The following is a 72,089-nucleotide window of genomic DNA, read 5'->3' on the forward strand; positions in this document are numbered from 1 at the left end:
CACATCCTCAAGTCATCTGTTACGGTGAGATGGAACTCCATGGATGCCTGGCGGAGGCCACAAAGTCCTGATGTGTCTGTGCACTATACACTTTATGAATGAAAAAACCCTCAAATCAGCTCGAATAAAAATGAATTCACAACGATTTTGGTCGGGTGATTAAAGGAGGTAGATCAATTGGGATAAGAGATGAGATAATATCTCATTAAATTAGATACCTTGTTGTCCTTGAGAAAGAACCCTCAGTACGGTGGATTCCCCAACCGAGCGGAGATAGGTCGACCGCGAGAAGCATCGAGAAAGTTGATGACGATAGGCGGCGACAAGCAGAAGTGGCGAAATGCCGTGGGGTTTGCTAGCAGCCTGTCTAGGGCGGCAAGCGTCTAGCTAAGTGGTGGCCGCCGCGATAGGCGGTGCCATGCAGAGATGTGGAGGAGCGGGCGTGGGGATGGTGAGGGTTTTCTTTTTTTCTTTTTTGAATTGGGTGGTGAGGGTTTTCTGTCCCACAAAGAATTTCGGAGGCAACGGTTTGCTAGAGCCAACCGTGTGTGATCGACACAACTGGCAAAATGAAAGTCATTGCACACGGTTCCAATCTTGGGAACCATGTGTGATTGACGTACTACCGCTGTCCTGGTTTATTAGTCCCCTTTGTAATTTGTACCAAATTTTGACCAAATATTTAACTAAGAAATGTTTATGCATGTCACCAAAATTATATCATTGAACACTATGTTCAAATACACATCCAACGATATATTTTTTGCTGACCTACACTAACATTTTGTTAGTTAAATATTTGGTCAAAATTTAACACAAATTACAAAAGGGACCAATAAACTAGGACAGAGGTAGATTCCATCAACTGAACTGATTGCATCCATATCCCACATTTACACATAAGTAAACATAGATTAAACATACTCACACATAGATAATAAGTGTACACAAGCATTGTTCAACCATAAGTACATAGTTCAACCGTCATTAAGCATACTCAAGTGTACATAGTTCGATCCCACATCTCATCTCGTCTGCCGACACGATCCCAAAGCTTCTCCAGGTACTCGGCGTATGCGGCAGGCGCCACCCTACAAGAATACTTCTGCTTGAAGGAGCCAACGGCTCGTCCTCTTGCATGCGCCAGAACACTTTCATATGCGTCATGAAGCTTTTGGTTGGAAAGTGGGCATCCATAGCCGCCGTCCCAGGTGCTAATACGCATGTTATGCATTCCCTCGTAAAGCTCCCTCAGGATTTGCCTCTTGTACCTCCTCTGGCCATCTTCATCCTTGCTGTCCACATTGTCAGACAACACCTATACAATAGTAAAAAATGTCGCATCAAATTAATGTTTACAAACTAATCTCTAGCGAACATTTGGTAGTTGCCAAAATTTGGCATCAAATCAATGTTTACATGCCGTGAAGTAGGATTAGGAATTTATGGCTATTTTTTATACATATCCAGAGGTTATGGTTCGATTTTTAAGCACAGTCATCTATGTACAGACCAATCTTGAAGAAAATAATGGCACAAACATATATGTAGGTCATTCAAAATGAATTGTCAAGTCCTGGCTAGGAATTATGAGTACGAACACTAACCCTAGTCAGATTACTATCAGAAATCATTTTCGCAAATGAAACAACTAATCACTTATCACTTGTACCATTCAAACAACCAATACACTACACGGATCTAACGAAACTTACTCAGATTTCATGGATTGTGAGAACGTAACCATAGGATTTCTATTCCAAAAATGGGGACGCTGGAGTAACCAGAGAAACCCTAGGATCTATTTGACACATAAATTGGTTAGATGACTAACCAGTTGTCCATCGTCGTCAGGGTCGTCGCCGGAGTGGTCGTCAGACTCGTCGCAGGGATCGTCGCCCGAGTAGTCACCAGAGTGGGCGTAGAACTCCGCCTCCGGCTGTGGAAGCTCGACGCCGTCGATGATGTCAAGTTGCAGCGATACCTCGCCGGCGGTGACAAACACCTCTACCTCCATCTCCATGCCGTGCTCCGGTGCTTCAGCAGCCCCGGCGTCACCACTCCCTCTGATGGGGCGCTTCAGCGGCATCCTCATACACTAATGGCTTTGAGGATTGAGAGGGGCGTCGAGGATGCAATTGAAGAGAGAGGATTGTGTTTGTGGCGAGGATGGGGGTGCGATTACTCGGGCGCACCATTAATATGGAGTAGTGGGAGAGAGACGGGTGGCGGTAAAAATCGCTGGCTCGCCTACCGGTGAGCATGCGCACCGGACTTCTGGCATGCCTATCGTCATTTCACACAGCTACTCGCACGCCTCCCGATGACACTGTGCAGCGAGCACACCTCCCTCAATTCACACACATGCATGCACGCCTCCCGGTCTACTTGCACGGTGGACTGCTCGCATGCGTCCCGTCAACTCATGCCTGCTCGCATGGCACACAGGTCATGTGGCGGCACATATATTGTTTTTCTATTTGGATGATTAATGATTCTGCTTTATAGCTTAACTGAAGCATGGCACGTATCCATTCTTGGTCTAACGCTGAGAATTCGAATAAATAATCCATTTGGGATATTGGTTCCCAATTATTAATAAGCTCCCTTTTGTAAGAAGATAAAGATTTCATCAAAACTGATCTCAAATTTGACAAAAAAGTATAATGCCACTATGTATTGGTGTCCATATGACAACATGATAAGTTTCATGAACTTCAAATAAGTTTTGGATGTAGTAGAATTTAAAAATCAAGATTCTCAATGTTTGAAATTTCTTGCACGGGGAGTAAACATGCACCCAGTGAGACACATGTGTTTTTGCAATCCATTTAGGTGCACTGGCACGTGTGCATGTAGCTCAAATTTGATTTTTGCACATTATACACCTAGAAAATCAATCAATGTACTAAAATGTCTTAATGATCTCTGTTTTTTTTCAAATTAAAAAGTCCCTACTATGGTAACATATGTTCATCGCGGGATACTTTAACATGCTTCGTAGTTGCGGTGGATTCACGGGGTGTGTGTGTGGCTGTGCGTCTGGGGGGTGGCGGGTGGCTCGTAGTACACTATGAGTTGTGAGCCACCATGTGGGTTCACTAGTGTAGGATGCTACTAACACGACACTATGACCAGAGACCCCTCGACGAAACTATGTGTGTTGCGGGATATCCGCGACCACCTATGGGACCGACTGGCCCCTTGCCGGTTCGGTAGGGGGACGTTGCGTTGCACAAAGAGCAGACCAGCGTACGGCAGCACGACAGAGAGCACACAAGCAATTTACCCAGGTTGGGGCCGCCACGAGGCGTAAGACCCTACTCCTACTTTGGTGGATTGATGGCGGAATGAACGTGGTGATGTGTAGTACACTTGCCCGGCAGAGTTCGCCTCGGGGCCGCAGCGACTACGCGTGTATGGTGGCTTGGGTTCATCAACTTTCCAACCCCTCCTACGAGTGCCGTGGGCCTCCTTTTATAGATTAAGGGGTCACCACAATGGCAAAGTAGTCATTATCCACTGATATGATAGCTGACAGGGTGCATTAAATGCACCGCTTGGTGTCACATCACTGGACGCCCGACAAGGCTTGCCGGGCTATCTTGCTAGCTCCGCACCTGCTCCCTTGACACGTTGCAGGACGGATGTCATCTATAGGCTTCTTCTGTAGGAAATGGCCGCGACATGGCGAACGGCTGCCACTTAATCATCCTGCGGCTTGACACCACACTAATTGACGACGTGGGTCACGCTTGAGTGGTTGGTGGGGTGGTTTTGACCCCGCGAGCCCCAGCAGACCTTGCCAGGGTGCCTCGGTTGCCTGCTCCTTACAGTGGCCTTGCCCCTTGGCGGGCTCTCCTGTCCGGCAAGGGAGGCCCTTCTCTTGCCGATATCTTGCCCTTCTGGCTCGATCTTGGTCTCTCTGGGTTGCGTGTTGGTTCTTCAAATCTCTTAGTCCTTCAATCACTGACTTGGGTTGGTGCTTCAATCTTGATCTCGTTCCTGTGCATAGTCTGGGCAACAGAGCCAGGGTTTGTTGCACCGACAGAAGCCCCCGGGCCTGCCCCGAACACGCTTCTGAGCGACGTCGGGGTAGGGCCTAATAAGTGCACATGCAAGGTTGTTGAAGGTGTTGGCCCTTTAAGTTTTCCATTGCCGCTTCATCAGCCTTGATTCTGGGCCAGTTTCTGGTTTCCCCGTGCGTGGTGTAAAGCCAATAATGGTGGGGCTGCTCCAGTGATGGCCCGTGAATGACTTTAACGCATGGGGTAGAAACTGCCAATTTACTCTTCCCACAGCATGCCCTTATCCTTAGCCACGTATGCAACATGCATCGCGCGGGGTAGGTAACGGAGGCGCGTGGCGCAGGAGAGTACACTGAAAAGGGACCGCCCGTCTTGAATTGGCGGAGGAGGGCAGTGATCACCCGTGGATGGAGCAACTGCCATTCCCTGCCCAGCCTATAAAAGGAAGGGGCGGAGGAGGGAGGAGTCACCCACCTTCATAGTCCTTCTCTCCTCATCTTCTGTGTCTGCTGGTCATGTTGGAGAAGGAAGCCTGGGACCAGCCCCCGGGCCCCTATTTGGGGTTATTGTTGCCTTATGCTGGTGCTAATGCTTGGGGAGTAGGCCTGGTCCTTGGCGTCGCTAGTCTTTTGGTATCTTCGATGCTCGTCCGGGAGGAGGGGCCAGAGATCATTGGCAATCCCAGCACTTCCTTGCCCAGAGGTCTTGGGGCCAATGCCGACGAGAGGCATGTCTTCCTGCCCGCCAAGGTGGGGCGCGATGCGACTCGGGCCCCCTTTGTAGCGGAGCCGGGGGCCGACGCCGAAGAGGACGCCCCCTCCTAGTCCGGCAAAGCGATAGTAGCGCTTCATGTCGGTTGTGGCCAATGGTGCTACCGTTTTCGCTTTTTAGGAGGGGTGACGGGCCTTGCTCGTCACCTTGTGCAGCTCCTGGGTGCTCGCCACCTATGGATCACAGTGGGTGACCACCACGCCGGTCCCTTCGTCGCCCCCTTCTCCATGCGCTCCTTTTATTCTCCTTTCCCTCCCGTTCCAATATCCTGGGGAGGAGGAGCAGAGAAAGGAAAAGAGGGGTTATAGGGTACTTATCCTTTTCCAATCTTAAACTTGTAGGCAATCGCCAAATTTTAATTCAAATAAAGTAATCTCTCAAGTCCATCTTTGTGTTCTGTAATGCTTGTACTTGTATCTGCATGTCAATGAAAGAGATGAACCTTGCCGGGAACCCATGCAAGTATATGTCCATGCAGAGGTGGAGTGCCTCTTTAGTGTAATTAAACGAGCTTTCCCTGGCAAGATACCCTGCCGGCCCCCTTTTTGTCTGCCGGAGAACTATGTTTACCGGGGAACAGATTGACGTGCCAGCCCCCCGCCCACTCCCTTTTTACCAAGGGCCACTACGACCATCCAGTCCGAAGCATCGTTCGAGCCAAGGATGGGAGCACCCTAGTTCCAAGAGAGCGGTGAGGTTTCTCTATGCGCAAGTTATAGCTTACAGAACACTAATGGACAAGAGGTAAACTTATCTGTTTGGCTTGCCGGGGATCACTGTGCAGCGTATCAAAAGTTTGCGTCTTCGGTCCAGAAAGCACTTCAGTGTTCGCCCTCTCAACTTGTCGATTGCTCCGGGGGTGTGCCACAGAAGCGAATGGGATTTTGCATCCGAGGGTATGAACGTATTGCATGAAGGCGTGGCTTGTGAACTGGGTGCCGTTGTTAGTGATGATCCTTGCCAGAACTTTGAAACAACACACCAATTCTTTCAAGAACTTGATAGCTGACTGAGCAGTCACCTTTCTCACGGCAGTCACTTCCGGCCACTTTGTAAACTTGTCGATGGCAACGAACAAGAATTGAAAGCCCCCGATTTCTCGTGGAAGGGGCCGAGGATATCGAGCCCCAGACCCAAAATGGCCATGATAGAGGGATTGTCTGAAGATCTTGGGCAGGCAGGTGTATTTTCTTGGAATGGAACTGGCAGGCTTTACATTTCGTGACTAACTCAACTGCATCTTGGAGGGATGTGGGCCAATAGAATCCTTGCTGGAATGCTTTCCCAACTAATGCCCTTGATCCAATGTGGGAGCCACATATTCCTCTATGAATCTCAGCCAACAGTTCCTTTCCATCCTCCCGGCAAACACACTTCAATTTCACACCGTTGGTCCTCCTTCTGTATAGGTGTCATCGACAAACTGATACATACTGGTCCTCCAGGCTACTCTTTTAGCTCCATCTTGTTTGGCAGGGAGTTCTCTGGTTTGGAGGAAGTGGAAAATGTGCCTTGCCCAAGTTGGATCGTGAGGCTCGACAATGAGGACTAGCGGCACCTCCTCTGCTGCGGGAGCACTAGCCTCATTTGTGGGGTCCATAGGATCGGCTGGAGGGGGTGGTCCGGCAGGATCTGAGGAGTTGCTTCCAGCAGGGTCTCTGCCGGGAGCGGATGGCTCTGCCAGGAGAGGCTTACCGCAGTCCAACTTTCTCCTCTTCCTGTCCATTGTGGCTGGTGATATGGAGGTTGAGAGAGATGGAGAACAAAAGTTCTTGGTTCCACAGGAAGCTTCTGCACAGCATAGTTTGACAGGTGATCAACTATGTTGTTTTTCGCACGGGGTATGTGCTCTGTTCGCAACCCGTCAAAGTGCTCCTCCAATCTCCTTACTTCATCGACGTATGCTTCCATCACTGGGCTTTGGTAATCCTTGTTGACTTTTCTCACCACGGGCTTTGAATCTCCTCGAATGATCATCTTCTTAATTCCCAATTCCGCTGCAATCCTGAGCCCGGCAAGGAGCCCTTCATACTCTGTTGTATTGTTGGTGGCTTCTTCCTGAGCAAAGTGCATATGGATGACGTACTTCAAGTGCTCCCCGGAGAGGGCAACAAGAAGCACGCCAGCCCCTGTACCTTGTAGGGAAAAAACACCGTCAAAATACATGATCCATTCTTGGGGTGATTCCTTGTCGGGGATGGCTATTCTTGTCCTTTCCTCATCTGGGGTTGGCGTCTATTCTGCAATAAACTCTACCAATGCCCTGCTCTGAATAGTTGAAGTGCTCTCAAACTTCAAACCAAAGCTGGATAACTTCAAAGCACATTCCACTATTCTACCAGTTTGATGTAGGGTAGAACCCTAGTCGGCCGATCTTTCACGAAAGGAGCGTATCCCGCGAAGAACACGAGGAACACAAAGAGGGAAACGAGGGAAACAAAGAGAGGAACACTCAAACTAAAAAAAAACAAGTCACACATGGGCTAGATCCTCGAGTACATAAAGTAAGATACACGGTCAACGATCAACTAGGGACGATACAAAAGGGTAACCGGTTCTTCTCTGTGAGGAGGTCTTGATGTTCTTCCCTAAAGAGGGGTCTTGAATCCGCTTGGGGGATCTTCTCCGGTGGAGGCTCGAATCTCCGAGGAGAAGGTAACCAAGTGGATGAGCAAAGCTCTCACACAAATATGAGCTAATCCTTTGCTAACCCCAGTACGGAGCTAAGGGACAAGTAGATATAGTCCAAGGGGGTAAGTTGGGGGATACATGGGGTGATACCCTTGTCGCCGCGCATAGGCAGGGCGGTTGTATCGGTCATGGGGGCGGTTGTACCGGTCATGGGGGCGGTTGTACCGGTGGGAGCTCAGGTACTGGTTCCTAGAGGCGTTCCCAGATGCGCTCATCGGTTGTACCGGTGCCTGGGGCGGTTGTACCGGTCTGGTGGCTGTTGCAGGGATAAACCAGTGCTGTACCGGCCTTGCACCGCTTGATGTCAGGAGCTTGACCAGTGGTCGACTGGTTGTACCACCCAGGCAGAAGTTGGGCGGTGCATGGGCGGTTGTTCCGGGACTTCTGAGCTGGGATCATGTTCTTCATGCTCTTGACGTCCTTCTTGCATCGTGACTTCTCCTTGGTTGCTTACATGGTACCTAAGCACACAAAGCATCTCCGTTTGAGGTAGTAGCCATGTCTCAAGTGGGTAAAAGGGAAGTTTAACAAGGAGAGAGTTAACCTCGTTCTCAATGGCTCTCGCACGGGCTCTTGTTATTGGTCCAAGTGGTGTCGTGGGAGATGTAGGTAGGTCCATGGGGATGACCTTGGGATGCTCCGCATCATCTCCCCTCCCTTGGGGAAGATCCGTCCTCGGATCGAATTCTTCATCAACATGGAAATGCGAGAGGTCCGTGACATTGAAGATATCTCTCACGTTGTACTTGTCATGGGGGAGGTCAATCTTGTAAGCGTTGTCGTTGTAGCGTGCGAGCACCTTGAAGGGTCCGTCTGCTCGTGGTGGAAGTTTGAACTTGCGTTCTTGGGGAAAGCGGTCCTTGCGAAGGTGTAGCCACACGAGGTCTCCAATGTTGAATATCATAGCGTGCTTGTTGACGTTGAGCTTGGTCGCAAGGCGTTGTACTTGGCGCTCAATGGTGTTTCTTGTATCTTCATGCACCTTCTTGAGATGGGTCGCTCGTGCGCTTGCATCCAAATTGATTCGCTCTTGGAGTGGTAGAGGTAGAATATCCAATGGTGACAAAGGGTTGAATCCGTAGACGACCTCGAAAGGGGACTTGCTAGTTGTTGAGTGTCTTGCTCGGTTGTAGGCGAACTCGGTGATGGGTAGACACTCCTCCCACTCCTTGATGTTCTTCTTGATGAGTACTCAAAGTAGAGCGGAGAGTGTGCGGTTTGTCACCTCCGTTTGGCCGTCGGTTTGAGGATGGTACGCCGTGGAGAAGAGGAGCTTGATTCCGAGCTTGGCACATAGGGTCTTCCAAAAGTAGCTAAGGAACATGACGTCGCGGTCCGAGATGATGGTCTTTGGCACACCATGGAGACACAATATTTCCCTACAAAAGAGATTAGCCACATGTGAAGCATCGTCTATCTTGTTGCAAGGAATAAAATGTGCCATTTTTGAGAAACGGTCCACAACGACAAATATGGAATCTTTCCCATTTCGAGTCCTAGGCAAACCGAGTACAAAGTCCATGCTAATGTATTCCCATGGTTGGTGAGGAATTGGTAGAGGCATATAGAGACTGATAACCCACAAGTATAGGGGATCGCAACAGCTTTCGAGGGTAGAGTATTCAACCCAAATTTATTGATTCGACACAAGGGGAGCCAAAGAATATTATCAAGTATTAGCAGCTGAGTTGTCAATTCAACCACACCTGGAAACTTAGTATCTGCAGCAAAGTGTTTAGTAGCAAAGTAATATGATAGTGGTGGTAGCGGCAACAAAAGTAAAGACAGCAAAAGTAATACTTTTGGTATTTTGTATTGATTGTAACAGTAGCAGCGAGAAAGTAAATAAGCGTAAACCAGTATATGGAAAACTCGTAGGCACCGGATCAGTGATGGATAATTATGCCGGATGCGGTTCATCATGTAACAGTCATAACATAGGGTGACACAGAACTAGCTCCAATTCGTCAATGTAATGTAGGCATGTATTCCGTATATAGTCATACATGCTTATGGAAAATAACTTGCATGATATCTTTTGTCCTACCCTCCCGTGGCAGCGGGGTCCTATTGGAAACTTAGGGATATTAATGCCTCCTTTTAATAGAGAACCAGAACAAAGCATTAGCACATAGTGAATACATGAACTCCTCAAACTATGGTCCTCACCGGGAGTGGTCCCGATTATTGTCACTTCGGGGTTGCCGGATCATGACACATAGTAGGTGACTATAGACTTGCAAGATAGGATCAAGAACTCACATATATTCATGAAGACATAATAGGTTCAGATCTGAAATCATGGCACTCGGGCCCTAGAGACAAGCATTAAGCATAGCAAAGTCATAGCAACATCAATCTCAGAACATAATGGATACTAGGGATCAAACCCTAACAAAACTAACCCGATTACATGATAAATCTCATCCAACCCATCACCGTCCAGCAAGCCTATGATGGAATTACTCACGCACGGCGGTGAGCATCATGAAATTGGTGATGGAGGATGGTTGATGATGACGACGGCGACGAATCCCCCTCTCCGGAGCCCCGAACGGACTCCAGATCAGCCCTCCCGAGAGGTTTTAGGGCTTGGCGGCGGCTCCGTATCGTAAAACGCAATGATTTCTTCTCTCTGATTTGTTTCTCTCCGAAAGCAAATATATAGAGTTGGAGTTGGCGTCGGAGGGTCTCCAAGGGGCCCACGAGGTAGGGGGCGCGCCCTGGGGGGGGGGGGCACCCCCACCCTCGTGAGAAGGGTGTGGGCCCCCTGGTCTTCAAATTTGGCGAGGATTTTTTATTATTTTTTATAAGACCTCCCGTGGAGTTTCAGGTCATTCCGAGAATATTTGTTTTCTGCACATAAAACAACACCATGGTAATTCTGCTGAAAACAGCGTCAGTCCGGGTTAGTTCCATTCAAATCATACAAGTTAGATTCCAAAACAAGGGCAAAAGTGTTTGGAAAAGTAGATACGACGGAGATATATCAGAGACCATGAGATTGAGCTTTGGACTTACCTTTGCGACATGGAGAACATCGGTTGGTGAAACATTTGACGTCCCGAAACATCTTTGGCCAAAAGTAGTTCTTCGAGAGCGTGGCGAACGTCTTGCAGCGTCCGAAATGTCCCATTGAGCCTCCTCCATGTGATTCCTGCAAAAGTAACAAACGAAGAGACGACTAGGGGATGCAAAGTTTGTTAGCTCTCGTAAGATAGCCATGTTTGATGTAATAGCGTTCCCAAGATGTATTCGACAAACACTTGGCATAAGGAAGGGCAAAATTTGCATCATGCTTATACAAGTCTTTGATATGCTCAAAGCCAATGACATCTAACTCAAGTTGCGTGACAAGCATGCATATGCGGGAAAGAGCATCCACTAAGATGTTTTCTTTACCCTTGATGTACTTGATGACATAAGGAAAAGACTCAATAAATTCACTCCATTTAGCATGACGCTTGTTCAACTTGGTTTAACCCTTAAGATACTTGAGGGTCTCATGATCGGTATGAATGATAAACTCATGGGGACGAAGGTAATGTTCCCATTCATGCAAAACGCGGACTAAAGCATATAGCTCTTTGTCATAGATGGGGTAATTAAGTTGCGCTCCGGAAAGTTTCTCATTGAAGTAAGCTATGGGGTGCTTCTCTTGCGTCAACACACCTCCTATGCCATTACCACTAGCATCGCAATGAATTTCAAAAGGTTTGTCGAAGTTGGGTAAGGCAAGCACGGGAGCATGAGTTAGCAAATTCTTAAGCTCATTGAATGCGGTATCTTGGGATGGTCCCCAAACAAAAGGTGCATTCTTCTTGCTCAAAGCATGCAAAGGCGAAGCAATGGTGCTAAAATCCTTCACAAAGCGATGATAGAAACCCGCAAGACCAATAAAACTACACACTTGATGCAAGCTTGTTGGTTGCGGCCAAGTCTTAATAGCATTGATCTTGGACTCATCAACATGAACACCCTTAGAAGAAACAACAAAACCCTAGAAAACGAGCTTATCAACACCAAAAAGGCATATCTCCATATTAGCATAGAGGCGCTCTTTTCTAAGTGTTTGCAAAATGGTGCTGACATGGGTGACATGCTCTTTGATAGATTTGCTAAACACAAGGATGTCATCAAAGTAGACCACAACAAATATACCAATGTAAGGGCGAAAGACATGATTCATAAGGCGCATAAAAGTGCCAGCTGCTTCCGAAAGACCCATAGGCATGACTAACCACTCATACAAACCAAACTTGGTTTTGAAGGCAGTTTTCCATTCATCACCCTCTTGTATGCGAATTTGATAGTAACCACTCTTAAGATCAATTTTGGAAAATATAGTGGCACCGCTAAGATCATCAAGCATATCATCTAGGCGTGGAATGGGGTACCTATAACCAACGGTGATAGCATTGATAGGTCTACAATCGGAGAACATGCGAAAGCTACTGTCACATTTTGGCACAAGAATGACTGGAACGGCACAAGGGCTCAAACTTTCATGCACATGTCCATGGTCGATAAGATGCTTTACTTGCCTTTGTATTTCTTTTGTTTCGTCGGGGTTGACACGGTATGGAGCTTTTTTCGGAAGAGGTGCTCCCGGGATGAGGTCGATTCGGTGCTCAATGCCTCATAGAGGAGGTAGACTCGGAGGTAGCTCATCGGGGAAAACATCTTGAAATTCCTGCAAAAGAGAAGACAACACTAGAGGAAGAGTGTGAGAAGTGTTAGTTTGTGGTGCATTGTCCTGGCACACGAGAACGTAGTGTAGGACACTAGATGGGTACTCACACACTTCTCTTATCTCACGTTTGGTGGCAAATAGAACTAGGTTCTTGTTTTAGCTCATCGTGGAGGCACTCAATTTTGGCTTGTGGCACTCACTCTCTTTTTGGTGGCTCACTCTCTCACTATGATCTCCTCGATGGGTGGCTTGCTTGTCAGCGATCACTTTACTTGGCGACATTGGACGGAGGACGTACTCCTTGCCCTTCATCTTGAAGATGTAGTGGTTCGTTCGGTCGTTGTGGATGACTCCTCTATCGAATTGCCATGGCCGTCCAAGGAGAAGATGACAAACGGTCATAGGAACGACGTCACACTCCAAGCTGTCTTCGTAGGCGCCGATTTTGAAGGGGACTTGTACTCGGTGCTCGACTTGGATGGTGCCGGAGTCACTAAGCCATTGCACTTTGTATGGATGTGGATGCTTCGTCTTGGGCAATTGGAGCTTGGAGCAAAGTTCTTCACTTGTGAGATTATGACAACTCCCTCCATCGATGATGACCTTGACGGATCGTCCATTGATGCCGGCCTTGGTGTGGAATATGTGCCATTGTTGGTATTCTTCTTGGTGATGTTGGAGAGTCAAGACTTTGGAGACAACAAGTGCGGGGATTGAGTCTTCATCACAAAAGACTTGTTCTTCTTCATTGTTCACTTGGCAGTGCATGGCGACTTGCTCAAGGGCTTCCATTTCGCCTTCACTCATGGAGTCATAAGTGCCATCGTCGCTGAAGACCATGGTTCGCTTGTTGGTGCACTCGTAGGACTTGTGGCCTTGGCCTTCGCAAGTGAAACACTTGAAAGAACTCGTCTTGACGCTCTCATCGGTTGGGGTTGATGATGATGAAGCTCTTGGCTTGAAGTTGCTCGTAGGAGGATGGCTTGTAGGTGACGAAGCTTTCTTGGAAGTCGACTTGTCGATGTTGGAAGTAGACGGCTTTGTAGTCGGTGTTGGAGTCGTTGAAGCTTGGCTGTTGGAGAAGCCGTAGGACTTGGATGAGAACTTGGCATACTTGAAACCATCTTGCACTTGGCGTTCCGCTTTGGTAGCTTGGTGCACTAGCTCGATGAGATTTGAGTATGGTTGGAAGTCGGCGATCTTCTTGATGGGATGATTGAGCCCATTCAAGAAATGTGCCATTGTTTGCTCATCATCTTCTGTGACATTGGCTCTTATCATTGTAATCTCCATCTCCTTGTAATATTCCTCAACGCTCTTTGTTCCTTGCTTGAGTTGTTGGAGTTTCTTGAAGAGATCGTGGTTGTAGTAGGTAGGCATGAAGCGTGCTCTCATGAAATCCTTCATTTGCGCCCAAGTAGTGATGGGTGGTTCACCTCTTGCCTCTCGGCGCTCTATGATTTGTTCCCACCAAATGAGGACATAGTCTTGGAACTCAAGGGATGCCATCGCGATCTTCTTCTCTTCTTCATAATTGTGCAAACGGAAGATCTTGTCAACCTTCAATGCCCCTGAAAGGTATTCTTCAGGATCGTTGCTTCCGTTGAACTTGGGCATGGTGAACTTGAGTTTTCCATAACGTTGCTCTTTTGTGTTGGGGTTGGGGGTGATGACGCCCATGTTGTTGATGATTGTGCAACTCGTGGTGCTCTTGGCGCAGAGGGTTGTTATCCTCATGTTGTTCTTGTCGTGGAGGATGTCCATTGTCTTCATGATCTTGATTGACTTGTTGTTCTTGGTGAGCTTGTGGAGGAGCTTGTCGAGCTCGAGGAGGAACTTGACGATGCACGCGAGCTTGAAATCTTCATTCTTGAATTTCTTCGCAAAGTGCTTCCTCTTGTTCACGGGCTTGTCAGCTCCGGTCGGCAATGGCTCGACTCGAATCGCGTAGAGCTTGTTGCGCCGCAAGTGCTTGAGCGTCACGGAGTTGTTCTTCTTGACGTTGTGTCTCGGTATCTTGGGCATTTTGGTGTAGATGCGCTCGCTCTTCCTCTTCATGTTGGCGTTGTCATTGCCGTTCTCGTGCAAGCGCAAAGGCCTCTTGAGTTTGACGTTGTCGGCGCTCTTGAGAGTCGGTGTCTTGTAGGGGATTGAGGCTTGCTTGACGGTCGGTGCGCGCGGCTCGACGAAGAGTGTTTGATGTCGGTGTACTTGAGCCGGAGAGGGTGAAGTCGGAGTGGTGGCTTGAACGACTCCTTCTTGAAGTGGAAGACGAGCGGTTGAGCAACAAAGCACGAATTTCGTCCATCCTTGCATCATTCTCTTGCTTGTGATCGTCGAGCTTGTGGTTGAAGTAGTCCCTTGTACGCTGCTTGGAAAGTCGCAAGTCGGTGGCAAGGTTGTCGATACATTCACTCATAGCTTGTTGCTCTTGATGCAAAGCACGTTTTGCACCAAAGAGGTGACTCTTGGTGACGAAGGAGTTCATGTCGTCGTCTTGCTCCATGAAGAGTGGGTTGGTAGAAGTACTTGGCCTATCCATCATTCCAAGACAAATGTGAGTGGTAGAAAGAGAAGAACGAGTACCAAATGTACCTTGACCGAAGTTGAAAGTGGATCGAGGATCACTCCAATGTAGGACAAGGAAATAGCACAAATTGGTACTAGATATTGTCGGTTTCTCACACCTACAAAAGTAAAAGCTTTTGGTGGAGCTTGGTTAGGATGGTGGCACAAAAATTTGATGCAATTGTAAGTGAGCTTCAATAATGTTGGAAAAGATTCGCAAGATGCAATGTAACAAGTAGACCAAGCATATAAGGTATGCGGAAACACACACGCAAAAAGATAAGTGGGGTTGTGCAACCAAGGGTGAGCCAAAATGTGGAATCCACAAAAATGCTCTTGTTGCACAACACTAGAGAGACGCTAGCACGATTGCACAATAGGCGGATACAAGAGCTTGTGCACAACCTACTTAGCAAAAATGCAACGACTTCTATCCCAAGTATGCTCTATGCAAGGTGTTGCTATGATATGATCCAAGATGATCGAGTATGACAATCTTAATGTTGTATGATGCTATGGTTCTTGCTTAAAAGCTCTTTTCTTATCTTTCCTCTTTGCTTTAAAAGCTTGTTTGGTTCTTTGATGTTTGAGCTCTTTTCTCATGCAATGCTTGACGAACCAAGATAGCAAGTGAGTATGCGATGACAACTTTGTGACACAAGAGATGATACCAATATAGGCAACAATGATGTATGTATGCTATGGGAAGTATGATCACTAATGTGCACAAGTCTCGTTGCCGGCAATACTCAATGGCTAGTCTCGATGGGTAAGCAACGCAAAGGAGTAAGGCTACGATGTCTATCAAAGTAATGGCAAGAATGATGTATCACAATACCAAGATGAATTTACCGTTCTTGCTTCAGTAAGGTGTCAAAATGGTGGCACGAATACCAAGTTATAGTCGAGGTTGTCGTTGTTGATGACGCGTCCGTGGCAAAGATGAGCAGCGGTGATGTCGATGTCGAACCGTACCTAAATAGCCGAAACACAAAAGGATACGGTACCGCAACTCAAATTCTCAAACCTCGAAGTGGCAACACGTGTCGGAGTGCAAAATGGGCACAATGGTGGTGGTATGCAGAAGTAGTGATGGTGTATAAGTCGGGGGCTAAGATGCCAGTCGATTTCAACTGAAACTGGTTGGGGCGGTAGTACCGCTTGTGAAGGCGGTAGTACCGGTTGGTACTTTAGCGGTAGTTCCGCTCGTGGGGGCGGTAGTACTGCCGGGGTCGGGAAGATCGCAAGATCTGGATCGGGGATGGGTTTTTGGGGCCGAAAAGGATGATTTCGTTGTTGAAATTCGAGCGATTTCAAGGATGGAAGGTGGAGAGAAATGGGGAGATGCTAGATCCACTTGAAACCAAGCAAATCCATGGATCAGATCCAACAAAACATCAACACACCAACAAATCACAAAAAAATTTGGGGCTATTTTTGGTGGGGAATTTTCGAATTAGGACGAAAAACAACAAAATAAGGCTAGAAACACAATGGGGAGGCTCCGAAATCATGATCAACCTGGCTCATGATACCAAGATGATGTAGGGTAGAACCCTAGTCGGCCGATCTTTCACGAAAGGAGCGTATCCCGCGAAGAACACGAGGAACACAAAGAGGGGAAATGAGGGAAAACACGAGAGGAACGCTCAAACTAACAAGAACAAGTCACACATGTGCTAGATCCTCGAGTACATAAAGTAAGATACACGATCCACGATCAACTAGGGACGATACAAAAGGGTAACCGGTTCTTCTCCGTGAGGAGGTCTTGATGTTCTTCCCTAAAGAGGGGTCTTGAATCCGCTTGGGGGATCTTCTCCGGTCGAGGCTCGAATCTCCGAGGAGAAGGTAACCAAGTAGACGAGAAAAGCTCTCACACAAATATGAGCTAATCCTTTGCTAACCCCAGTACGGAGCTAAGGGGCAAGTAGATATAGTCCAAGGGGGGTAAGTTGGGGGATACATGGGGTGAAACCCTTGTCGCTGCACGCAGGCAGGGCGGTTGTACCGCTGGGAGCTCAGGTACTGGTTCCTGGAGGTGTTCCCGGATGCACTCAGCGGTTGTACCGGTGCCTGGGGCGGTTGTACCGGTCAGGTGGCTGTTGCTGGGATAAACCGGTGCTGTATCGGCCTTGCACCGCTTGATGTTAGGAGCTTGACCGGTAGTTGACCGGTGGACGACCGGTTGTACCACCTAGGCGGAAGTTGGGCGGTGCATGGTCAGTTGTTTCAGGACGTCTGAACTGGGATGATGTTCTTCATGCTCTTGACGTCCTTCTTGCATCGTGACTTCTCCTTGGTTGCTTACATGGTACCTAAGCACACAAAGCATCTCCGTTTGTGGTAGTAGCCATGTCTCAAGTGGGTAAAAGGGAAGTTCAACAAGGAGAGAGTTAACCTCGTTCTCAATGGCTCTCGCACGGGCTCTTGTCATTGGTCCAAGTGGTGTCGTGGGAGATGTGGGTAGGTCCATGGGGATGACCTTGGGATGCTCCGCATCACAGTTGCCTCAGGGTTTCGGAGTATCCTTTGTAATGGAAAATGAGTAACAATCGTGATCTCATGGGCTTGGAAGTAATGGCGCAGTTTCCTTGAGGCCATAATGAGACTAAAGATTAACTTTTGCACACTAGAGTACCTCGATCTAGCCCCCCTGTAATAAGGAGTTGACAAAGAACACTGGGCACTGCACCATTTTCTTCCTTGCCATGTCCCTGGGGTTGTTTTCGTTGCCATGCTCACTACTGTCCTGATCCTTCTCTGACTCTGTTGTTCTCTATTCAGTTTCTGTCTCATCCACCTCTCGCTGTGCTACCAAGGCTGCACTGACCACCTGGTTGGTTGCCGCCAAGTATAGCAACATTGGTTCTTAGGGTTTGGGCGCAACCAAGGTTGGTATGGACGACAAGTAGGCTTTTAACTCTTGCAGAGCTGCATCTGCTTTCACGGTCCAATTCATAGGCCCCACCTTCTTCAAAACCTTGAAGAATAGCAGGGCACGCTCGGCAGACTTGGAGATGAATCTGATCAGCGCGACAACGCATCCCGTAAAGCGCCTCACATCCTTAACTGTCCTTGGCGCTTGGATCTACTCAATGGCCTTGATATTGTCAGGGTTGGCTTCAATCCCCCGATGGGACACGAAGAACCCAAGTAGCTTGCCGAAGGGAACACCGAATACACACTTCTCCGGATTAAGCTTCAGATTGATTTTACGCAGATTAGCAAATGTTTCTTCCAAATCCCGGAGAAGGGTGGACTTATCCTTGGTTTTGACCATGATATCATCCATATAGGCTTCTATATTTCTATGCAACTGTGGCTCAAGACCGATCTGGAGTGACCTTGCAAAAGTGGACCCAACACTCTTTAATCCGAATGACATGTGGGCAAAGCAGTACGTACCACACAGAGTGATGAATGATGTATTCTCTTCATCTTCCTTGGACATGAAGATTTGATGATATCCGGAGTATGCATCCAGAAAGGAGAGAAAATCACATCACAAAGTAAAATCCATGATCTGGTCGATGCGCGGCAATGGAAATGGGTCCTTCAGGCAAGCCTTGTTGAGGTCTGTGCAAACAATGCAAAGGCTCCACTTTTAGCAAATTCGTAGGCACTGAAAAAAAAACATACGCGGGCCAAAACTTGAACTGGCCCAACAATGCATAGGGTCTGGGTGGCTGCTCACCATGGGCTTCGGCCCGTTGGTGAAGGAGGCTGGCTGGGGAGGAAGCGGCTAGGCCAGTTGCTGCCAGGCTTTGACGCGGATGGGCGCACACGCACGGTCAACTGGCACGGCCGGATCGAGCACTGCTCAAGGCAGAGGTGGAAGCAGATGCATCGGTGGCGGCTTGGCTTGGCGTGGGAGAGCAGGGGCGGCAAGGACGACCTGCTGGTGCTGTTCACCAGCAAGGGCGGAGCAAGGCGGTGGCATGGGCGATGAGATGGAGGTTGGGGACGGCTCGGTCAACGCCCTCGAGAACGAGAAGAGGAGGCAGTGCTCAACAGGGTCACGAGCGGCGACGCTTGTAGGCAGGGAGGCCAGGGAGCCATGGAGATGGCGGGCCACGGTGGATCCCCGGGGACGGATCCGGTCCGACAGCTGCAGGCAATGGGCGACGTCAGGAAGGCCATGGCAACTCGATGGCGGCGCTGCAGCTTCGAGGCGTCGGAGCTCCCCGTACGAGCAGACAGAGAGAGGAAGATGTGAGGGAGAGTGAGAAGAATTGAAGGAGGGAGAAGATAAGAGATGGGCGCGAGGCTCATCTAGAACTAAGGGTGCCGGCGACCAGCGGGCAAGGCGGTGGAGCAGCAGCTGCAGAAGGTGGCGGCGTGGCGGCGGCGGTGGCTCTGTTTGGTTCCTACAGGGAAACGAGGTGAGAGCGAGGGGCGGAGGGAGAAGGACCAGAGGAGAAAGAAAGGAAAAGAGAGGGGCACCACGAAAGGGTCATGCAGGAAGGGGTCATCGGGGAAGACGGGTCTCGGTCGAGGTCGGTCGAAGACGGCGGCCTCACGCAGGGGAGCTCGGGTGGCTCGGCGGCTTGGCGCGTGTGAAGGAGTGGCGAAGACGATGCGGCGACACGGCTCGAGATCTAGAGGCTGTAGGTGGCGAGCGATGGTTGGGGAGGGATGGATCCCGAGGGAGGACTTGGTGGGGAGTGCTGCGGCGGGTGAAGGGACAAGTCCCTAGATTTTAGGGTTTTGTCCAGATTTAGACTAGGAGTCTCTTATATACGGAAAGAGGGGGAGTTTAGGGTAGATCCGGACCCTCCGATCGAAATCGGGCGGTTGAGAAAAATAGACTAGGTGAGTGCAAAACTAAACCGAAGATGATTGGGGAACTAGGTGTTGCGCGATTTGGTCCCAACGATCAAAATCGGACGGCCCGAGATAACTAGGTTGGGAAGTCCAATTAAGAAAACGAAGATGTTTTAGGGATGTTTCGGGATGATCCGGACCCAACCTTAACAACAACCTGTGTCGGGTTCGGGACAGCTTTTGGACACACACGAGAGGTCGAGGTGGTCACGATCAAGAGGGAAGCAAAAATCCGATTGGTCTGGAATGGTCAACGAAGGCAAAGCGGTCCACGAGAAGGTGATGAAGGAAAAGGGAGAAACAACAACGACGAGCGAATGCAAGTTTTGAAAAAAAGATGGCAACAGAGTGCCGATGCAATGCGAATGATGCGATGATGAATGCAACAAACAAATAAAACACACGGCGGTCACGCAAAACAAGGAAGGCGTCTGGAGCATCGGTCTCGGGGCGTCACACGGTGGCCAACTTCTTCGTGTCCGCCGCCATCATCGAGGAGAAGGAGAACGCGGGAGGTCGCCACCACTTGGGTCCCATGAAGGCCACCGCCGAGGCGACGACTGCGCATTCAGGTGGTTTCTTTGCTGCTTCATCTCTTCCAAGGACCTTCATCGACCCCGCAAGTGTCTGCCGGACATGAGGAAGACAAAGGGATCGATGGGAAGCCATTTAGATTTGGTACTCCCTCTCCGGCTGGCGGGAAATATTTGTTCTAAGATTGGATAAATTGGATGTATCTATAACTAAAATACGTCTAGATACATCCATTTCTAGGACTAGTATTTCCGGACGGAGGGAGTATTAATTATACCAAGAGAGCCGGATTAGCACCGCTTAGTTCATGTAAATGTAATGAAATCCATCATGTTTATATGAAGATCCGACTCTTTTATATGAAATCCTTCATGTGCATATGAAATCAGTCCGTGTTTGCACAAATTTCATCTGGTTGGTTAGAGTTGTGAAAATGTATGTCGCCGGCGTTTGATGTCGTCCTCCGCGGAAGGAAGCGGGAGAAAATTTGTCGTCTGCCATTGGAGATACTCTTATGCTATAAATAATAGAGTCACATCCAATCCATTTGAGTTAATTGCCTGTATGATTCTCCCTCTATAAAAAGTTAATTGCATGTACAGTGTACACGTGACTTGCAGGGTGGCTACAACTTCGTACAGAAAGTTAAAAAGAAACAAGTCCATCCTTAATCTTGTATTCTAAGTACTCTGTGGGTTCCACTGTCAGTACAGTATCAAAAAAAGTATATATTAAATAAGTAATATATAATATAAAAAATCTAAAGTTAGAGATAGAATTCAAACTTAGGTCATCGTGTTCGAACATCCAGCGCTAACCAATCCAGCAAATTTTTGTTGTGGACCATGCTGGAGATATATCTCCATCTCTACTCTTATACTCCCTTCGTTCCTAAATATTTGTCTTTTTCAGATTTCAAATGGACTACCACATACAGATGTGTATGTAGACATATTTTCGTGTGTAGATTCATTCATTTTGCTCTGTATGTAGTCACTTGTCGAAATCTCTAAAAAGATAAATATTTAGGAACGGTGGGAGTAGAAAACAGAGTTGGTCATGATGGTGTGCGTGCCATCCTGCAATATAGGCCGTCAGATTTATATCTAACTGATAGGAAGGAAACTATGACAATTTTGCAAAAAGATACCCACACCCCTCTTCATGTTTGCAAATAAGGCCTTCAATCGTTCATCCTTTTCTCTCACAAGATAAAATACTCATACAAATGCATCTTGATGTTCCGTGCAACGCATGGGAATCTAGCTAGTTTCTTTTAAAATAGTTAGTGCGATAATTGGGTTGAAGTGATATATTTTATGTCTGCCCCAAATGATTTCAGATTCACTAGTAGTAACAAAGAAAAGGTTGCCTTGTTAATTAACAAAAAAGGGTGAAAACTATCAAATGAGGCCGGTAAAAAAAGGCATACTGGGTTCAGGGTCATCGTCACTACAGCTGTGCGCGTGCGAGAAGTCTACATATCGAGGGGGCTACAGGGAGAAAGACTATCGAGTGTGTCTGAGCGAGGCACAGAGACACAATGTTTGAGAGAGAAGCCAATTGACAGATTAAGTTCAGATCAAGTTGTCAGCCTTCAGCTGTCATTGTTGGGGTGGGGGGGGGGGGAGGGGGGAGGGAGAGAAAGACATATCGAGAGTGTGCGCAGTAGGCACAGAGGCACAACTAGCAAGTGTGTGTGTATGTGTGTGTGTTTGAGAGAGAAGCAGTAGATAGATTACTATCAAGATCGAGGTGCCACCCTACTCCTTCAGTGTCGGGTAGTGTGTGTGTGTGTGTTTGAGAGAGAAGCCAGTCGATAGATTAGTATCAAGATCGAGGTGTCACCCTACTCCTTCGGTGTCGGGAAGTGTGTGTGTGGGTGGGGGGCAGTGACACTTACATATTGCTACTCTTATAAAAAACAGAGTTCGTGAAGATGGTGTGCCCGCCATCCTGCAATATAGGCCATCCAATTTATATCCGACGGATAGGAAGGAAACTATGGCAATTTTGCAAAAATATACCCACACCCCTCTCCACATTTGAAAATAAGGCCTTCCCTCGTTCATCCTTTTCTCCCACAAGATAAACTAATCATACAAATGCATCTTGATGTTCCGTGCAATGCATGGGCATCTTGTTAGAAGGGAGAAGGAGTTTCTGTGACACATATCTATATTAAGGGATAGGTAGATAGCATGTGTGCGAGGCATACTTAAGGCATCACAGAGATAAACAAACTATGTGCATGCAAGTGCCGAAAAAAAACGAAGCAAGAAACAATGTCTACGCGCGCGCGCGTGTGTGTGTGTGTGATAGAGAGAGAGAGAGAGATCTCAAAACAAAAGGTGCTCTGCTGGAATCCCATTGTATGTATTCATATGGTTCCAGAACTCGAGTTAACCTTAGGCATATGTGTGAGAGACATAATTATACTTTGAGACATTAGTGGCTGTGGGTGGGCGGAATTAAAGGGGTGGCCATGTTCGACAGAGAGAGCATGTGTGTTTCTATGTGAGAGACTTTTAGGACGGGGTAGAAAGACGAATTCTAACCTTGACGAAGGGAGAGAAATACACGAAGTGCGCGTGTGTGATTCCGATGCCCACGGGGAAATGAGATATGTACGAGTGTGAGAGAGAATGCATAATTCATTCATGTATCACTATCTAGCGATCGTGGACGTGCACCGCTTGAACATAAATCAAAATCTACTTCGTATCATGGCCAAAGGTACAATATCGATTCAGCGCTATAAAGATTGGACACTCACATATCACATTTTTTTTCTATCTAAGTAAACCTTTCCAATTGTGCATGCCAAAGTTACAGTGATGTTTCTTCAAACAACCAATGTAGTTATCATGTACATGCACTACATTAGTCTTGGATGATTTAAGGTTCTATTATGAAGTAATATATGTAATATTCATATATGAAATCAACGGGTACGCAATTTATGAAATGGTGGCTATGTAATCATATGTGGTAACACTTTTAAGTAGCGGACTACAATATCCATTTCTTTTGTGGGACTACAATATCCATTTATTTTTGTGCCCCTCTACACTAACACGTCAATGCATTATGTTTAAAGTAAATAACCGATGGCACTAAACTATCTATTTACACGAGAAATACATAGGCTGGGCATTTATCCCTTTTTTTTCTGAACGGCCTCTACACCCGTATGATTGGCCACGCCCGTGTGAACGTCCAAGTTATCGGTGTATCATCCTGAGTTATTGTCTTTTTTTCTGGGCTGGACTTCACACCAGTTATCAACTGTTGACGCGTGCCCCGTGTAGACAGTCTCGCATGACCTTCCCGCTAGCATGACCTTCCTGCAAAATCTCCCGCATCCTTCTAAAATTTCCGCCACCTAGTCTTTAGCATGCAAAATTCCCCTTTTGTCCTTGGTGCACGGAGAACAACATTTACAATACCGCCCACATCTACACAATAGGTCGGGGCTGCTTTGGTAACTTCAGGTCCCCCCACCACATGGCACCCCCATTTCCTCTCCCCTTCCGCAAAAAGGACTAACTCCACAGCACCAGAGCATCTTACATCACGCCGTCCGTACTTCATCGGCCTTTCTACCCCTCCCCTCTCAAAACCCTAGACTGCCCATCCACCGGCGTACCAGAGTCCATTCACTGCCAGCGGCGTCCACTTCACCGGATCTGCTTCTGCGGCCGCATCTACCCCTCCCACCTCCCCTAGAAACAAGTAGACTGCTCATCCACCACTGTACCACATCCCATTCAGTGCCGGCCTTGACCACGGCACCGGATCTGCTTCGCCGGTACTCTCGTCTACCGCAGTGCATCTGCAGTGGCTCCTTCGTACTCCCCACTGGAGATGCTTCGTCCACACCCCCCAGAGCCGCCCCACCGACGCCCCCGTCGACGGCCTCTGATCCTCTTCGCCGACACCTTCCTCAACCCTACCGGAGCCGCTTTGCCGACACCATCGTCAACCCTACTGGAGTAGCTTCGCCTATACCATTCTCAACCCTACCGGGGCCGCTTTGCCAACTCACAAGTCCACAGCCTCAGATCCACTTCGTCGCTCCCTCATCCAACCTACCATAGCAGCTTCTGACGCCCCGTCCACAGTCGCAGATCTGCATCATCGACACCATCCTGAACCCAACCGGAGTGTTGTGTCATCTCTTCAAGTTATTTTCATCGTATCAAGTCTTGCATCTCTTTTCAACCGGAGTGTTGTTCAAATTTGATCTTACTTGTTCCTTGTTTATCTCGTTTCAACCAAAGTGGTTTCAATACCTTCTTGTCCTTTGTGCTCGTCATTCATAGCTTGGCATCCTCCAAGGTTCACATGGTGTTCCTTGTTTCTCTTTTCTACATGAGTGCTCTCAACTTCGTTCAACTCTGTTGTGTTCTTCTTTCAAGTTTTCAACCTCTTAAGGTTTGTGGTTTCACTCATTTGTCAAAGAAGCAACTTTGTTTTACCTCTTCCTCTATCGTTTCTCCCCGGTGCCATCCTAGATCTCAGGATGAGATCCTCTTGTAGTGGTGGAGTGTTGTGACGCCCCGAGACCGACGTTCTGGAAGACTTCCCTATTTTCGTGACCTCGATGTGTTTCATTTGTGCTTGCTCTTTTATTTTTTTGCATTGCATCATGTCATCATTTGCATTGCATCATGTCATCATGCCATCTTTTTCTCAAACTAACTAAAACTCACTTAAATAAAATGCATAGATCTTTGATCTATTTAAATTGAGGGAACTCACATGGTGATTTCTCTATATAACCTATCCTCTCAATATATTAGGGAGCTATAGTAAATATTCTAACACACTTGCAAAATATCCCGGCGCCTTTACTATCTTAATTCTTGGTCTCCAACCTTTGCCCTAAATTCTTTCTTCACTTTCCGGAGTTCCACCAAAAACCTCAACATTTTTGGACCCCCCTATCACCTACTTCCTATGCAAAACCATTTAAATTAAATTCAAATGAGTTCGATTCAAACTTCACCCACGTGTTCATATCCATTTTTCTTGGATCAGGCACATTTTTGCGAGTCTGAGAAAATTTACTTCCTGCCCAAACTCCACTGCTATCCCTCTCGGCATTTCTTCCAAGTTTGGGTTTTATTTGAAATAGTTAAAAAGAGAGAGAGAGAGAGTTTGAGACAGAGAAGAGCCTGCCCAACTGGGCCTCCCAACTCCTACACAGGCCGCAAACCTACAGCTGGGCTGGCCTTTAGGCCCATCCGCCCCACCTACACCTACACCTAACCCTAGCCTTGACCGACCTCTCCCTCTCGCTCCCCTGCTCGTTCCCACCGCCGCCAGAAGCTATCTCCCTCGACTCCTCCTCTAGCGCCGCCAGAGGCACGCACGCATGTGCACTCCTCTGCTTCGACCCAACCTCATCCTTTCCCTCGTTCCCTTGCGCCGCCTCCCTCTCATATCGATCTCTTCCTCTCCTCTTGCTCAAGCCAACCACCTCGCGGCCCCTGCGAGCTCGCCTGCCCGCATGGCCATGGCATCACTGCCCTCGACCCAGCTCGCCCTCAACGTCCCCTTCGCCGGAGCCCTTCCTCCGCCTCTGCTCCGGCCTCCCACGACAGCCACGCCGCGCCGTCAAGCGCCTCTCCTCCCGCAGCCAGTCCAGGACCTCCTCTCTACCCGGCGCCACCGACTCGTCAGCTCCATCGCCAGGGGAGGATCCCCTCGACCCGTCCCCTTCGGCCCCGACTCAGGCGAGCGCCGCCCCGTCGACTCTCGTCCGCGCGATGCCTCCCCTCTGTTGCCTCGTTCCTCTGCCCGCGAACGTCCTTTGCTCTCCCGCCTTGCCTCGTGCGACCCGCATGGCCGCCGACCATGGAGGCCACCGTGCTGGCCTGCAGCTTCACGCGCGTTGCCGTGCCTTGCTGCTACTTCGTCCGACCGCGGACGACCTCCGTCGAGCTCACCCGGCCACCTTCGACATCGGCGTGGCCCTGCCTCCACTAGCAGCCTCCTGCTGCCGGCCGTTTCTATGGGTTCGAGGAGCCCCAAGTCATGTCCGTGGCCTCATTGGCTATTGATGCTACACTGTTGGCTTTCTCGATCGTCTCCCTGGGCTCATCAAATCCTGTACCAGGAGCCCAAGTCGGAAGACTCCGTGGATGTGCATCTCACTTGTGCCATTTTAGATCGTCAAGAACGTTTCGAGATTCGCCAAGTACCATTATGCTCGGAGATCACGGATCCGTGAAGTTCCACTATGGTCGCCATGGATCTGACAAGTTCGCGAGTACGACCACTTCCCACGACGACCTTGTATCGCTACCATCGACGAAAACATGTGCACCGCAAGCATCAAGTTCAACTACCATCGACCGTGAAGGTTTTGGAGTCATCAAGCACCTCTCCAAACGAATGGGAATGACTACCATCACCGAGATCGCGAGAACCTCTACCGACGACCTCGGAACGTGTACGACGACCGTTGTCGAAGACCCGTACCTCTACCGCTTCCTGAACATGTACCACGACTTCCGTGAACCGCTACTTCCACGACGGCCGTGAACGACTACTTCCCTTGACGAACTCGATACGCTTCAAAAATGCACGCCTCAAAGGTATAACCCCGAGACGACCGTCCGAGAATGATTGCTTGTGTTGTATGAGATGCACCCTTTGTCTGCACCGTGTCCGTAGTGTCTCTCGCTTCCATGCCATCGACCCGTGGGAACCAGGTAACCGGGATCACCCCACCATCTTTTGCACGCTCCCGTCACATTTCCTTTTGCACCGGTATCTCCATGAGCTACCGGAACCGATATGTTGCCATGGCATCATTTTCGGATTCGTTGCCGTGGCACCCCTTTCGTTTCCGCCACGATGACAAATTATTCATAACATGCTCTTATCAACATTTTCATAAAAATTGCATAAAAACTTGCGAATTTCATCCGCATCATGATAACAACATCAAGAAAGTTTAAAATTGTTGTTTGCATTAAATTGCTAAATGCATATGGGGATTTTCCGGAATGGTTGTTGTTATTTCCGGCCTCATTTAAACTTGCCTAAATGTTTAGTTTACTTATGCTTCACCTCTTGCCATGCTTAAGCAACATTTAATTTTGTTGAGTAGTTTAAACAAGAGACAACTAAATAATTGAATGCGGTGTTTCGTCAATGTGCAACTCGTTGCATATTGAGCTCCACTTAATTTGTAGTATTGCTTGTTGCACTTTGCCATGACATGCCTATTTAAACCGGACATGAATCATACTTGGTTGTGCATCATGCTATGTGATGGTTGTTTACTATGTTGCTTGCTTCTTTCCGGGTTGCTTCTCTCGTTAGCTTCAGTTTCGTTCCGGAGTTCTGAGGATCCGTTTGACTACGTCCGTTTGTCTTCTTCATGGACTCGTTCTTCTTCCTTGCGGGATTTCAGGCAAGATGACCATACCCTCGGAATCACTTCTATCTTTGCTTTGCTAGTTGTTCGTTCTATCGCTGTGTCGCGCTACCTACCACTTGCTTATCATACCTCCCATATTGCCATGTCAAGCCTCCAACCCACCTTCCTAGCAAACCATTGTTTGGTTGTGTTACCACTTTTGCTCAGCCCCTCTTATAGCGTTGCTAGTTGCAGGTCAAGATGAAGTTGGTTCCATGTTGGAACATGGTTATGTTGGAATATCACAATATCTCTTATTTAATTAATGCATCTATATACTTGGTAAAGGGTGGAAGGCTCGGCCTTATGCCTGGTGTTTTGTTCCACTTTTGCCGCCCTAGTTTCTGTCATACCTGTTTTATGTTCCTTTATTTTGCGTTCCTTACGCGGTTGGGTGTTATGGGAACCCCTTGACAGTTTGCTTTGAATAAAACACCTCCAGTAAGGCCCAACCTTGGTTTTACATTTGCCTAACAACCTATCAAATTCCCTTGGGTTCTGCAGACCCGAGGGTCATCTTTATTTTAATCCCCCCGGGCCAGTGCTTCTCTAAGTGTTTGTCCAAACTAGAGCCCCTTGCAGCGCCACCTCGGGGAAACTTGAGGGTTGGTTTTAGTTGTACGGATTGCTCATCCGGTGTTGCCCTGAGAACGAGATATGAGCAGCTCCTATCGGGATTGTCGGCACAACGGGCGGCTTTGCTGGTCTTGTGTTACCATTGTCGAAATGTCTTGTAACTGGATTCCGAGACTGATTGGGTCTTTCCGGGAGAAGGAATATCCTTCTTGACCGTGAGAGCTTGTGATGGGCTAAGTTGGGACACCCCTGCAGGGTATAAACGTTCGAGAGCCATGCCCGCGGTAATGTGGCAGATGGGAATTTGTTAATATCCGGTTGTAGAGAACTCGACACTTAACTTAATTAAAATGCATCAACCGCGTGTGTAGCCGTGATGGTCTCTTTCTAGCGGAGTCCGGGAAGTGAACACGGTTCTTGTGTTATGATTGTGCGTAAGTAGATCCAGGATCACTTCTTGATCACTTCTAGTTCATGACCGTTGCATTGCTTCTCTTCTCACTCTTATTTGCGTATGATAGCCACCATATATGCTTAGTGCTTGCTGCATCTCCACCTCATTAGCTTATCCTACCCATAAGCTTAAATAGTCTTGATCTCGCGGGTGTGAGATTGCTGAGTCCTCATGACTCACAGATACTTCTAGACAGTTGCAGGTGTCGATGATACCAGTGCAGGTGACGCAACCAAGCTCAAGTGGGAGGTCGATGAAGATCTTGATCGTTGTTTTGTGTCTTTTTCGGTTGATCAGTAATGGATCCCACTTGGGACGATCGGGGATCTAGCATTTGGGGTTGTCTTCTTTTATTTTGGTTATGTGGTCGGACCTTGTTTGTATTCTGGATGATGTAAGTTTAACTATGTTATTTTTGTGAAGTGGCGATTGTAAGCCAACTATTTATCCCCTTCTTATTCAGTACATGGGATTGTGTGAAGATTACCCCTCTTGCGACAAACCTACCATGCAGCTATGCCTCTTAAGTCGTGCCCGGACACGTGGGAGATATAGCCGCATTGTGGGTGTTACACCGACGCCCTCGTCCAAGGCCACAGATCCACTTCGCCCAAACCTTAGTCCACCCTACCGGAGCTGCTTCACAAACACCCTACTCGACGGTTCTAGATCTCCTTACCGGACCCCGACAGCCAGCGCAGCCTCATCACCCTTGACGTTTCTAACCTGATTCCCACCGTCTGGCAAGATTCCAAGCACCCACCACGGCCTAGGTACTTGTCACCTTTAAACCCGTCCAACATCACCTGCCCGATATACTTCAAATATACTAACAGGTCACTGTTACATGTTGTGCAGCTGGCCAAAACTACAAGGACGATGTTTCTTCTAGGTCTAACAGCTTGGCCAACCAAGATCCTGGACTGAGGCATTGCTATGATCTTGTAAGTGCCTCTCTCTCTCTCTTATATATTATTGTGTGCCTGCCAGTGTGCTTTGCTAGGATTTTCGACCAGTAATCCCTTTGTGTAGATAATGATTTCTACTATTGGCTGCTAAATTAGATATGTAGATGTCATACATGATACTACCTCGTATCTCCGTTCCTAAATATAAGTCTTTCTAGAGATTCCACTATAGGCTACATACAGAGGAAAATGAGTGAATCTACACTTGAAAATGCATCGATATACATATGTATGTGGTCCATACTGGAATCTCTACAAAGACACATATTTAGCAACAGAGGTAGTACATTACACAAAATCGTAGGTGGCATGTAGGAATTCCAGTGCACTACATTAGGCTCCCTTAGAGTGCCTGCTAGTCCAGCACACAAAGTCATGGCTAGTTCATACTACGCACACAATCGTTAATTGGTGGTTTAAATATGTGCAAGGGATATGGAATGTATTGTCATGTAGATATGTATGAAATTAGCCGTGTCAACTTGTAGATAGGGTTACACAATGAAAAAGTACAAGATGTATGTGGAAATTTCATGGAACATCGCAAGAAAGGAGAGGCAGCGGTGAGCCTATACAGTGTGCTATGGTAGGTCACTCCTCCGGTGCAATCACCGTGACATGTTATTTGTATGTCAGTTCTATTGACCGAGTTTCTTATGGACAATTATTATGAGTTATCCTAAGAAAATAAGCACCTGTGAATATAAGCTCCAGGTAATAAACCAACCACTTCTTTTCATTGCCTTCCTTTTCAGCTTATCTTTGGTATGATCAGTGAAAAGTATAGATTGCATTATATTTTGTCATTTTGCTACCCATATGAAAATTAATTTGACTTGCAAACATCACAAATTGAACCCAGTGCAATAATTAATATGATAGGAAAATAGACCATCACTATTTGTTCAAAATCAAATACAAAGATACCATCTATTTGGCACAATCTACTTTGGTCAATGTCTTCCATAGAGATCCCATTGCCTAATTTAAACGAAGAACACATGACCCGCATTTAAATGGAGAACAATTATTTATTGAAATTCGATGGTCCAAGTGGCTGGTTATTACCATATAGCAGCACCACCTGAAAGCTTGATATAGCAGCAGCAGCTCATAGCAACTCATCATACAACAGCAACAGTAGTGTGCAATTCATCATATACCAGCAGCAGCTCATATCAATTCATCATAGAGGAGCAGCTCATCGCAATTCATCATACAGCAGAGGCAGGAGAAGATCATAGCAATTCATCATATAGCAGGAGCAGGAGCAGCTTATAACAACTCATCATATAGCAGCAGCAACTCATAGCAATTCATCATATAGCAGCAGCATGAGCAGCTCACAGCAATGCATCATATAGCAGCAACAGAAGCAGCTCATAGCAATTCACCATATAGTGGATCAGAATGAAAATTTGCCAAAAAATCTGATGAGGACATGACTACCTTGGATACGACCAAAAATATTGCATACATGCATATTTGTCAGGTGATTTCTAATGCAAACTATTCAATAATCTATTTATGTTATCCAGAACAAAAATACTTCACACACTTTTGTGTTTTGTCTAATTGCAGGTGTATGGGACATTTGTACAATCCACATATGAAGACAAGGGAAAAGGAGAAGTTTAGGTTGTGTTCAAAAAGTCCTCTCACGTCACTTTTGGGCCAAGAGAAGATAGAGTCCAAGTCTCTCACGTTCTGGATTTAGATTCGGACTGCACAGACATACCTGACTCAAAACGCCAACAACTTTTTCATACGGACTCCGAATTGGGTGATTCTTTTTTTGTTGGAAACTAGATTTCGTGCTCTTTCCAACCCAATTGGATTCACCTTCAAATTCATCCGGAGCGTTGAGTTACGGACGAAACAATCTGACATTGCAGCAGAATCCGAGTCAAACTACAAGCCCAAAGGTGTTGCATCACCTCCACTTGGGCCCATGAGCCTTGTACGACCTAGGGTTAGTTTTAGGCTGCCTTGGGACGTCCTCCCACCTCCTTGGCCGCCACCCCTTGCTCCTATATAAGTAGATCCATCTAGTAGCTTTTTCCTTGGGTTTTGTTTAGATTAAAAGTTCGCCATAGCTGCAACTTCGCGTACTTCGTTTGTGTCCAACGACCAGACCAAGACGTCACAGAACCCCACCTTGATCAATAAAGCTTTCATCTTATATTCGCAATATCCAGATTGCAATCTCAGTTTCTTGCTTGTTCTTCGTTTGCTCGCAGGAAACAGGCCCTCGTGGTCAGGTTGATCGTGCTCCGGCGTGGTCAATAACCCCTCGGAAGTTGGTTTAGCGATTGCTAAGGCGCGACGTCTCGCACGTTCGTAGTCGGATCGTCAAGGTCGACTCCCACAGAAAACGATAGCTATCATCTCATCGAAAGAACGGGACCCTCGCCTCTATCAAGTGGTATCAGTTTTCAGGTTGCTCGGTGAGAATTTCCAGTTTTCCTAGATTAGATTTATTTTCTTACCTATTGTCCAAGAAAAAGCCACAAAAAAGAGTTAGATCTATTCATCCTTGGTCCAAGCCAGTCTGAGCCTTTGCAATTTTCTTTTCATTGCTTGCATAGTTGAATTATCGGTTGCATCGTCGTGTCGAGTTGCTGGTCTTAGTGTCTAGTTCGTTTAGAGTTTCGAATTCTGTTCACATTAGTCACGCCACCGCTGCATCATTATCTCTTCCGCTGTCCACCACCCATCCATCAATTTCCACCACGTGCTACCCACCATTCATTGTCATAATAATAGTTGAGATCGTTTACATCTTCACTTGATCCAATCTGCATCTTATCTAGTTTGTTTTGGAAAGAGGGAGAAAAAAAAGAGAGAGAAAAAACGAGAGAAAAAAAAGATAAAAAAAAAGTTAGAGAAAAAAAGGAGAGAAAGAAAAAAAAGTGTGAGGAAAAAAAGAGAAAAAAAAACAAAATTCGGATCTTTTTAGACTCAATGTCGTAGTTGAATTCGGATTGGAATCTATTTTGTGCACTGTTCAGTAAAACAGCTTGGCTGTTGTTTCACATCATTATCTTTACTGCCGTTGTGATCTTCACTTATATCTTGCTGTCCAGAGCTACTTAGTATCCTTCATTGATGCTGGTTGTGCTACGACGTGACCTCATTAGTGTTCTAGGCTTGCGTCTCTAGTTCGGTCTAGCCTAGGACCAGCACAGTACCGTCGTTGAGCGTTTATTCAACATTGCATCTCTGAATTGATTATTGCTAATCTTTTGCTACCATATATAGCCAACCCAGCTCCACATATTTCTACACCGTGTATATGCACGTTCCCCTGGCAATCGCTTTACACAATCTTCGGAGTTATTTGACACCGCTGGTTGCCTGTCACCACCTGCCGCATGGTAAGAACTTGTAAGATATTGATATTTGCTTTACTGTGAGAACTTTACAACCACATCCTAGTAGTTCATAGGAACATTATTCTTGAATTTTGGTTCTTGTTTCTACTAATCATGACAGGTTCCAGAGATAGAAGTTCTTGGACGACGGACACATCTTCACCATCACGAGAGTTGGGACAACACACACAAGCATATGGTCAGGTTATCTCTTTACCATCATTTGAGGGTAGATTTAATCCTGCTATTTATCTAGCTTGGGAGCTTGAAGTAGAACAAGTTTTTAGTCACCATGATTTTTCTGAACTTGAGAGAGTACGAGCTACCATTAGAGCATTTACTGGTTTTGCTTCTGTTTGGTGGAGTGTACATTGTAAGAAAAACATTGATAACCAACCCACAACTTGGAAAGTTTTGAAAGCTGTAATGAGACAACAATTTTTTCCTCCTTATTATCGTCGTGAATTGCGTTGAAAATTGGAGCAATTAAAACAAGGCAGTAACAATGTTCATGCTTACTACCAAAAGTTCAAATCTTATATGCATCATTGTGACATAGAAGAATCTCAGGATGATACAATGAATAGATTTTTTGGTGGTTTGAACCATGATATTCAGGCAAGATTTCAGTATATTCCTCATTGCATTACTGGTATGTATGTCCGTGCTTGTACCTTTGAGAGACAGATACAAGAGGATGCATTGGGTGACTACAACAACTACTATTCCAGTTCATGCTCACCATCGCCGGTTGGTTACTCCACTATTGCACCTACTAGAGCAGCCCCACCTCGGATTGTGAGCGCAATATCATCTCAAGAGTATGGTACATTGTCAACGTCCGTACCTACATCAGCTACATCTTTGCGAGGTAACAGTAAAGGTATTGATGATATAACTTCACATGAGAATGAAGCATGCCTAGTTAACTTGAATGCATCATGTGTTGAGTTACCTGTTGATTTGAGCACACCACCTATTTTGGAGACTCTTGTTACTGTCATGAATGCGTCATGTGATCAAACAACTGAAATATCAACAATTTTGAGTGCACCCATTGAATTAACTGTTGATGCAAAAGAACCAATGTTTAATCATTTTGATATGACCTCTAATCTTGATGATGATTCTGTGTCCAATGACTTATTGCATGTTTGCTTATTTAAGCATGTTGTAGCATGTAAATTTGATTCAAGTAAGGTTTATTCATCGAAGTTAGGATGGTTTAATGATGAACATTGCCAATCTTTTGACGAGAATAAGAGCTTCACTTATATGTGCAAACTGAGTTCCAATATTTTCATGCCTTCTACTTCCTGTGATAATTTTTTGGCTTTAGATTTTATGAACAATGAAAGTTACTCATGTATACATGTGACATATGTGCAAAAATCAAGGGAAGTTAAAATGGATGACATATACATATACAACATGTACACCTTGTCTCTTTTGTTAGCCACATTTCAGATTAAGCAATGCCGAGGACGGCTTTATTTTCAAAAAGGGGAGGATGATGAGGACATGACTACCTTGGATACGACCAAAAATATTGCATACATGCATATTTGTCAGGTGATTTCTAATGCAAACTATTCAATAATCTATTTATGTTATCCAGAACAAAAATACTTCACACACTTTTGTGTTTTGTCTAATTGCAGGTGTATGGGACATTTGTACAATCCACATATGAAGACAAGGGAAAAGGAGAAGTTTAGGTTGTGTTCAAAAAGTCCTCTCACGTCACTTTTGGGCCAAGAGAAGATAGAGTCCAAGTCTCTCACGTTCTGGATTTAGATTCGGACTGCACAGACATACCTGACTCAAAACGCCAACAACTTTTTCATACGGACTCCGAATTGGGTGATTCTTTTTTTGTTGGAAACTAGATTTCGTGCTCTTTCCAACCCAATTGGATTCACCTTCAAATTCATCCGGAGCGTTGAGTTACGGACGAAACAATCTGACGTTGCAGCAGAATCCGAGTCAAACTACAAGCCCAAAGGTGTTGCATCACCTCCACTTGGGCCCATGAGACTTGTACGACCTAGGGTTAGTTTTAGGCTGCCTTGGGACGTCCTCCCACCTCCTTGGCCGCCACCCCTTGCTCCTATATAAGTAGATCCATCTAGTAGCTTTTTCCTTGGGTTTTGTTTAGATTAAAAGTTCGCCATAGCTGCAACTTCGCGTACTTCGTTTGTGTCCAACGACCAGACCAAGACGTCACAGAACCCCACCTTGATCAATAAAGCTTTCATCTTATATTCGCAATATCCAGATTGCAATCTCAGTTTCTTGCTTGTTCTTCGTTTGCTCGCAGGAAACAGGCCCTCGTGGTCAGGTTGATCGTGCTCCGGCGTGGTCAATAACCCCTCGGAAGTTGGTTTAGCGATTGCTAAGGCGCGACGTCTCGCACGTTCGTAGTCGGATCGTCAAGGTCGACTCCCATAGAAAACGATAGCTATCATCTCATCGAAAGATCGGGACCCTCGCCTCTATCAAAATCAGAGGAGATCCTCACCTTGTTTGATGAGCTCCTCCTTCGGCAGCACCTCAAGGCCACGACCTGGGAGGAGGGGAGGGGGAATAAGGCGCCTTTTGCCGTAGTGTGGCATCAACTGTAGTTGTGCAGTGCCCGCCTGAGTAGTGCATTGGACGGACCATAGTGGAGCAGGTGCTGGAGACCATGAGAATGAGGGGCGGCGCTAGAGGGAGGAGCATCCGGGGAGATTTGGCTCTACCTGCCGGCCATGTAGCCTAGCTGGACAGAGCGTCGTCGAGGACCAGGCCAGATGGGACGAGTGGCGACGGCTCACTGGAGGAACCCTAGCGCTGCAGGCAGGGGATCGAGGTAGAGGGAAAGGGGAGAGGAGATGCAAGCGCGTAGGGCAATGAAGGCTTGCATGTTTGTTTTTACTTGAGGGTCAGGTGTGACGCGAGCGTGAGCAATTGCATTTTGAGTGTAATATAGGCAGACAACATAGTCATTTCACTATTCCCCTTCCCTTCATTTTTAGTGAGCTTCTACCTGAAACACCCCCCTCCAAAGCAAAATAAGTTAAGCCCAAGCCCATAACTCAAAAATGAATTCTTTACATATTTTATGGCTTATTTCGACAGGAAGCTAGAAAAGGCGGAATAGAACTGACCCTTAACCTGCAATTTAATTGTGCGTGCAATGATGAATCACTCATGCCTACTATAGTGTACATTTAGGCATCATCATACATGGAATAAACTAATACATGTGCATTCCATTGTAGAATATGGAATATGCAATGTTTATGTTAGTTCATACGTTGCACATGATGTTTAAATGCTCCTTAAATCTGGTCAGTCAAGTGATGCTCTTTAAGCCTCCTTATTTGCTTCTTTTCTTGATATGTAAGATTTGCTCACACATCTGTTCAATTGCTTGTTTACATCAGCCAGCCATACTGGGACTATTTTCTTTGATTACTTCTTGTTCTTGACCTAACACTCTAACATCGCTTGTCAACGATTTAAACACTAAGGGCTGCTGTAGTGGGGGCTTGTCTAACTCATAGGTGACATAAAGGTTTGGCTGTTGATAAGTATATTTCACATATATAATTTTGCTACTCAAATATAGCATCTATCGTGATATATTCGTCCATTCTCACCATGATTGATTGAATATTGCTTGATAACCATAAAAAGGATCATTTACTAGTCTTTGGTTTATTTTGCAGAAATGTGCGCAAAGGCACTATAACCGTCAAGATTCTGTCTAGGTGGCTATCGAGAAGAGTGAAGAAAAGAAGAGAAGGAAGAAGAGACTTGTGTGAGATGAAAAGAAGTAACCAGTGGGCTAGCTAAAGAAGTGGGAGGACCTTCTTCTGAAGAAAGAAGAGAAGGAGGAGGGCTAATGTGTAAAGTTTACAGATCAGGGAGGGGATCAAAATCCCCAGATCGCCTCCATTCCCCATCTGGCCTGGCACATCTCTCTCTCCCTCACCCCTCCTTCTCCAACTCCGGCCGCCGCCACGGCCATGCCGACGTGGTGGTGCGCCTCCGTCACCCATCCATCCACCAGCATACCCACAACCAGCAGCCCCCATCCACCACTCCACTAGCGCCACCATCTCCAGCCACTGCTGCCATCAGCACCAAGCGCCTCTCTCCTCCTTGCTGCCCCGATCTTGCTCCACTTCTCTCTCAACATCCCCTGCTGCTGCTCCTTCTTCCACGCAACCTCCTGCTGCTCCTTCTTCCTATGCGCCCCTGCTACTCTTCTTGCGCCCAAGCTACTACTCCTTGTTTTCCTTTGTTGCTGCTCTCTCAACCCTCCACGCTGCTGCTGCTCTGAACTGCAACCTCCTGTTGTCTCTCTCTCTCTGAACCCCGTCGCTGCTACTCCTCCCCTCGTCCCTACTGCTTCTCCTCCTCCGCTCAACTTCTCCAACTTGCTGCTACTGCTTCTCTCTCTCTCCCTGTATCTCTCTCCCTCTGAAATTTCTATAAAATTAAGATGTTTAAGACTTTGTAAGGTTCAGATTTTAAGAGTTCTTGAAACCTGCTCCATGTCTCATGGCTCTGTTGATTAGTACTCTACTGGCGTATGTGTATGTTTAGCCCTGTGCATTTGTTTCTTGCCATCTACTGTAATCTGTCCCGTACTAGTAACTTTACTCCAGTTTACTTGATGTTCAGGTTTTAGTCTCTGTACTAGCTATGTACCAGTGACATTTATGCTTGTGATTTTCCAGTGAATGTGTTTAATTTCAGTCCATATGTTAGCTCAAGTACCTGTTCTATATAAATATATATGTGTGTGTGTGTGTTTGTCTATTTTATGTCCTGTAATTTTGTTTCTTGCCTTTGTCTTACGCTTGTTAGATAAACATATGTGTTCTAGTATTGTTGTTTTCCTCTGGTCATTTTTGTATGCTTGTGTCAGTGTTTACTTTTTCAAGTAAAACGATAATACCAAAAAGACAGAGAGTACAATCTAAACTTCCCTTTGGTTCTTTTCATTTTTTTACCGACGATTTTCTGGAACAGTCTTAGATTGTTTAGGTTTATTTTCATGCAATGATAATCTGAACCGCGTTACCTAGCATTAGCTGAGTGTAGTTGCCATCGCCTAGTCCCTATGGAGAACACGACACTCGCAGTTTGGGCGTAAATATTCCGCTGTACTTTCAATTGATCATTTTGGCCCTGTTGCCGGGGACTAGCGTCGAACGATTGTGTGAAGCTATAGACTAGGCTTAGTATAGTTTTTGTTTAAATTTCCAGTCAAATTTATTTCTGTGCTTCTTTTACCTTTTTACTTTTTGTTGCTTCGTCTTATTAGGATACTAACTTTCTGACTAGTGTTTACTGTTTATGAGTGTGCGTAGGAAATCTGAACTAATTGCAGGTTGTTCTATAGTTACACTTGGTTAAGATAGCATTGCTTCGTGATCTTTGGATGCCCAAAAGTTAGTGCTATATCACAGGACCGGTTTGGCCAACTATTGAGGCAGAGAACTTTGAGCTAAAACCTAGTCTTATTGCTTTGGTTCAACAACAATAGTTTGGAGGGCTTCCTACTGAAGACCCTTATGAGCACTTTCTTCGAGTCATGGAGTATTCAGATACAGTAAAGTATCATGGAGTTCCTCAAGATGTTATCAAGTGCATGTTCTGCACATTCTCTCTCCGAAATGATGCTCGTGCTTGGTATCGATCCTTGCCATCAAGATCATTCGGTTGGAATGAGATATCACGAGCTTTCTTGGATAAATATTTCCCATTACACAAGCAGTCCGCAATTCGAGATGAGATCTTCAATTTTGTTCAGTGTGAAGGCGAGAGCTTGTATGATGCTTGGGAGAGATACATAGCCTTATTCAGGAGATGTCCTAATCATGGGATCGATAGATGGTTAGAGCTGCAGATATTCTATAGAGGATTGACTTCGGACACTCGAGCTTACGTCGATATGGCAGCGGTGGAGCTATTACAAACAAGACACTTGATGAAGCTTTTATGCTGATTGAGAGCATAACTTTCCACCAACTTCAGTGGTACAATAAGAAGCCCACGTCTGATTCATTGGTTTGCTTGCAACAAATCACTACACCTCAGCCACCAATTCTTACACAGAAGCCTGAACCTCAATCTCAGTGTGACAAGATTGAGCTTGCATGGATTATCTTTGACGATGATGACACCATTCTAGTTGACACACATGCTATAGATCATATGGATACTAGTGTTGGAGATTCGGTTTTGCATTGTGATGATTCTTCCATGGATGAGCCAGAGCTGTAGTTAGTTGCTTTTGATATTGAGGAGTCACCTTTAGTTGATATTGATCATGTGCTGCTAGAGCCAGATATGGAGAAGTTCACCTTCGATGATGTTAGCCGCATTGATTCCTCAGCACTTGAGCCTGAGATGGAGAGCTTCATGGTTAATTATGATGAGGTGGATTCAGATGTCAAGGAGCCAATCTCTACTATTTCACTTGTTGACACGAGTCCGGTGAAAATTTCTACTACCACATCTCACTTGGTATCTTCAATTGAGGTAGTCCTGAAGCCTCTTCCTAACTATTTCAGGTATGATTTCAGCTTTCTCGACAAGATATGCCATATCATGGATACTGCCTATGCACCATGCGATTTATTGATGATATCTATTTATCATATGCTTAATAGATATGCTTATGTGATATGATACTCTATTGACGACTTAGAGGGCATTGTCCCTATCATTTGTATTGGCTTGTTTGCTGAGTGTTCTTTCAGGTTTATGCTTGTGCATCATTCACTGCGGGCTGCCCAAGTTCGAGATGACATCCCATGGGATTCTGGTGGATTCACGGCATGGTGATGAGGAGAAGCAATGAGCACACATGACAAAGAGGGAAGCTGGAGCGTCCATGAGGAAGCAAAGGAGAAGACCTGCAGTTGGTGGGATGATCGAGCGAGTGCTACATCAAAGCCCGGTGAGCTGTTTCATGACCCCAATATTAATATATCATCCATTGATACATGCTGAAATCATTTGATATTTGGGTTGCTTGAGCCATTTCTTAAATGTTGTCCCACTGAATTTTACCTTTGACATATGGTGCTTGATGTGAATATGTGAACTGCTTTCTGAATGCCTTGTAAACTAGTGATCTATACAATGATTGCTTTGCTGAAATTAGTGAGAACTATTAGTTTTGAGTGCTCAAATCCCTAGTGCACTAGTAAACTTAATCATTTTCTACATTTACCTTGATACACCTAGATCACTATGTTCAGATGACGTATTTGTGCCAAGTGTGTTCCCATTCAGAGCAATCACTTTACCACTATGGACTAGCATGCTATGTTCCCTGGATCGGTAGCATGTGAACCAGACATGGTTGAGTGATGATTCTTGTTTTTGTTCAAAAAAATTTATATCTTATAATGAATAATAAGTCTGACTACCTACAGTAGCATGTCATGTTCCCTGGATCGGTGGCATGTGAAATCGGGTTAGCTTGGGTAGTAATTAATAAGTAAATATGTAATTGTCGAACCAGGTGTATACCATGTTCTCTGGATCGGTGGTATGTTCCTTTAGGGAGACAAACAATTTTTTAATAATAATTGGTTGAGCCAGGTGTATACCATGTTCTCGAGATCGGTGGTATGTTCCTTCTATGAGACTAATAAAATAATATGTGTGTTTCTTTCAAATTCAATAAGTGGTTCAACCACAATGTTATATCTCTGTAAATAAGTGATTTGATCACAAGATTTAATTCTAGTTCATTTTGTTCTCGGGATCATGCTCTCTTTAGGAACCATTTGTCACAGTCAATCACTTAAACTTGTTGATCCTCTTTTATCATTGTAAAAGTTTAAAATGGTCATGCTTACTAGTATCCTACTGCTTTGTAGCACTCTTAACCATTAACTTTTCACTAGCTAAGTCTGAAGCATGCCTTGTTTGGAGATCTATATTACCAGGACATTCTTTACTCAGTTCACTGTTCACATTCTTGCTCTTGTCATATGCCTTTGCTTGAGGACAAGCAAAGATTTAAGTGTGGGGGAATTTGATAAGTATATTTCACATATATAATTTTGGTACTCAAATATAGCATCTATTGTGATATATTCGTCCATTCTCACCATGATTGATTGAATATTGCTTGATAACCATAAAAAAGGATCATTTACTAGTCTTTGGTTTATTTTGCAGAAATGTGCGCAAAGGCACTATAACCGTCAAGATTCCGTCTAGGTGGCTATCGAGAAGAGTGAAGAAAAGAAGAGAAGGAAGAAGAGACTTGTGTGAGATGAAAAGAAGTAACCAGGGAGCTAGCTAAAGAAGTGGGAGGACCTTCTTGTGAAGAAAGAAGAGAAGGAGGAGGGATAATGTGTAAAGTTTGCAGATCAGGGAGGGGATCAAAATCCCCAGATCGCATCCATTCCCCATCGGGCCTGGCACATCTCTCTCTCCCTCACCCCTCCTTCTCCAACTCCGATCGCCGCCGCGGCCAGGCCTATGTGGTGGTGCACCTCCGTCACCCATCCATCCACCAGCATACCCACAACCAGCAGCCCCCATCCACCACTGCACTAGCGCCACCATCTCCAGCCACTACCTCCATCAGCACCAAGCGCCTCTCTCCTCCTTGCTGCCCCGATCTTGCTCCTCTTCTCTCTCAACGTCCCCTGCTGCTGCTCCTTCTTCCATGCAACCTCCTGCTGCTCCTTCTTCCTATGCGCCCCTGTCGCTCTTCTTGCGCCCAAGCTACTGCTCCTATTTCTTTTCCTTTGCTGCTGCTCTCTCAACCCTCCATGCTGCTACTGCTCTGAACTCCAACCTTCTACTATATATCTCTCTCTCTGAACCCCGTCGTTGCTGCTCCTCCCCTCGTCCCTACTACTGCTCCTCCTCCGCTCAACTTCTCTAACTTGCTGCTGCTTCTCTCTCTCTCTCTCTCTCTCTCTGTGTGTGTGTATCTCTCTCTGAAATTTCTATAAAATTAAGATATTTAAGACTTTGTAAGGTTCAGATTTTAAGAGTTCTTGAAACCTGCTCCATGTCTCATGGCTCTGTTGATTAGTACTCTGCTGGCGTATGTGTATGTTTAGCCTTGTGCATTTGTTTCTTGCCATCTACTGTAATCTGTCCCGTACTAGTAACTTTACTCCAGTTTATTTGATGTTCAGTTTTTAGTCTATGTACTAGCAATGTACCAGTGACATTTATGCTTGTGATTTTCCAGTGAATGTGTTTAATTTCAGTCCATATGTTAGCTCAAGTACCTATTCTATATAAATATATATGTGTGTGTGTTTGTCTATTTTATGTCTTGTAATTTTGTTTCTTGCCTCTGTCTTACGCTTGTGAGATAAACATATGTGTTCTAGTATTGTTGTTTTCCTCCGGTCATTTTTGTATGCTTGTGTCAGTGTTTACTTTTCAAGTAAAACGATAATACCAAAAAGACAGAGAGTACAATCTAAACTTCCCTTTGGTTCTTTTCATTTTCTTTATCAATGATTTTCTGGAACAGTCTTAGATTGTTTAGGTTTATTTTCATGCAATGATAATCTGAACCGCGTTACCTAGCTTTAGCCGAGTATAGTTGCCGTCGCCTAGTCCCTATGGAGAACACGACACTCTCAGTTTGGGCGTAAATATCACACTGTACTTTCAATTGATCAGCTGTACACTAAACTAGGCTCTCCAAGAGTTCCTGGAGATCCAGTTTGAAGGTATGCCTAGTTTTTACATAGTGCACACATAGTAAATGCTCATTTCATTGTGTGCAAGTGCAATAGATGTGGCATGTTTCATTATGTGGTGTTGTTTTGTTATAATCTCATCATTTTGTGTTGTTCATAGGCTGGAAAGTATGCATATCTATCTTCCAAGGAGACGAGTAAGTAGTTTGTGTCACCTTGCAGAGGGGGTGCAATGAAGATAAGATTGAGGATTTCCAAGTAAAAGATGTTAGGAAGTAGCCTTGCAAGAGAAGTAGGATCAGCTCTGGGCCTGTTCAACTAGTTAAGGTAAGTCACTATATCCAACTCAACAGTTCAATTCCTTGTTTGTTTCAGGCATAGTTAATTTCCTCTTTTTAATTGCTTTATTTGTCCTCAGTTAGTGAGATGCCCAAACAATGATGCCTGATGTTGGGTACTTGTATAACTATTAGTTGACATAATTAAAGCCTTACCATTTAATTACTCTGGCGAAGTGTGCCTAAAGCTTTGAAGTCTATTAACTAACTATTACTGAATGATGCTCACAATCTAGTTTATACTAGGCTAATGATTGCATAGTTTTGCTTGCTGTAGTAGGTTTGAATGAATCCCTCTACTGTTCATTATGCTCCCTAAGACTTTAATTGAGCTACAAAATGGCCAATAGCTTGCTTACTTATACGCAACGTGCTGTCTAAATTTGTAACTTGTCCGTGTTTTGGATTTGGCCCCAACATCATGCTCCTCTGGTGAGTTAAGAGAGATTTCTGTATGCGGGCTGCACATACTACCATTTTTATAATTTTAAAAATATCACCTGCTTATGCTTCATGACGTGTAACATTATTGTTAGTCCTGTTTTGCCATGTACGAAATAGTCTGTCTTGCTCGCTTCACTGTTGTTACTATATTTTTGCCCTAGTCATGTGTACTTACAAAAACATTTCAGGATGAAGTGACATCAACACAAAGATCTGCGAGCAGTGTGGCATGGCCGTTACCAAATGCTTATGGATTGTAATTGGAATGTCCTGATGTTCTTGAGCATCAACTAGAGGTGGCAAGAGAACGTGTACATGATTCTCAACATACTGCTACCTCTTGAGCACTGCGTTGGTTTTCCCTTGAAGTTGAAAGGGTGATGCAGCAAAGTAGCATAAGTATTTCCCTTAGTTTTTTAGAACCAAGGTATCAATCCAGTAGGAGGCCACGCACAAGTCCCTCGCACCTACACAAACAAATGAAATCCTCGCAACCAACGCAATAAAGGGGTTGTCAATCCCTTCACGGTCACTTACAGAAGTGAGATCTGATAGATATGATAAGATAATATTTCTGGTATTTTTATGATAAAGATGCAAAGTAAAGAAAGCAAAATAAACGGAAAAGGAAATAGCTTGTTGACGAAAGATTAATATCATGGAAAATAGACTCGGGGGCCATAGGTTTCACTAGTGGCTTCTCTCGAGAGCATAAGTATTACGGTGGGTAAACAAATTACTGTTGAGAAATTGACAGAACTGAGCATAGTTATGAGAATATCTAGGTATGATCGTGTATATAGGCATCACGTCCGAGAAAAGTAGACCGACCCTTGCCTGCATCTACTACTATTACTCCACACATTGACCACTATCCAGCGTGCATCTGGAGTATTAAGTTCAAAAGAACAGAGTAACGCTTTAAGCAAGATGACATGATGTAGAGGGATAAACTCATGCAATATGATATAAACCCCATCTTGTTATCCTCGATGGCAACAATACAATACGTGCCTTGCTGCCCCTACCGTTACTGGGAAAGGACACCGCAAGATTGAACCCAAAGCTAAGCACTTCTCCGATTGCAAGAAAGATCAATCTAGTAGGCCAAACCAAACTGCTAATTCAAAGAGACTTGCAAAGATAACCAATCATACATAAAATAATTCAGAGCAGATTCAAATATTGTTCATAGATAAACTTGATCATAAACCCACAATTCATTGGTCTCAACAAACACACCGCAAAAGAAGATTACATCGAATAGATATCCACAGGAGAGGGGGAGAACTTTGTATTGAGATCCAAAAAGAGAGAAGAAGCCATCTAGCTAATAACTATGGACCCGAAGGTGTGAAGTAAACTAATCACAATTCATCGGAGAGGCTATGATGTTGATGTAGAAGCCCTCCGTGATTGATGCCCCCTCCGACGGAGCTCCGGAAAAGGCCTCGAGATGGGATCTCGTGGAAACAGAAAGATACGGCGGTGGAATTAGGGTTTTGGCTCCGTATGTGGTAGTTTGGGGGTACGTAGGTATATATAGGAGGAAGAAGTACGTCGGTGGAGAAACGTGGGCACCACGAGGGTGGAGGGCGCGCCTGGGGGGGTAGGCGCGCCCCCTACCTCGTGCCTTCCTGGTTGATGTCTTGACGTAGGGTCCAAGTCCTCTGGATCACGTTCGTTCTGAAAATCACATTCCTGAAGGTTTCATTCCGGTTGGACTCTGTTTGATATTCTTTTTTTGCGAAACTCTGAAATAGGCAAAAAAACAGCAATTCTGGGCTGGGCCTTCCGTTAATAGGTTAGTCCCAAAAATAATATAAAAGTGTATAATAAAGCCTAATAATGTCCAAAACAGGATATAATATAGCATGGAACAATCAAAAATTATAGATATGTTGGAGACGTATGAAGCATCCCCAAGCTTAATTCCTGCTCGTCCTCGAGTAGGTAAATGATAAAAACATAATTTTTTATGTGGAATGCTACTTGGCATAATTTCAATGTAATTCTCTTAATTGTGGTATGAATATTCAGATCCGAAAGATTCAATAGAAAAGTTCAATATTGACATAGAAATAATAATACTTCAAGCATACTTACTAAGCAATTATGTCTCTTCAAAATAACATGGCCAAAGAAAGTTATCCCTACAAAATCATATAGTCTGGCTATGCTCCATCTTCACCACACAAAGTATTTAAATCATGCACAACCCCGATGACAAGCCAAGCAATTGTTTTGTACTTTTGGTGTTCTCAAACTTCTTCAATCTTCACGCAATACATGAGCGTGAGCCATGGACATAACACCATATGTGGAATAGAAGGGTGGTTGTGGAGGAGACAAAGAAGGGAGAAGATAGTCTCACATCAACAAGGCATATCAACGGGCTATGGAGATGCCCATTAATAGATATCAATGTGAGTGAGTAGGGATTGCCATGCAACGGATGCACTAGAGCTATAAGTGTATGAAAGCTCAACAAAAGGAACTAAGTGGGTGTGCATCCAACTCGCTTGCGCACGAAGACCTAGGGCATTTTGAGGAAGCCCATCATTGGAATATACAAGCCAAGTTCTATAATGAAAAATTCCCACTAGTATATGAAAGTGATATCATAGGAGACTCTCTATCATGAAGATCATGGTGCTACTTTGAAGCAAAAGTGTGGTCGAAGGATAGGAGCATTGTCCCTTCTCTCTCTTTCTCTCATATTTTTATTTGGGCCTTTTTATGGACTTTTTTTATTTAGTCCGGAGTCTCATCTCGACTTGAGGGGGAATCATAGTCTCCATCATCCTTTCCTCACTTGGGACAATGCTCTAATAATGATGATCATCACACTTTATTTACTTACAACTCAAGAATTAGAACAAAATGTAACTCTATGTGAATGCCTCCGGCGGTGTACCGGGATGTGCAATGTTGCATGAGTGACATGTATGAAATAATTATGAATGGTAGCTTTGCCACAAATATGATGTCAATTAGATGATCATGCAAGCAATATGACAATGATTGTCGGTGTCAAAACCGGCAGATCTCGGGTAGGGGGTCCCGAACTGTGCGTCTAGGCCGGATGGTAACTGGAGACAAGGGACACAATGTTTTACCCAGGTTCGGGCCCTCTTGATGGAGGTAAAACCCTACATCCTGCTTGATTAATATTGATGATATGGGTAGTACAAGAGTGGATCTACCACGAGATCAAGGAGGCTAAACCCTAAAAGCTAGCCTATGGTATGATTGTTGTATGATGAAGTTGTCCTACGGACTAAAACCCTCTGATTTATATAGACACCGGAGAGGGTTAGGGTTACACAAAGTCGGTTACAATGGTAGGAGATCTTGAATATCCGCATCGCCAAGATTGCCTTCCACACCAAGGAAAGTCCCATCAGGACACGGGACGGAGTCTTCAATCTTGTATCTTCATAGTCCTAGAGTTCGGCTGAAGGTATAGTACGGCTACCCGAACACCCCCTAATCCAGGACTCCCTCAGTAGCCCCTGAACCAGGCTTCAATGACGACGAGTCCAGCGCGCAGATTGTCTTCGGCATTGCAAGGCGGGTTCCTCCTCCAAATTCTTCATAAAAGTTTTGTAAACACCAAGAGTAGTGTTCGGCTCTGCAAAATAAGCTTCCACGTATTGCCATAGAGAGAATAATATTAACACAAATCTAATCTGCTGACGTATTCCGCAGTGTGACATCACACTATGGCCAAGCCTTTATTCGAATCGTTTTCACTTCTCCACCTCAGTGTGTTTTGCGAGGCGGTTTCCTTGGCACGTCTTGTCAAAGCAGAGATCATGTCCCCTTTGTTTACGGGCTTCTCGTTAATACGGACGTGGGTAACCCAACCGCGCCACTTATCACGGCGATTGGGAGGCAAGCGAGTTTTACTAGGCTGGTGGGGACGCATAGTCGCATCCGCCCATATAAGGGGATAAGGATCCACCTTTTTACCTACGCCTTCTTCCTCCTTTGCCTATTCATCTTCTGCGCACTCGAGCTCCAGCGCCCAAGCCTGCACTTCCTACCTCAACCCTCTCCAACAATGTCCGGAGCGGGAGGCAAGTGGATGGTCTCCTCCGTCACGGAGGGACATGTCAAAAGGTTAAGGAAGGCTGGATACTTGTCCAAAGACATCGCGCACTGGCTTCCCGAGGAGGGGCAGCTTCTCCCCACCCCAAGGCCCCATGAGAGGGTAGTATTTCTTCCCCACTTCCTCCGCGGACTGGGTTTTCCTCTCCACCCATTTGTCCGCGGGCTCATGTTCTACTATGGCCTAGATTTCCACGATCTGGCCCCGAACTTCATCCTCAATATCTCGGCGTTTATCTTCGTGTGCGAGGCTCTCCTATGCATTCGCCCCCATTTCGGCCTCTGGCTCAAGACCTTCAACGTCAAACCAAAGGTGGTGCGCGGCAACCAGGCGGAGTGCGGAGGTGCCATGGCGGGCAAAATTGCCAACGTCCTATGGCTCGAGGGCTCCTTTGTGGAGACCTTGAAGGGGTGGCAGTCAGGGTGGTTTTACATCACCGAGCCACGTGATCCGAAGTGGATCGTAGCCCCTGAATTCCGATCCGGACCCCCTACGCGGCTCACGTCCTGGAAGGAGACGAGCTTGTCGTGGGGCGACGAAGAAGAGTTGACCGGACTGCAAAAATGCATCCGTCCCTAGTAAACAAGCAGCTCAAGCTTGTCAACGTAATCCAGGTCATGCTCGTCCGCCGGATCCTTCCGTGTCAAGAACGGGACTTCAATTTGTGGGAGTTCAACCCGGCGCAGCACCGCACTCTGAGCAGGCTCTTCGACACGACGTACGAAGATGTCTGGAGGGGGCTAACCAAAGGCGCTGAGGCTCCCACATCCGCCTCCGAAGACCGCGGATTCAGCTCGCAGCGTCCTGCTGGCGAGGTAAGATATTTCCATCCTTTACAGGATGTTAAGTTTTTTCATAGTTTGACTCTATGCGGGATCTAAACTCCCTCACCTTTGACAGGCTTGGCGGGAGAACTCCGGACAGATTAACTGTCCGACTCCCTTGCCCGAAGACCCAGCCCCTGCTCTCCTAGAGAAGCTGCTGGTTCCGGCACCTTATGTGGTGCCGGAGAAGAAGGCCAAGAAGAAGAAGGCCACGGGGACTCGAAAGAGTTCCCGGCATATGGTGGTGTTGGACTCGTCGTCTGACGAGTCGGAGACGCACTCCTCCCGTGAAAACGAGGAGGAGGAAGAAGAAACCTCTCCCCCTCCAGCAGGGGGAGGAGAGAAGATGAAGGCCGCACCATTAGGGGAAGCCGAGGGGTCCAAGAAGAGGAAAACCCCTCCGCCGGACTACGTCCTCGACGCCGACGAGGACGAAGAGGAGTGGCCGGACAGGGCCAAGCGCCCGGCGAGATCGTAAGTGTTCGGATACCAGAGTAACTCGTGATATTCATTTTGTTGCACAGCTTTCCCTAACGTCGGATATAATCATGCAGTCCGCCCAAGGACGGGCTCGACGAGTCGTCGAGCGGCTCCCTGGATTCATCAGACATGAATTCAGTTCCGCCCACTGCTTCCCCCTGTGCTGCGGATGACGCCGAAGTGGCGTCACGACAAGCTCCAGGGCGAGAGGAGGTGGTCCAGGAGGGGCCGCGAGGCGACCTCCCGGACTCCAGGAGTGAAGGGGACAAGACCCCCCTGGGCTCCAAGTCCGGCTTTAAGCCGGACACTGCGCCGGAATCATCAACGGTTCAGAACCGCGGTAGGCAAACTCCTACCAAGAGGAGCAAGCCTACTGAGCCGGCGTCCTCCGTCCAACCGGAGGCGCCAGACAATCTGCTGGAGGAGCTTAAGGGCGCCTCCATCGACGAGGAGCACCATGCCATCATGAGTATGGTGGTCCAGAAGGTTTGGTCCGCCAAAAGCGGACTGACTAAAGCTTGTGCTAGCCTTCTAACAGGCTTCGAGGTAAGTAAAAATATGTAAAAATATTACCGTATAGACAGTAGCCCCTGATGCTCTATTTGGCGTTCGGAAAGATAAGCCGAATAGAGGATCTATTAAATATCACAGGAGTCTAACTAAAAAGGAGTCAATATACGTATGCAGGCTTCACTGCTGGCCACCGCCGCACTAACTGCGGAGGTGGGTGCCCTGAAGCAGGGCCTCGAGCGGACCAAGCAAGAGCTCGGCCTTGCCAAATGGCAGCTCGAGGTGAAAGAAGGTAAGAGATACCTTATAGAAAAAATGCCTATAGGAAGGCGCAATTGCAAAAAATGACAGGAGTATACCGCTTATTGTAGGGGCCACAACTGAGGTGGCGACCCTCAAGCAGGCGCTGTTTGAGGCCGAGAAGAAAGCGGCCACGGAGCGCGTCGAGCGGGAGAAATTTGAGGCATAGGTCGGCAAGGTGCGGCAAGAGCTTCAGGCTCTCATGCAAAAACATGAGAGTTTGGAGCTCGACTCGAAGACGCGAGCGTCCGAGCTTGCTGCGGCCCTGAAAACTGCCAAATCTGCCAAGGCCGAAGCCCAGAAGGCCCTCCAGGAATTGGATGCGGTGAAAAAGATAGCGGCGGGTAAGGCATTCTATATGCAAAGCAGACATATAAAAGTAAACTACTTGTTACTTACCCGAATCCGGAGCTCTCCAGGGGCATTCGCAGATCTTCCCCACAGTGTATCCGATGCCGCCGCATTCTACCGAGCCAAGGAAGGCAGCTCGATAGAGAAGGTGTTCTGGTCTCAGTACGCTGAGGCCGGACACCCTGTGCCCTTGAGCGACCAGCTGAAGCAGCTGGTCGAGCTCCACAAGGCGGCCGAACAGGCCCTGAAGGGCTTCATAGTTCGGCTGTGGCCTGGAGAGGCCCTGCCTGGGAGCTACTTCGGACTGGTGCGGCGGCTGGTGGAGGCTTGTCCAAGGCTCGAGGTCATCAAGCGCTCCGTCTGCATCGAAGGTGCCTGTAGGGCCCTTGCCCGTGCAATGGTGCACTGGGGTAAGCTGGACGGTGAGAATCTTGTGAAGGACGGGCCGCCGCCGGGGAAGGAGCATCGCAAGCCCCAGAACTATTACAAGGATGTTCTTGCTGGTGCCCGCCTTGTGGCGGATGAATGTACCAAGGATGTAATTTTTGAATGAACTCGCTCGTGTTATCCTATGCGCTGAAAACTTGTTCATATGCGTTAAGCAATGCTTGAATTTAAAATATTACTTTCTGTGCGTCCGTTTATCAAAAAATTGAGAGATGGCCAGTCGTCGGCTTCTTCCCCCATGCCACTAGTGCTGGGGTGTTCGGGATAAACCTGAGCGCTCTTTTTCCCATGATTGGGTCCGTCGAGGGAGGCGGTAAGCACAACGAACAAGGCAATCGGACTATAATGCTTGAACACTCTCACTTAGCCATAGAACTCTATAATTTTAAATTTCTGCGAAGCCCCTAGTATTCGGAAGACCGAGTTCGGGGCGCTATCCACGCCTTGGCCGGACAAAGCCGGTTCCTCGCTCGAAGCGACATCAGCCTTTAAGGACTCGAAAAACCTCTCGAACAGCGACCGGTCTCTCGCCTCATCATGACAGTCAGTTTTAGCTTTCTCCACTGAGGTGCTCGGCCCAGCTCAACTGGGGCACAATCGCAGTGGTTCTCCTAGTGCTACCTTAGCCGATATAGCGGAACGTAAGGCACCAAAACATAGGAGCCGGGCAAACCCAAATATTGACCCAAATCATGATTTGGAGCCGATGCATATAGTGCTATAAGTTCGGGGTGCCGCACTTGTGAAAGTGGACGGACTTCTCACACCATATTGATGGGTACTGAAGCCCCTGGCGTATTTTGCCGTACCACAGTGTACGGATGCAGCATGTTATTAATAAACATATATATATAAAGAGGGTAATGCAAAAAATAGACAAAAAGCTATGCATTGTTTATAGAAAGGCTGCTATGAAAGCGGAACGATACAAATAGTGCGATAAGCAAAATAAATTGGACTATTTAACATGTCCTGGCCAGGGGCAGGCCGCGGAATTGTATTAAAAAACAGGTATACTGCTCGCAATAGAGACCACCTGGGAGTTCCATGATGTGGCGTGGCTTGTCTGCTTCCCTGGATCTTGCATCATTTGTGCGGCAGTTGAATTGCCGAACGGGTCGTCCGAAGTATGGAGTCCTGAGAGTAAGAGAAAAAAAAGAAGGAATCGGCAGCCCCTGGTGCGGTTTAAGCCATATTTCGGGCGTGCCATGATAGTGCCCCTTCCCCTGTGCCCATGGTATTTCAAGAGCGTAGTTATGTACACGACGCACTGGTTTCGCTATATCGCGAGGGCTAGGGTTGGGGCCGCATTGCTACGCTATCTCGAAACGTGCCAGGCGGTCTTGTTGTAGGGTACTCCGGGCGCGCTTGACAGTGTCCGGCTTTTTGAAGGCCGAACTGGAGAACTGCCTAGAGAGGCTTCTTTGTACTTCTGCTGCGAGCGCTGCCGTGTGGTCCTCCGTTCGGAGGGAGCTTTCAGTGTTCCCATTGACCGTGATTACTCCTCTAGGTCCTAGCATCTTGAGCTTGAGGTATGCATAGTGCGGTACCACGTTGAATTTTGCGAATGCGGTTCGCTCGAGCAGTGCGTGATAGCCACTACGGAACGGGACTATGTCGAAGATTAACTCCTCGCTTCGAAAGTTATCCGGAGATCCGAAGACCACTTCCAGTGTAACTGAGCCTATACAGTTGGCTTCTACACCTGGTATGACACCTTTAAAGGTCGTTTTGGTGGGCTTGATCCTCGAGGGATCTATGCCCATCTTTCGCATTGTATCCTGGTAAAGCAGGTTCAGGCTGCTGCCGCCGTCCATGAGGACTCTTGTGAGATGAAATGCATCAATGATTGGGTCTAGAACCAATGCGGCGAAGCCGCCATGACGGATGCTAGTGGGGTGGTCCCTTCGATCGAAGGTGATCGGGTAGGAGGACCATGGGTTGAACTTTGGGGCGACCGTCTCCATTGCATATACGTCCCATAACGCACGCTTCCCCTCCCTCTTGGGGATGTGGGTTGCGTATATCATGTTCACCGTCCGCACTTGTGGGGGGAATCCCTTCTGTCCACTGTTGTTCGGCGGCCTAGGCTCCTCCTCGTCATCGCTATGCAGCCCCTTGTCTTTGTTTTTGGCTCTTAACTTGCCTGCCTGCTTGAACACCCAACAATCCCTGTTGGTGTGATTGGCTGGCTTTTCAGGGGTGCCATGTATCTGGCATAAGCGGTCGAGTATTCGGTCCAAACTGGACGGGCCCTGAGTTTTTCTTTTGAATGGCTGTTTCCGTTGACCAGATTTGTAGCCTCGGAATCCGGCATTAACTGCTGTATCCTTGTTGCTGTCGCTGTTAACGCGGCGCTTTTGTTTGTTCCGACGCGACCTGTCACTTTTGTCCCTGGTATTCGAATTACCAGTGTTCTTGGTTAAGTTGTTACTGCGAGCTAGCCAGGTGTCTTCTCCCACGCAAAAGCGGGTCATGAGTGTCGTGAGGGCTGCCATAGATTTCGGCTTTTCCTGTCCCAGGTGCCGGGCCAGCCACTCGTCACGGATATTATGCTTGAAGGCCGCTAAGGCCTCTGCGTCCGGACAGTCGACTATCTGGTTTTTCTTTGTTAGGAACCGTGTCCAGAATTGCCTGGCCGATTCTTCTGGCTGCTGAATTATGTGGCTTAGGTCATCGGCGTCCGGTGGTCGCAGATAAGTGCCCTGGAAGTTGTCAAGGAATGCGGCTTCCAGGTCCTCCCAAGAACCGATTGAGTTTGCTGGCAAGCTATTAAGCCAATGCCGGGCCGGTCCCTTAAGTTTGAGCGGGAGGTATTTGATGGTGTGTAGATGATCGCCGCGGGCCATGTGGATATGAAGGAGATAATCCTCGATCCATACCGCAGGATCTGTTGTGCCATCGTACGATTCGATGTTTACGGGTTTGAAGCCCTCAGGGATTTTATGATCCATTACTTCATCTGTGAAGCATAGTGGGTGTGCGGCGCCTCTATATTGGGCTATATCACGATGCAGCTCGAAGGAGCTTTGTCTGTTGAGTTTGGCCCGGCCGGATTCATTGTGTCCGGAGTGACGATCGCCGTCACGTGCCGTGGGGCGCATGCGTGATCCGTAGATCGATCTTGTTTGCCTTGCCTTGTCCTCCAGGATGTCGCGCAGGTCGGGCGCATTTTCCCGTACCTTAGTATGCTTGACGCGGTGCCGGGGCATGGCTTGAGTGGAGGGCCAAGAGGCCTCTCTGTCGCGGCCACGAGGTGGCCGGTCGGCCATGTCATGCGCTGGTGATGTAGGTGCTTCCTCCTCTAGTCGGGGTAGCAGCCTGCGCTTTGGGTAACTCTTGGAGGGGCGTTCGAGTTCATACTCTTCGGCCGCAAGGACTTCAGTCCATCTGTCAGCTAGCAAATCCTGATCAGCTCTAAGCTGTTGCCGCTTTTTCTTGAGGCTGCTTGCCGTGGCCATGAGCCTGCGTTTAAAACACTCTTGTTCGGCAAGATCCTCTGGCACGACGAACTCGTCGTCATCGAGGCTTGCCTCGTCTTCGGAGGGAGGCGTATAATTATCGTCCTCAACCTCTTGGTCCGCCGCCCTCTCGTGAGGGCTGGCTTCTCTGTCCTCCTGTGCCGAATTTTGCTGGAGGGGGTGTTCTTCGGCGCTATCCGGTATCTCCCGTGCTGGAATCACCGTTTTTGCTTTGGCGGGATTTAGAGCGGCGCCGCTGACGCCGGCGCTTGGGCTGTTTCTTAGAGGTATCGTCCACCGCTGTTCCATCGCCATCTCCATCCTTTGGAGTGTCCACCATATATATGTCATATGATGAGGTGGCCTTCCAATGCCCTACAGGTGCTGGTTCTTGTTCGTCTCCTCCATCGTCATCCATGCCGTCGATGTCTTCGGAGTCGAAGTCAAGCATGTCGGTTAAGTCGTCGACAGTGGCTACGAAGTGGGTGGTGGGTGGGTTTTGAATTTGTTCATCGTCCGTATCCCAACCTTGCTGACCGTAGTCCGGCCAGGGCTCTCCTGATAAAGAGAGAGACTTTAGAGAATTCAGGATGTTGCCGAAGGGCGAGTGCTGAAAGATGTCCGCGGAGGTGAACTCCATTATTGGCGCCCAATCGGATTCGATCGGCGGGGGCGAGGGGGGCTCGGAGTTCGGAGAGGAATCCGGCTCCTCGGAGTCACGGGCCATGCGGAGTGCGGGGCTGGAGTTCGACTCGATCGCCTCTGAGATCGCAGCCCCTGAGGCAACGTCCAACCGCTGATCCTCGATTGGCGCAGTGGGCTCCAAATCAATGGTCGGAACCGATGCGTGTGTGGCCTCCAAGGTGCTGTTCAGCGGCAGAGCTATATCATGCCCATCGAGACAGTGCGGCACGCTTGACTGTGGCTCGAATCCATCGAAGATCAAGTCCCCATGGATGTCGGCCGTGTAGTTTAGGCTTCCAAACCTGACCTGATTGCCAGGGGCGTAACTTTCGATCTGCTCAAGGTGACCAAGCGAGTTGGCCCGCAGTGCGAAGCCGCCGAAGACGAAGATCTGTCCGGGGAGAAAAGTCTCGCCCTGGACTGCATTATGGTTGATGATCGAAGAAGCCATCGGGCCTGAAAGCGACGACACAGAGGAGCTCTCAATGAAAGCACCAATGTCGGTGTCAAAACCGGCAAATCTCGGGTAGGGGGTCCTGAACTGTGCGTCTAGGCCGGATGGTAACAGGAGACAAGGGACACAATGTTTTACCTAGGTTCGGGCCCTCTTGATGGAGGTAAAACCCTACGTCCTGCTTGATTAATATTGATGATATGGGTAGTACAAGAGTGGATCTACCACGAGATCAAGGAGGCTAAACCCTAAAAGCTAGCCTATGGTATGATTGTTGTATGATGAAGTTGTCCTACGGACTAAAACCCTCCGGTTTATATAGACACCGGAGAGGGTTAGGGTTACACAAAGTCGGTTACAATGGTAGGAGATCTTGAATATTCGCATCGCCAAGCTTGCCTTCCACGCCAAGGAAAGTCCCATCCGGACACGGGACGGAGTCTTCAATCTTGTATCTTCATAGTCCTGGAGTTCGGCTGAAGGTATAGTCTGGCTACCCGAACACCCCCTAATCCAGGACTCCCTCAATGATGAAGCGTGTCATAATAAACGGAATGGTGGAAAGTTGCGTGGCAATATATCTCGGAATGGCTATGGAAATGCCATTATAGGTAGGTATGGTGGCTGTTTTGAGGAAGGTATATGGTGGGTGTATGATACCGGCGAAAGGTGCGCGGTATTAGAGAGGCTAGCAATGGTGGAAGGGTGAGAGTGTGTATAATACATGGACTCAATATTAGTCACGTACTTATTGCAAAAATCTATTACATATCAATGCAAAGTACTACGCGCATGCTCCTAGGGGGATAGATTGGTAGGAAAAGACCATCGCTCGTCCCCGACCGCCACTCATAAGGAAGACAATCAATAAATAAATCATGCTCCGACTTCATCACATAACGGTTCACCGTACGTGCATGCTACGGGAATCACAAACTTTAACACAAGTATTTCTCAAATTCACAACTACTCAACTAGCATGACTCTAATATCACCATCTCCATATCTCAAAACAATTATCAAGTATCAAACTTCTCATAGTATTCAACACACTCATCAGAATTTTTTATTAATCTTGAATGCCTAACATAATTAAAGAAAATTACCATGCTGTTTTGTAGGACTCTCAAAATAATCTAAGTGAAGCATTAGAGAACAATAGTTTCTATAAAACAAATCCACCACCGTGCCCTAGAAGATATAAGTGAAGCACTAGAGCAAAAACTTATATAACTCAAAAGATATAAGTGAAGCATATAGAGTATTCTAACAATTTCCGAATCATGTGTGTCTCTCTCAAAAGGTGTGTACAGCAAGGATGATTGTGTAAAACTAAAAAATAAATACTCAATTAATACAAGACGCTCCAAGCAAAACACATATCATGTGGTCAATAAAAATATAGCTCCAAGTAAACTTACCGATGGAAGTAGACGAAAGAGGGGATGCCTTCCGTGGCATCCCCAAGCTTGGGATTTTAGGTGTCCTTAGATTATATTTGGGTGCCATGGGCATCCCCAATCTTAGGCTCTTGCCACTCCTTTTTCCATAATCCATCAAATCTTTCACCCAAAACTTGAAAACTTCACAACACAAAACTTAAAGTAGAAAATCTCGTGATCTCCGTTAGCGAAAGAAAACAAAACACCACTTCAAGGTACTGTAATGAAATCATTTTTTATTTATATTGGTGTTAAACCTACTGTATTCCAACTTCTCTATGGTTTATAAACTATTTTACTTGCCATAGATTCATAAAAATAAGCAAACAACACACGGAAAAACAGAATCTGTCAAAAACAGAATAGTCTGTAGCAATCTGTAGCTAACGCAAGTTCTTGAACCCCAAAAATTCTAAAATAATTTTCTGGACGTGAGTAATTTATCTATTAAAGATCTCCAAAAATAATTAACTAAATAGCACTTTCCAAATAAAAATTTCAGCAGTTCTCATGAACGCTAAACTTTCTGTTTTTTACAGCAAGCTTAAAAAGACTTTCCCCAAGCCCATCCCAACGGTTCTACTTGGCGCAAACACTAATTAAACACAAAAAACACAACTAAAACAGAGGCTAGATAAATTATTTGTTACTAAACAGGAGCAAAAAGCAAGGAATAAAAATAAAATTGGGTTGCCTCCCAACAAGCGCTGTCGTTTAACGCCCCTAGCTAGGCATAAAAGCAAGGATAGATCTAGGTATTGCCATCTTTGGTAGGCAATCCATAAGTGGCTCTCATAATAGATTCATATGGTAATTTAATTTTATTTCTAGGGAAGTGTTCCATGCCTTTCCTTAACGGAAATTGGAAACTAATATTCCCTTCCTTCATATCAATAATTGCACCAATCGTTCTAAGGAAAGGTCTACCAAGAATAATAGGACATGAAGGATTGCAATCTATGTCAAGAACAATAAAATCTATGGGCACATAATTCCTATTTGCAATAATAAGAACATCATTAATTCTTCCCATAGGTTTCTTAATAGTTGGATCCGCAAGGTGCAAGTTTAAAGAGCAATCATCAAAATCTCGGAAACCTAGGAAATCACACAAAGTCTTTGGAATCGTGGAAACACTAGCACCCAAATCACACAAAGCATATCATTATGATCTTTAATTTTAATTTTAATAGTAGGTTCCCACTAATCATAAAGTTTTCTAGGGATAGAAACTTCCAACTCAAGTTTTTCTTCATAAGATTGCATTAAAGCATCAACAATATGTTTGATAAAGGCTATATTTTGACTATAAGCATGAGGAGAATTTAACACGGATTGCAACAAGGAAATATAATCTATCAAAGATCAATTATCATAATTAAATTCCTTGAGATCCAAAATAGTGGGTTCATTGATATTTAAAGTTTTGACTTCTTCAATCCCACTTTTAACAATTTTAGCATCAAGATCTAAAGACTCCGAATTTTTGGAACGCCTTCTACGTAAAGGTGGATCACATTCAGTCCCATCATTATCAAGATTCATATTGCAAAACAAATATTTAATAGGGGACACATCAATAACTTTTAGATATTCATCTTATTTTCATGGAAACTGGAAGAACACGCTTTCACAAAACAATCTCTCTTAGCACGCATCCTAGCAGTTCTTTCTTTGCACTCATCAATGGAAATTCTCATGGCTTTGAGAGACTCATTGATATCATGCTTAGGTGGAATAGATCTAAGTTTCAAAGAATCAATATCAAGAGAAATTCTATCAACGTTCCTAGCCAACTCATCAATCTTAAGCAATTTTTCTTCAATCAAAGCATTGAAATTCTTTTGCGAAGTAATAAATTCTTTAATATTAGATTCAAAATCAGAGGGTGTCTTATTAAAATTTCCATAAGAATTGTTGTAGGAATTACCATAATAATTAGAGGAAGTACTAGGATATGGCCTAGGATTAAAGTTTCCTCTATACGCGTTGTTACCAAAATTATTCCTACCAACAAAATTCACATCCATATATTCATTATTATTCTCAATCAAAGTAGACAAAGGAGTATATTTGGGATCAGAAGAGACACTTTTATTAGCAAATAATTTCTTAAGTTCATCCATGTTTCCACTCAAAACATTAATTTCTTCTATCGCATGCACTTTCTTATTAGTAGATCTTTCAGTGTGCCATTGAGAATAATTAACCATAATATTACCTAGGAGTTTAGTAGCTTATCCTAAAGTGATTTCCATAAAAGTGCCTCCTGCGGACGAATCTAAAAGATTTCTAGAAGCAATATTCAATCTGGCATAAATTTTTTGTATAATCATCCATAAATTCAAACCATGTGTTGGGAAATTACGTATCATTAATTTCATCCTCTCCCAAGCTTGTGCAACATGTTCATGATCAAGTTGCTTAAAATTCATGATATCGTTTCTAAGAGAGATGATCTTAGCGGGAGGAAAATACTTAGAGATAAAAGCATCTTTGCACTTATTCCACGAATCAATACTATTTTTAGGCAAAGACGAAAACCAAGCTTTAGCACGATCTCTAAGCGAAAAAGGAAATAGCTTTAATTTAACAATATCATTTTCCACATATTTCTTCTTTTGCATAGCACACAAATCAACGAAGTTGTTTAGATGGGTAGCGACATCTTCACTAGGAAGGCCGGAAAACGGATCTTTCATGACAAGATTCTGCAAAGCAGCATTAATTTCACAAGGATCAGCATCGGTAAGAGGAGCAATTGGAGTGCTAATAAAATCATTGTTGTTGGTATTAGTAAAGTCACACAATTTGGTATTATCTCGATCCATCGTGACAAGCAAGCAATCCAACACACAAGCAAACAAGAGACGGGCAAAAAGAGGCAAATAGAGAAAGAGAAGGAGGACGGAGAGAGAGGGCGAATAAAACGGCAAGGGTGAAGTGGGGGAGAGGAAAACGAGAGGCAAATGGAAAATAATGTAATACGGGAGATAAGGGTTTGTTATGGGTACTTGGTATGTTGACTTTTGCGTAGACTCCCTGGCAACGGCGCCAGAAATCCTTCTTGCTACCTCTTGAGCACTGCGTTGGTTTTCCCTTGAAGAGGAAAGGGTGATGCAGCAAAGTAGCGTAAGTATTTCCCTCAGTTTTTGAGAACCAAGGTATAAATCCAGTAGGAGGCCACACACGAGTCCCTCGCACCTACACAAACAAATGAAATCCTCGCAACCAACGCAATAAAGGGGTTGTCAATCCCTTCACGGTCACTTACGAAAGTGTGATCTGATAGATATGATAAGATAATATTTTTGGTATTTTCATGATAAAGATGCAAAGTAAAGAAAGCAAAATAAACGGAAAAGGAAATAGATTGTTGACGGAATATTAATATGATGGAAAATAGACCCGGGGGCCATAGGTTTCACTAGTGGCTTCTCTCGAGAGCATAAGTATTACGGTGGGTAAACAAATTACTGTTGAGAAATTGACAGAATTGAGCATAGTTATGAGAATATCTAGGTATGATCATGTATATAGGCATCACGTCCGAGACAAGTAGACCGACTCCTGCCTGCATCAACTACTATTACTCCACACATCGACCGCTATCCAGCATGCATCTAGAGTATTAAGTTCAAAAGAATAGAGTAACGCTTTAAGCAAGATGACATGATGTAGAGGGATAAACTCATGCAATATGATATAAACCCCATCTTGTTATCCTCGATGGCAAGAATACAATACGTGCCTTGATGCCCCTACTATCACTGGGAAAGGACACCGGAAGATTGAACCCAAAGCTAAGCACTTCTCCAATTGCAAGAAAGATCAATCTAGTAGGCCAAACGAAACTGATAATTCAAATAGACTTGCAAAGATAACCAATCATACATAAAAGAATTCAGAGAAGATTCAAATATTGTTCATAGATAAACTTGATCATAAACCCACAATTCATCGGTCTCAACAAACACACCACAAAAGAAGATTACATCGAATAGATCTCCACAAGAGAGGGGGAGAACTTTGTATTGAGATCCAAAAAGAGAGAAGAAGCCATCAAGCTAATAACTATGGACCCGAAGGTCTGAACTAAACTACTCACACTTCATCGGAGAGGCTATGATGTTGATGTAGAAGCCCTCCGTGATCGATGCCCCATCTGGCGGAGCTCAGGAAAAGGCCCCAAGATGGGATCTCATGGATACAGAAAGTTATGGCGGTGGAATTAGGGTTTTGGCTCCATATCTGGTAGTCTGGGGGTACGTAGGTATATATAGGAAGAAGAAGTACGTCTGTGGAGCAACGTGGGCCCCACAAGTGTGGAGGGCGTGCCTGGGGGGGGGGGTAGGCGCGCCCCCTACCTCGTGCCTTCCTGCTTGATGTCTTGACGTAGGGTCCAAGTACTCTGGATCACGTTTGTTCCGAAAATCACGTTCCCGAAGGTTTCATTCCGTTTGGACTCCGATTGATATTCTTTTTCTGCGAAACTCTGAAATAGGCAAAAAACAGCAATTCTGGGCTGGGACTCCGGTTAATAGGTTAGTCCCAAAAATAATATAAAAGTGTATAATGAAGCCCAATAATGTCCAAAACATGATATAATATAGCATGGGACAATAAAAAATTATAGATAAGTTGGAGACATATCACATACAATCAACAAGTTGAGACTGGACTTGCAGGTATTAGATGTAGCAGTCAAAAAATGAAACAAGACACTGAGGTAACCATGAAGGAATTGGAGATTTTGCAGACTGAAATTTGTGCTATTAGAATCCGGCCAATCCTATTTTCTAAAGAGATTATAGTTCAAATGGTAAGTTCTGTTGATGCGTGTCCATGATGTATGAGCTTTATTTGTTCGGTGTATGTAATTTGCTCTTTGTGCACGCTTTATTATCACTGGTCCCAAACTATAATGCCCACTGGGTATATTTGGCTGTAATTTCTATATTTATAGTGTAGGATTATTCTATGTTTCTATGCCTTAGTCTTTTTATTGTATAGTGTATGTTTTTAAGAGGCGATAGTATAGAGTAGCTTAATTCTTGAATATGCTATATCATTGAAACGGGGGCCAACATGCCCAAACATTTCCTGGACGCCATACAAATGAACAAACATATGTAGTCAAAGCGGGCCTTAATTGGGCTGGTCAAAATAATATTAAGTGGATCCCAAATTATGTGGCCCGCCGTAACAACTGCTCTTAGGGCCATATAAATGGAAATGGCCCGCGGGCCTCTAGCAGGACGAAATACATGTCAATTTTTTCTCGGCCCTTTTACTTTATGGGCCAGTAAGAGGCTGAAAGTGTTATGGGCCAGAGGAGGCCCAATTTGCAAACCAGGCTTTTAACAGGCCGAAAGTCGCGTTGGGCTGAAATGATGCCCTGCGAAACATGGGCCCCTAATGGACCTAAAGTCAAAGGCCCAACTGTTGTCCGGGCCGTTAATAGGCCGAGAGACAAAATGTGTTAGGAGTTGGTCCATTTACCGAATGGGCCGAGGACAGGCCTAAAGGCACAGCGGACTAGAATTGGCCCAACTGCAGAATCGGCCGAGAAAAGGTCGAAAGATGTTTCGGGCCATTAACGGGATGGAACTGACGATGGGCCGCTAACAGGCTGAAAGAAGCTCGGGCCGCAATTGGGCCCATAGACGAAGCGGGGTGTTAACGGGCCTAAAGTAACGATGGGCTGGAAATTTTCAAATCTAGAATGGGCCTTTGATGGGCCGATTCTATGTAACATGTATGGCCGTGCTTGTAAATGGGCCTGACTCAAGTAAGCCGCTAATGGGCCGACTCGACTCCTAGAATCCTATGACTTCATGACCCTATGGAACCATGTCGATCCAAGTCCCACTATGAATCCGGATCAGGTAGAATCCATGTTGAGTCACGATCCAAATCATAGAATCATGTACAAAACTGTAGAATCCAGACTGTGGTATGGACTATGTCCGATTCTACTAATTTATCTAAGCCATTCGTTTAGTTGTAGCAGAATAGTATGCCATCATCCAAACCATTTTCACATGCCTCATGGCCCTTTATTCCCCTCCCAAGCCCAAATGCTCAGGCACCGACACCTTTGATCTGGCTCTCAAAACCTAGATCAAAATTGAGGATCAGACTTGTCGACAAATGGAATTGGCGTGGGAAGCAGGATGCATCAAGATTAATCAGAGAAGGAGACCAAGGCCCTTCAAGGTTAAGCACTACAGGGTGGATATACAAGTGATTGGCTATTCACGCATTCCAAAAAACTCGTAAGTAAATTTCGTGCGTCGAAGGTTTCAATGTTCTATAGCCTCTCATATATGTTACATAAATCCAAGCTAATAGTAGGTCAGCCATAAAAAGAAGTGGAATAGAACTAGCATTGATGTGTACGTCTTTGCTCTATATTTAGTGTCAAAACTCTATAGAACCCATATAAATTTCTTCCGTGGATACAAAATATCTTATTTGAGTAAATCTTGTTGAATCCCCGATTCCATGACTCGATTCTGTCTAAGGAAAATTGATCTGACTCCGAATCCCGACTCTGACTACCTTGGTTGCAAGTAATCATGTGAACTTGATATGTATCCGATATTTCTATGGTATGTATGTTGTGATTCCCTTAGTGGTGTCATGTGAACATCGACTACATGAGACTTCACCATATTTGGGCCTAAGGGAATGCATTGTGGAGTAATTCTTAGATGATGGGTTGCGAGAGTGACAGAAGCATAAACCCTAGTTTATGCGCTACTCTGTAAGGGACTGATTTGGATCCAGAAATTTAATGGAATGGTCAGATTTATTCTTAATATTTTTCTCATAGTTACGGATTCCTGCAAGTGGGTTAATCATAAGTAGGTGGCTTGTTTAAGTAAGAACAACACCTAAGCACCGGTCCACCCACATATCAAATTATCAATGTAGCAAACACAAATTAAACCAACATGATGAAAGTGACTAGATGAAATTCCCGTGTACCCTCAAGAATGCTTTGCTTATCATAAGAGACGGTTTTGGCCTGTCTTTTGCCTCAAAAGGATTGGGCTACCTTGCTGCACTTTTTTTACCATTACCATTACCTGGTCGTTACAAATTATCTTTCTATCAAACTACTCGTTACTTATAATTTCAGTGCTTGCAGAGAATACCTTGCTGAAAATCGCTTGTCATTTTCTTCAGCTCCTTGTTGGGCTCGACACTCTTACTTATCGAAAGGACTATGATTGATCCTCCATACTTGTGCATCATCAAGGCTCCTTTCTGGCACCGTTGCCGGGGAGTGAAGCGCTCTTGGTAAGTGGAAATCGGTAAGGAAAAATTTATTAGTATGTGCTGAAATTTATTGTCACTTGTTACTATGGAAAACAATCCTTTGAGGGGTTTGTTCGGGGTATCTTCACCTTGACCGGAACCAAAATTAATTACCTCCCAAACTACTGCACCTACTGAAAATATTGGTCATGAAATTCCTTCGGGTATGATAGAACAACTGCTAGCTAATCCTTATGCAGGAGATGGAACCGAACATTCTGATATGCACTTCATATATGGGGATGAAATTAGTGGATTATTTAAGCTTGTAGGTTTACCCAGATATGAAGCTAAGAAGAAGGTTGTCCCTTTATATTTGAAGGTAAAAGCATTGGCATGGTATAGGCTATGCGATGATATTGGATCTTGGAATTGGAATCGATTGAAATTGGAATTTCACCAAAAAAAATTATCCTATGCATCTAGTTCATCGTGATCGGAATTATGTATATAATTTTTGTCCTCGTGACGGAGAAAGTATCACTCTAGCCTGGGGTAGGCTTAAGTCAATGTTATATTCATGCCCCAATCATGAGCTCTCAAGAGAAATTATCATTCAGAATTTTTATGCTCAGCTTTCTCATGATGATCAATCCATGCTTGATACTTCTTTTACTGGTTCTTTTATGAAGAAGACCATTGAATTCAGGTGGGATCTTTCAGAAAGAAATAAACGCTACTCTAAAGATTGGGAACTCAACAAAGGTAAAGAGTCAGGTATTAAGCTTATGTATGACTGTGTTAAATCTTTTATGAATACCGATGCTTTTCAAAAGTTTAGCACTAAATATGGACTTGACTCTAAGATAGTAGCCTCCTTTTGTGAATAATTTGCTACTCATGTTGATATCCCTAAATAGAAGTGGTTTAAATATCTTTCTTTTGACTGGGAACTGTGGTGCAGGACCCCCACAGCATATCAAAAGCTTTATTAAGAAATAAAAGTTGCAAGTACAAGCCAGGGATTACAAGTGGTAATCAAGCAGTCTAGCCTAAAGGAGTATTGAAAACAAAGATTACAATACCAAGCCTCAAGGGGACAAAAATGAGTTAGTGGTTTAAATATCACCCACCTATTAAAGAAGAAATTAAGGAACCGGTACCAGCTAATGATGAAACTATTATCTATAATGTTGATCCGGTTGTTCCTACTGCTTATATTGAAAAACCACCTTTCCCTATTAAGATAAAGGAACATGCTAAGGTTTCAACTGTGGTAAATAAAAGTATTATTAGAGCAGCTAAACCCATTGAACAAATTAAAGTAGAACCTCGTGTTACTATGGTTAAAGATTTCTTGGTTGAAAATTTAGATGGACATGTTATTTACTTCTCTGATGAAGCTGCTAGAATTGCCAAACCCGATGAAAAAGATAAACATAGACATGTTGTTGGCATGCGTGTTGTCTCAGTTAAAATAGGAGATCTCTATTATCATGGTTTATGCGACATAGGTGCTAGCGTGAGTGCTATTCATTTAACTTATATCAAGAAATTATGAATGACATAGCACCCGCTGAAATAGAAGACATAGATGTTATTATTAAACTTGCTAATAGAGACACCATCACACCACTTGGGATTGTTAGAGATGTCGAAGTCTTGTGTGGGAAGATAAAATATCCTACAGATTTTCTTGTTCTTGGATCCCCACAAGATGACTTATGTCCCATTATCTTTGGTAGACCTTTCATGAACACCGTCAATGCTAAAATAGATTGTGAGAAATGCACTGTCGGTGTTAGTTTTGGTGATGAGTCTCATGAATTTAATTTTTCTAAGTATAGTAGAAAGCATCATATGAAATAATTACCTAGTAAGGATGAAATAATCTGTCTTGCTTCTATTGTCGTGCATCCTACTGATCCACTAGAACAATATTTGCTAGATCATGAAAATGATTTGCATCTGCATGAAAGAAATGAAACATATAAGATTTTCTTTGAACAATGTCCTCTGCTTAAACAAAATTTCTATTCAAACTCTAGGAGGTCCTCCTTCACCTAAAGGTGATCCTGTGTTTGAGTTAAAACAATTTCCATACACTTTGAAATATGCTTATCTTGATGAGGAAAAGATATATCATGTTATTATTAGTGCTAACCTTTTAGAACATGAAGAATAAACATTATTGAAGGTTCTGAAGAAGCACCGAGCTGCTATTGCATATACTCTTGATGATTTAAAGGGAATTAGTCCCACTCTCTGTCAGCACAAAATTAATATGGAACCTGATGCTAAACTCATTGTTGATCACCAACGATGTTTGAATCCTAAAATGAAAGAAGTGGTAAGGACTGAAATACTAAAGCTTCTGGAAGCAGGTATAATTTATCCTATAGCTGATAGTAGATGTGTAAGTCATGTTCATTGTGTTCCTAAGAAAGGAGGAATGAACTCATTCCAGAAAGAATTGTCACTGTCTATGGAATGCTAATTTATTTTAGAAAATTAAATAAAGCTACTATAAAAGATCATTACCCTCTTCCTTTTATTGATCAAATGCTAGAAATACTATCTAAGAGCACACACTTTTGTTTCCTTGATGGATATTCTGGTTTTTCTCAATACCTGTTTCACAACCTGATCAAGAGAAAACCACCTTTCCTTGTCCTTCTAGAAATTATGCTTTTAGACGTATGCCTTCTGGTTTATGCAATACACCTGCTACCTTTCAAAGATGTATGACTGCTATCTTCTCTGACTTTTGTGAAAAGATTGTTGAGGTTTCCATGAATGATTTTTCCGTTTACGGAACTTCTTTTGATGATTGCTTGACCAACCTTGATCAAGTTTCACAGAGATGCGAGCTGACTAATCTTGTCTTGAATTGGGAAAAGTGCCACTTTATTCTTAATGAAGGTATTGTCTTGGGACATAAAATTTCTGAACGAGGTATTGATGTGGATAAAGCTAAAGTTGATGCAATTTAGAAAATGCCATGTCCTAAAGATATCAAAATTATTCGTAGTTTCCTCGGTCATGTTGGTTTCTATAGGAGATTTATTAAAGACTTCTCTAAAATTTCTAGGCCTCTTAAAAATCTTTTACAAAAGGATGTTCCATTTGTTTTTGATGATGATTGTGTAGAAGCCTTTGAAAAACTTAAGAGAGCCTTAATTCATGCACCTATTGTTCAACCACCTGATTGGAACTTGCCCTTTGAAATTATGTGTGATGCTAGTGATTATGTTGTTGGTACTGTTCTAGGAAAGAGAGTTGATAGGAAATTAAATGTTATTCACTATGCTAGCAAAACTCTAGAGAGTGTCCAACATAATTATGCTACTACTGAAAAAGAATTTTTAGCAGTGGTGTTTTCTTGTGATAAATTTAGATCCTACATTGTTGATTCTAGAGTGATTGTTCACACCAATCATGATGCAATAAAATATCTTATGGAAGAGAAATATGCTAATCCTAGACTAATTAGGTGGGTTCTTTTGCTACAAGAATTTGACTTACATATCACTGATAGAACAGGAGCTGAGAACCCTGTAGCTGATAACTTGTCTAGGTTAGAAAATATTCTTGATGACCCACAACCTATTAATGACAGTTTTCTCGATGAACAATTAGCTACAATAAATGTTTTTCATAACACTTCTCGATATGCTGAGTATGCTAATTATATTGTTGCTAAATACATAGCACCTAGTTTCACATACCAACAAAAGAAAATTTGCTTCTAGGATTTAAGACATTACTTTTGGGATGACCCACATCTTTATAAAGGAGTAGATAGTATTATCAGACGTTGTGTACTTGAGCATGAACAGGGACAAATCCTACATAAATTTCACTTTGAAGCTTATGGAGGGCATCATGCGAGAGATAGAACTACTCACAAGGTATTGCAATCTGGACTTTATTAGCCTACTCTCTTCAAGAATGCCCGTAAGTTTGTTTTATCTTGTGATGAATATCAAAGAATTGGTAATATTGGTAAGCGCCAGGAAGTGCCTATGAATTATTCACTTGAAGTTGAACCATTTGATGTTTGGGGTTTGGATTACATGGGACCTTTTCCTTCCTCCAATGGGTATACACATATTTTGGTTGCTGTTGATTATGTTACTAAGTGGGTAGAAGCTATTCCAACTAGTGTGCTGATCACAACACCTCTATTAAAATTATTAAGGAAGTTATTTTCCATGGTTTAGAGTCCCTAGATATTTAATGACTAATGGTGGTTCACACTTTGTTCATGGTGCTTTCCGTAAAATGCTTGCTAAGTATGATGTTAACCATAGAATTGCATCACCTTATCATCCTCGGTCCAGTGGTCAAGTTGAACTTAGCAATAGGAAAACAAAATTAATTTTACAAAAAACTTTCAATAGGTCCCGAAAAAATTGGTCTAAGAAATTAGATGATGCACTTTGGGCTTATAGAACAGCATATAAAAATCCTATGTGTATGTCTCCTTATAAAATGGTTTATGGGAAAGCTTGTCATTTGCCTCTTGAGTTAGAACATAAAGCATATTGGGAAATCAATGAAATCAATTATGATTTCAAACTTGCCGGTGAAAAGAGGTTATTTGATAATAGCTACCTAGATGAATGGAGAACCCAAGCTCATGAAAATGCCAACTTATTTAAAGAAAAAAATTAAAAGATGGCATGATAAAAGAATCCAAAAGAGTGAGTTAAAAGTTGGAGAATATGTTCTTTTGTACAACTCTCATTTCAGATTCTTTACAGGAAAACTCCTCTCCAAATGGGAAGGACCCTATGTTATCGAGGAGGTTTATCGATCTAAAGCCATCAAGATAAATAATGCCGAAGGTACTAACCCAAAAGTTGTCAATTGGTAAAGAATAAAACATTATATCTCAGGTACACCCATTAATGTTGAAAGCAATATTATCAGAACTATGAAACTAGAAGAACACAAAAAGGGAACCTTCTGGAAGACTCCAGAATTATGAAAAAAGAGGAGGTACATGATATGATAAGTAAACGGACTCCAAAAAATCTGCAAAAATATTTTTGTCAGTTTTGGAATATAATAGAAATTAGGAAAATAAGAGACAACCAAGAAGGTCACCCTGGTGGGCGCCAGACACCAAGGCGCGCCTGGCTTGCCACGCACGCCCAGGTGGGTTGTTCCCACCTCGGGTACCTTCCAGACTCCGATTTTCTTCCGTTTGTTTGTTTACCAAGATAAAAATATATTTATATACCCCCTGAACCCATTGACCACCGTATCGCGGAGAAATCTCATGTTCTCTTCTCCTTGCTGTTTTTCTAGCAAATCTGAGAATATGTCATCTCAAGAATCAGCGGAGGATTGTCCGGGTACTTATCGGCCTCTGGATAAAAATGTCTTCAAGAATACCTATCCCTATATGTGGTACACTGATGAGGAAGATGAAGATGAACCAGTCCATCCTCCCTTCAAGGAAGAAAAGAAAGAAGCATTATGTAAAAGGATAATAAAGCTTGAAATAGAGAATGATGAGTTGAGGATGGATAATGTCACCCTCCACTACTAGGGAAAACCCTAGTAGTAGCATGGGTTTAATGTCCACTAGTAGCGCGAGGCACCGCGCTACTAGTAAGGCCCTATAGCTATCCCTTAGCAGTAGCGCGTGCGACACATGCTACTGTTAAGACATATAGCTACATCGTTTGTTCACTCCCGCGCTACTGCTAATATAGCTGGTAGTAGCATGTGTACTCTCCATCGCTACTAGTATTGTTTTTTATTTTTTAGTGTATTTATACGCCACTATAAAATTTTTGGTACAATACCAATTATGAGGTTGTTATATCATTATGTCCATAACAGTGTGTCAAATGAAGGTGGATTAGGTTCAAGTGGAGGCAACATGTGGTGCATGTCAAAAGTATACTACTAATCCAAACTTGATCTAGTTTGGACTAGTAGTACTTTTGATGCGCACCACATGTTGCCTCCACTTGAATCTAATCCGCCAACACAAGCTATTTAATCATTATCATAGTCATTACCACCAACAGTAGCTATATAATCATCATAGTCATAGTGTAGCACATCATCATCTTCAAACTCATTCTAGTTAGCTAATCACCACCAACAATAGCTGCGGTAGCTACCTAATCACCACCAACACTAGATAATAATAATCATCATAGTCATTACCACTAGCTATTTAATCATCATAGTCATAGTGTAGCCCATCATCATCTTCAAACTCATTTCTAGCTAGCTAATCACTCCTGCCGCTGTCTCTCAGGTAAAATAGCATAAAACATGTGTACCACTCCCGCTTCATCATGTTGGAGCATGAAGATGAACTTGTCTCCTAATCATGGGCTGCCCTTCTGATTGCTTCCCCCTAGTACTTCTCTACGATTGTTCACAATTTTGCTCCAGTCTTTCACTATTAAGCATATCTCGCTTTTAGAAATCCTGAATGCACTAAAGTGCATTGTAGGATGTCTTGGCCGTAAGCTAACCATTCTCATGCGACCTTTAGTCTCGATCCAATGAGGCACAACATTCATCGGGAGTCCCTGTTGAAGAACATCGTATAGTATCATACTTAGCAATGAAGTTTAGCTTCAAAAATAATGTATGCAAAACATGCACTAAGGACAAATAGTAAACATTTTACCATCTTTCCTAAATAGATATGACCGTAGTTCAATACGAACACTATTAGTCACACGTTTTGAGTACTAAGATTTTTAAGTCCAGGAAAATAATTTGTCTTGACAGTATGAAGATCCTCAAGCCATGAAACATAATGACCTATCTCCTCGCAGTTTAGTTCAGCCCCGGGACAGTGGACGGTCATGTCTACCAAGTGTTAGACATATTTGCTTGAATGGAAATAAGCTGCCAATAGAAATTAGTTGTCAACTATTTTTGAATAAACAATATTGAAGACATAAATATGGTTGAGAAACTCACATAATGGTATAACTGGAGTCATCCGCACATCGACCCAGATGTCGATATTACCTTCAATATCATCTTCCCGACGAATATCAAAGGTGATAACCATATTAGGCTCAAATGCATAAGTCTTGCATAGTGCTTGCCAAGTTTTGCATTCAAAATAGGTGTAGGTGTCTGCGTTGTATCATTTTGCGTGGAAAGTATAACCATGCTCGGTCTTCAAGTAAACTCTCTTTACCTCCATAGTAGTTTTCATAGGACTGAAACCTATCTTATCCAAGACAAAAACTCTTGCGCGGCAGGGGATGCGCTAGGAGAATAGTAAAAAAAATTAAATTATAAGTTGAAGCAAATGAAGCAGATGTCATGCTTAATTACGAAAAAAGACTTGTCATTGTGACTTACTGTATCCACTTCGAAGTTCTCGTCCAGCTTGATGCTGAAGCGCCTACCATCATCTAGGAAGATTCTGTCGCATAGGCCGTGCTTGTCTTTGCAGTATTCGCAAATACCAAAACCCCTTTCATCGTCAGACATTTCCTATGTTCATAGTTGAAACATTAATTGAAAATCGATCGAAGGCAACTACCAGGATACTCAACACACAAATCCGGGGCAATCGATATTTCCTACATATTCTGGCACACGTCATGCCAAAATTCACTGAAAAATTCGGCATGACCTTTGCTAAAATAGGACATATCGAGCGCCTGAAATTTGCCGGAACAGAAATGAGTCAACACTCCGGCAAAACATAGGCCACTCGGAGGTGTAACCTGCAAACATGACCGGCCACTTAGGCAAGCACATATCCTACTTGAGCAACACAAGATATACATTTCAAAATATCTTATAGGACTCATATTGACATGAGCATTCAATAAGGAAAACCAAATCGTAAAATAAATAAGTATTCAAATTAGCATGCATTCAATAAGCAAAAGTAAATCATCTCTTGCATCCGTACATCATCGAATATTATCACTAATACATCCCGAATAGTATGATACATATAACATCACTAATACAACTAAAACCTTAGCGAATGAAGGGTATCGGCGCGGGCGGTGGACACCCAAAGAGAAGGAACCATCACAAGATCATAGCTCCAGTGAGATCCCTAGAGAACCTACTAGTTATTGGAGAACATGTGCTCCAAAGCAACCAACTGGCGATGGACATGCGCGTCCTCCTCGCTGACACGGTGACGTAGCACCTCCGCGGGGTCCTCAAGCCTTTGGACCATCACTGACCCACGCGATCGCCACCAAAGAAGGTTTGGGTCAATGACGGGCTGATTCCTCACCATGATGAGCCCACCGGTAGGTAGCGCCTCCCAGTACCATCCCGACGGAGCCCAGTCCCGGACATGGCCCATCTGGTCAAGCAGGTGTCCTCCATCGAGTCGACGA

General features: G+C 44.9%; 1 non-coding gene and 1 pseudogene across 2 annotated transcripts; one reads left to right on the forward strand and one right to left on the reverse strand.

The window, feature by feature from the left end:
* The first annotated feature begins 18,811 nt into the window (after nucleotides 1–18,811).
* Nucleotides 18,812–42,169, forward strand: LOC147975632 (uncharacterized; annotated as a pseudogene). The gene is made up of 3 exons (XR_015602260.1): nucleotides 18,812–18,940; nucleotides 38,333–39,491; nucleotides 39,681–42,169. The product of XR_015602260.1 is annotated as an uncharacterized LOC147975632 (transcript).
* On the reverse strand, nucleotides 38,692–38,802 carry LOC125555066 (small nucleolar RNA R71). The gene has a single exon (XR_007304517.2). It is a non-coding gene; the product is annotated as a small nucleolar RNA R71 (small nucleolar RNA).
* Nucleotides 42,170–72,089: the final 29,920 nt, after the last annotated feature.

Source organism: Triticum urartu, chromosome 4A (assembly GCF_056163025.1).
Source record: "Triticum urartu cultivar PI428250 chromosome 4A, HENAU_Tu73, whole genome shotgun sequence".
Lineage (NCBI taxonomy): Eukaryota > Viridiplantae > Streptophyta > Magnoliopsida > Poales > Poaceae > Triticum > Triticum urartu.